We start from the raw sequence: 72,089 nt of genomic DNA, 5'->3' as shown, positions 1-72,089 counted from the left end.
AATTCTTGTTTTAACTTTTAATAGACAATTCCTTGACATATTTGTTTTCTTTTTTATTACACAGAGAACTTGAGTGTTCCCAATAAATCTTAAATCCCAAGTTATTTTGGTGCTATCTCTCACAGCTGCTGCCATATGTTTAACATCAGATGAAATCTGTTGATTTTCAAATGCATGGCAGACTGGAGCAGAGGGGATATGAAACAGCACTGCCTGCTTATAAATGATATAAAAGTCGGACAGAAAATAAAGTACTACACACATTACACATTACAGCCAAAACATTTCCCTCACAAAACTGTTTAATACAAAACTAAATGTCATGGCTTCTCATTAACCCCAGCTTTCAACAGTTCGCAGTTGATTAAGCAATACAGTATCTTTATTCAAGACATCAAACAGTAAGAAGAAACAGGACATTGATAAGCTATTATTGCCATAAACATTCATAAATGCTCTTCACTTCCTTCACACTGTTTGCTAAAGCATCTTAATATTGTGATGAGCCAAAACTGTGGTCGCTTTGAACCTCAGTGTAGCTTTACTGCATGTCCAGAAACCTAACACTATGAGCTGTGGGAAGGTCTGTTTATTTTTTGTACAACTGAAGTGGGTTGAAAAATTCAACACAATTGCTGTCCTGTCAGCCTTAGGCACCATGACTCATGTGCAAATGCCTTCCACTCAGTTCCAGACGAGTCTTAAACAGGGAAAGAACGTCACCACAAGTTTGTCTGAAATTGTGCATCACCAGTCTGATGGGGTTGTGGAATCTGTTTTGGTCTCATTTTTCGTAGATATCAGAAATTGCATCCCACCTGCCTCACAGCCCCACAACCCCCCTCAGCCAAACCACGTTCCGACCTCCAGACTTTGGGTTGATGGTGCTAGAATGCAGACTTCCAACTGGGGCTCCAGTCTCTTGAAACCCACATTACAGGTTCTGTGAAGTCTGAATCCTCTCTAATTACCTCAAAGCTGTAAGAAATCGAGAGGCTCCAGCTGAGACACGTGCTTTTTAGGAAGCAACCAGAAATGTGTTTTTTACAGTCTCCTGGGCTCTTTGTAAGAGTGCCCGCCAGTGTTGCTTTGCTCACATTACAGTGCACACTGCACCAGGCTGTCTGGCATACAGACACAATCACACCAATTGGGACTGCTTACAGGAAAATTGGCATTAATTATTTCTTTCAAATATTAATCCACCTTGCCAAAATTAAGGCATGTTCTCTTTTTTTCTGTTTGCTTTCCCCTTTCTTCTTTCAGTGTCAGTTTCTCTATTTATATTCTTGAGAGCAGACTTGCACAAACAAGACCTTGACCTGAGATGTTCTTTTTACCAAACTCTACTTTGGTTGGCTTTGGCCAGCTATACCTCATGCTCAGACCTTTACTATAGATTACAGTCTTCTGAGAACTGAATTCTGCTCTAGCTGTCGACCTCATTGGTATTCCACCAGTACTCAGGTCCTTGTGGTCCTGGGTATGTAATAATCAATGGCTTTTGCAAATTTTAAATCATGGAGCTTGCACTGGGTAAATCAATCCAAGGAGCCAGTTCTAGCTTTTGAAAAATGGATTTCAGTGTGGGAGAAAAAATTAAAACCAGAACTTTCATTTCACCGATTTTTGAAAAATCATACTTCACGGCCTGAAAGCAAAAATTCAAACATGCTTCATGAGTTCAGGTTTGTTTAAACACGGGTTCAAACTATTTGTACCAATGACTTTTACAATTTGCTGTGTAGTATTAAAATCTAAGAGTGTAAGTTTGCAGAGCGCATGCATATTGCAAAAAATGCATTTAATAGGGAAACACAGACTTCACGTTGTTTCATATTCCATTATAGTAGAACAACTAAATCACATCATGAAAATCATATAGATCAAAAGAAATGAGGTCATCTAAGACTCTTACTGATCTTTCTCTTTGAATGAATATCCCCCAGAGTCACTTCAGAGTCTTCTGAGTCTGTGTGTAATGCACCAAGGTTCAATCTCTGAAAGAAGGGCACAGTCCATTGACAGTTTTGTGCAGGATGACGAAATAAATAAATAACTGCAAGGCTGCCGATGAATATTGCATTAGGTGGGGAGCAGGGATGTGTGCTGCTGGAACATCTGGCTTAGTCCGCAGGGATCCTGGTGGCTTGAAAGCTGCAACTTAAAAAAGAGGTAATAAAAAAAGAGCATGGCATCTTATCATTTGGCTGATTTGTCATTCTAATTTGATTGAAGCACCAATAGCCACAAGTATCAATAACACATGAAAGGCAAACACATTTCATTTGAAAGAGAGGCCTATAGTGTTATAGTAAGACAGATTGTGTTTGTTGTAAATTCTTGTTGTTGTTTGTTTTTTTATCTATTTTCCACTATGCTTGGGAAAACACTGAAAAAATGTTCTTTATATACGGTATAAGCATAAAATCACAAGAACATTAAAGGTTACAAATGAAAGGCTCCTCTATTGGTCTAGATGATCATCGGCTGGGCCAACAATCTCACAAGCAATACGACCACTTTCTCCCAGCACCATGATCTCTGACCACCTTCTCAGAGCTCCATGATTTCTGTCCACCTTCTCAGAGCACTATGATCTCTGACCACCTTCTCCCAGCACCATGATCTCTGACCACCTTCTCAGAGCACCATGATCTCTGACCACCTTCTCAGAGCACTATGATCTCTGACCACCTTCTCCCAGCACCATGATCTCTGACCACCTTCTCAGAGCACTATGATCTCTGACCACCATGATCATTCATTGAAAAAAAAATCACATCAACCGGAAAACATGACATCACCAAAATGAGAAGGACTCAATGGAATGTCATAGACTGGCAGGCTAAAAGAACTGAAGCTGTCTAGCCTTGAACAGAGACGTCTACAAAAGGACTTGAATCAAGTATTCAAATTTCAAAAAGGCATAAAATCCTCAAAGTTAAACCAATGGACTTCTTTAGATTCTACAGTGAAACACAAACAAGAGGAAATGTAAGAAAGGCTACAGATGAGAGTTGGTCACTCAGCCTACCGAGCCTATTTGGCTTCAACTAATTGATCCCAAGATCTTATCCACCCATTTCTTCAAAGAATCTTGTCTTCAACAAGTGACTATGCAGGTTTTTCCTATGTCCTACAACCCACTCAGTAAGGAAGTGGCTCCTGTTTTCAGTTTTAAATGCTTTTCCAAGTAGTCCCCACCTGTTCCCTCTGGTTTGTGTTTCAGTAGTCGGTCTGGTTGGAGCCTTCAAAGGCATTGACCAAGTCAATAGGGGAAATAGAGGGAAACTACAAGGAAGTACATTTAAAACCAAAAACAAGATGTATTTTTAACACAAGGGAATGTGGGAGTTTGGGACAAACCACTGTGAATGTTGGGCCATTGTGGCTTGAATACGGAACTATCTACCTACACAATGTTGTGATATGTCAAGCTTTGCATTCGCTGGGTTTCCACAGCAATTAATAATGTAAAGAGACCTAGACAAACAGTAGGATTGACTATGTCAAAAACCAGGTAAGAAAAATCCAATAAATAATCAATGAAGTATATATTAGCAGTTGGATCTCTTAAGTCTCCATCTTAAGATCTAAATTTAACATCATCCAAACATTTTATGACTAGTTTTTCCTGATCATCAAATAACATTTGAAGATTAAAAAAAACTTTTTTTTAAAAAAAAGCTATTGTTTAACTTTCACATTGGCATAACAGGAGCATGCAAATGCATTTAAGACCGGGAAATGCAAAGTTAAACTCATTTGCTTTCATTTTACTCCCTCTCAATAATGTTCGAGGACATGCAGACAAAAGTAATACTTGTAAAGGAAATTAACATACTCTTGCGCGCATTTTCATTCATCCAGACTGGCTCCATTATCGAAAGAATGCAGTAAGTTATGAGAGGAATGTAACTCTTAGAATTGGCTAATTCTGAATACTGACCTGCTTTATCATTGCAATTCATTTGTCCATACTTGCTAAATTAAGGGTTGCTATTTTTCTGACTTTACCAGTTGTACTTTCAATAAAATAACGCTGTCATTGGACATCTGGCTTCTAGTACAAAGGTTAAGTACAGGTTTTCATTTTGCTGATTATCCACTTAAACATATGGTAATACTAATTGCAATATCCTGCCAGTTTCTTTCCTCATCAACGCTACCTAAACTGTACTGCAGTGGACAACTAAAAATTAATGATTTCTAATGCAGCTCCTTTGGGGCTCCTTCACGAGCTTAAGCAGCTTCCCACTTTCTGTAAAGACAAAGGTCCCCAATTCTTTATACTCAAAGGCAAGTGAAATAAATGCTGTATGTTAGAGGTCATGTTCTGTTCTCTAAATAGCAGCTGAACTTGAAATACAAATTCCAGGAGCATCATGTCAGGAACGTTAACACCATTCTTTCTGTTTTTTCAAACAAAATAAAATGCTTGCACACGCAGACAAAAGTAAATCAGATCCTTAGATGGCAATACAGCCTGAAAACATGGCACGCTATTAAAACGAAGCCAAAAACCCCACTCATATGCCTTGCAGCTCTTTTGTTCACTCAGAGATCTTGGAAGTCTGGAGATGTGCTCATAGGATTTATTCTTAGTAGTCAAGGATTGATTATTTGTTGTGTTTGAGGCGCTCCAATGTAATAAACATGGAGCAAAATCTGTTTACTCCAGGTAATACGTGGTGCTTTTAATCTGGGGATAAACCCACTTGCATCACTGAAATATGGAAAAATAATTCATTAATGGCACAGGACTGCTGATATTCCCAATCCATTGGTTTGATGTCCCTGGCCTGTGCACACAGGGTGGTCTATAGAACTGCTAGAGGGGGTCTGTGGAAATGAAAAATGTGGAATCAGGTTTAACACTCAAAACTGCCATTGTCTGAACCTACCTGACATCCTGTTTGTCATCAGTTATTTCATTCAGTACTTTACTTCATACACAAACTTTCACGCGCATGCGCTGATATGCAAATGTTTTTTGTTGAGGTAATGAATAAGAATGTCACACAATGTAAGGAACGCATGTGACAAACGTCAACTGAGTGCAGATTAGTTCTTTGTTGCGATGTGAGATATCCGTATATAACGAAATGAGGTGTAAAAAAACAACTGGTAGAATGTGGTGGTCTGTGAAATGTCTGAAAATTGAAAACAGGTCAGCACACTCAAAAAGAAGGGAACTGCTGCCCAAGACAATCTGTCAGCCTCCTTGATGTCCTGATTAATTTCACCTTCCCTTTTACCTCATAACCCTAACAGTCTACAGGGTACTTAAACTAGCCTTTAATATACAGTCCTCAACGGTAGTAAAACCTACAACCACTGAGGCCATTATGTTTTGCATGACAGACCTTGCAACCACAGCAACACAACAAGAGTGACCACCTAATTATTGTTTACCACCTCAAAATTTAAAGTTCTTTTGCAGTTGTCTCTTCTGCCTGCTGTCTGTTTTGCCTTCATCTACCAAGGTGTTTAAATAGATATTCATTTGTAACACCAAACCACAAATGTGCTACTGTAGCTGCATGCTGTTGTTTCTTTCTATAATTCGACAATTAGATGCCTCGCTAATCACAGTAACTCAAAGAATATGAATTTAAGAGCATAAGAATATCAGACAGATTATAGGGTCATAAATAATAATTCCTGGCTTAGAAAACTCACAGTACAGCCCGCCATCATAAAGATTAGTAAGAAGGCCAGAAGGACAGTCATTTTGAAATATCAATATTCTGAAATTAAGCCTGTATCTGTGATGAAAGAGATAAAGTAATAAAATAGCCGTCCGCATTTTGTGTGTAAAGGCTTCCTGCACAGTGAATATTAATATTTCTGTGCTTTTCAAACATTTCATTGCTTGCTGTTTCCCACATACTGTATCTATAGACCATATACACCCTTCATAAACTTACACATTTTGTAGCCTAACTGCCTGAAATCAAGACACATTAAATTGGCATTTATTTGACCTTTGTTGTAACACAGAACTTCCAAGTGAAAATTCAGAAAAAGTCATTACAGTTGAAAACCAAGAAAAACGGGTTGGATACACCCCTTAGGAATTGCTCTGGTATATCACACAACAAGCTGTAATTTCACAAAATGGGATATTATAGGAAGGATGTGAAGATTTTTCAAGGCACTTTAAATACGATATAAAGTTATGTAATAACTATACAATATGTATACATGGCCCTACACTAGATAAAATTATATGACTTAACCACCTAAATTTAGAATTAAAACTGTTGCTTTATGTCTGTGTTAGCTACATGAATGAGGATAATTGAATGTCTATCTAGTTTGCTTACATAATTTTCAAGTAGTTCAGAGTCAAAGTTCACACTGAAGTGCACAATTAAAGTCTTTTTATGGCTTCTTCCATTAGTCTGAGCCACAAAACACAAAAGTGAGGCCATGGGGCCATTTTCAAAATACTTAGTCACTTTAATGCACAGAAGAAGCAATAGTGTTTTAAGCATGTAAGTGTTTTGAATGTTGAGTCCTCTAATTTTAACTCATTGTTATTCATTATTCTCTGTTACAACATCTTACTCTTATTAAAATTCTTATTTAGCCACATAAATAAGAGTAGAAAATTAAATTCAAAATGAAGTTTAAGTTTAGTCAAATATAGTGGAATATCTTTTGTATAGCATTGAAAATATGTTGAAATAACATTGAAAGAACATTTTTAATTTTGTGCAATTTAAAAAGCACAAGTATTTGATTTCTAGCAGATTCCAGGAGTTAAACAGTTCCTAAGATGCTTTCTCTTGTTTATTTTTTGTGGCCTCATATGTGTACTTCATTTTCAAAAAGTACCTGGGCGTAATTTTGTGTGTGTAGGAAGAAATTTGTTTTCTGTTTGTGGATGTCTTTTTCTTTGTCACATAAAGAAAAAGAAAGAGGAAAGTAGCAAATTCTTGAGATGATGAAAGTTACACTTTGAAATTAAATTAATTTGTTCTCCCCATCAATACATCAAGACTTTGTTAAATTACCACAAATTGCTCAGTTTTATTTTTATGTCTTTACTGCAATAGGATCCTTATTTAAATAGTCTAGTGTCTAACAGTTTATAATTTAAGGCTAGTAACTTTCTTACCTTCCAACCATTATTTTAATAAGGAGGTGATTCTTTCAAAAACCGCAGAGAAAATAGACCATTATCTAAACTGGTTGCCTTCATCTTAGTGAATTATAAATACTACAAATGTTAATTCCACACTGAAAAGTATATACAGTAGAAGAAACAATAGCCAAGCAGTTGAGCCTTCGAGTGTAATATTCCAAGCCAAGTGTTTATAAAACATATGAGTGAGATATTCAGTCAAATGTTCTGTCCTTCTTAGTATTTATACAGTATTGCACTAAGCTTTAAGAATTCCTTAATTAGTCCACCTTTTGTGTTTGTTTATAAATTGGATTGAATGTTAGAAGTTGTAGTTTACGTCATATTCCCTTCTTCAGTCTACAACTTTCTCCTGTCATAAATTGGTCAGGAAAATCAGCTCATTCTCCAAAGCACACTGAGCCATCTTTTCTCAGTGAACTATCCCCAATTTGACTAATGCCCTACCAGTTTTAACTAACTCTATTAGATGCTGTAGAAGAAACCAGCCAATTCTCTGTGGGATGTTTCCCATTCAGCAGGACACAAGCCCTTTTGAGTCACTTACCTGCTTCAGAGGGACAAGCTTAGAAAAAAAACAGCCCACCAAATGCTGGATTTTTTCTGTTGTTGTTCCTCCGATTCACATTTGAAATCTCTGGAACACAAAGCAATAAAGAGGCAATGCTCCCTCTGTGTCCCTCTCTGGCAGTGGGTTATTGACAGATAGGAACAGGCAGGATTAATTGGGCACTGGAGCGAGCAGTAATGTTCTGACTGCTGTCCTCTCACACTGGGGGCTGTGCAGGGAAACAGGAAGGCTCTTAATTACCGCCTGAATAAAATACATTTAATGACTGGAGTGGATGAGGAGAGCATTGCGGAGGCAAGTCTCCAGACAGCGGCTGGCATATAGCTGTGTGAGTCAGTCGAATTTAATTTCTCAGCTGACTGCAACAAATTCTGGTGATTGCTAACTTCAAAGTCATATCCCCAACACGAGGGCAGTATAATTTTTAAATATATATTAATCCCTTTTTTTGTCTTTTTGTTTATTTTTTCTAACAATGCCTTGCTTCTGAATTCCTGGGCCCACAGAAATTTACTGTGCAAACACTAAGGCACGAGAATTCCAGAAATAAGAAACCAGGTAGCTGTACAGTGGTAATACTGTATGTTAGCTATAAAGTACGTGTGGGGATAAAACCCATCCCAGCACACTGCAGCAAGGAAATATATGCAGTGCTCTGAAAAACCCTGATGTATAATGTTGGAGTGGGGATAAAATCGCTTTCTATCTCCTTTCTGATGAGCACGGCCGTCTGCAACAGTGCACTGTAAATAAAGTGACCTGTTCCATGAGTATATCTCACACTGATACATAGGCATTCATTTCTGGCACATTTTCAAGCGAGCCCAAATTGCAAAAATGGGCAGTGTTCGTAGCCTGCCATATCTACAACCGTGCTGTGCTTTGTGGTGCAGATTGGAACATGGTAAAAGAAAGCACCGTCGCCTGCTGTTTGCCAAGAGATGACTTAGCTTTCATATTAAAAGAAGTGGCTGAGCACATTGAAGACACAGAAACATAAAAACCAGTGAAGTCATGCATTCCTCTTAAAAGGTGCCCGTGCAGTCACCTTCATGGGGTTTTAAATGAACTAGCTCTCAATTTCTGGCTCTAATAGGTTCGTAATATATTTAACTTATTTTCTGAGTCAAAGGATATGGAACAAAATGGATGTTGACATGAAGACTTTGGCATATCTGACACTTAGTGTGTTACTCTTGGAAGCGGCCGAGCTTCTCCCCTGTCTCAGTGTCTTGCTCCATCTCGCCCTGAAGGACAGCAGTACCACAGGTGTGGACAGCTGAATACCAACACACAGACGTGATTCAAAAACAGCAGCTCCCTGGTCATCGCTTTGTCTTGTCCCCAGCATGGGCAGCTGACCTTCTGTTGTCAGGGAGCGCAAGAAAAATTATCAGAAAACCTCCCCCCAGCCTGCTGTGGAAAGACTCGCTCGTGTTTTCTCTCTCCTCAGTATTGACATTCCAACTGAAGAGAGCAGAAGCTCGGTATCCAGGCCCTAGTTACTGTCTCTCACATTTTCTTCCTTTTAACACACTTGGCTCATGGCTATGGGCTTCTGGGGTGCTGTGATGCTCACATCAGATGACATCTACAGGAATAATTAGGAGAAAACAATACAGATAAGTTAATCCGATGTTTCTTCTAATTATTTTAAGTTTGGTATATTTTATTGTACGTTCTTGAACTCTAAAGAACAGTCATGTCAAGGTCTGTAACTTGAATCTGGGCTGGAGAAAGTAATAACAGGACACAAGAGACTTATCTGTTTATGGGATCATGTGGAAACTGCCATTTAGTAACACCATGGAAATCTCATTAAGCAACTCAGCACTCTTAAGAATGGGGCATCTGTTGGAATACCTTGTGAAAACAGCAGTCCATCATGATAAAGTCTGCTTGTTTTACAAGTATCCATAAAGTACCCATAAAGGATCTTTATTTCTTAACTTTTTTGCATTTATTAAACACTTGCTAACAGGCATTTAAAATCAATTGAACTTCCTGAAATGTTTGTTTGAAATGTTTCTCACCTAGAGAGCCGAATTTGTTTGATTATCATCAGAAATGTCTTCTTTATCATTAAATTAAAATCTTACAAAGTACTTTGCTGATAGGACCGTGGAGTGCTGGTTGATCTTAATGATTGTGGATTTGGATCCAAACTTTCTGTGTTCTGTAATTATTCAGTTATGCAGTATTTCCCTTTGAAAAAGAAGCAGAGAAATATTGGTTCACTTTGGGCATTTCAGAGCTGTTGAACAAACAAGCCCAAGGCCTTTGCATCAACACAGCATGGCTTTAGTTACAATTCATTCTCTTTAACAGCATGAGACCTTTGAAAGAAGACAAAATGCTAAAACCTTGTTCTTTGCTTTGATGGTTCACATTCTTTGCAAATATTTTTTTATTAAGACCTGTTACTTTTTTCTCATAATCTGCTCTTTTCAAGAATGTGTTTTGTTTTTTGTATTTGTTAGTGGAAAAAGTATTTAAAGTAGCACAGCAGAGGCTGGGGAGTGTGGCTTTTGGGACTAGATAAGCTTCTCTCTATCTAAATGGCCTTGTGATTGCTGGTGGCACTGATATGTTTTACCTCCTGTGGTTGTCAAGGGAACAAGCACCCCATCACACTGAGGCCTGTGAATCCCTGAAATCTTTTACAGGCCTGGAGGTGTGAGTGCTCTGTGGTGGGAGGTCAGGCAGTGTCCTCAGGGTGCAGTCCAAGGGCTGCCTGCCTCTGCACAGGATCGCCCTTTCATTTGTGTGTGATGAGAAAGTCCCCCTCTCAGCCACCTGAGAATCTTCCTCTACAGCTGCTCATCTCCATCTTTGCAGCTCTAATGTTCCCAGGAGCTCACTGACAGCCCACACACAACGCTGGCATGCCGTCACACACTTGGATATTCTTAAGAGCCGATAATTCATAAATGCTGACTACATGCCAGTATTATCAAACACTGATGACATGCCAACTTAAGGTAGTTTCTCTGTCTGTCTGAATGTGTCTAGAAGTGTGTGTGGTTTCCTTTCTGAACTGCAATGTGTGTTCACGGAGGTGTAACTGGGCTTCATTTACAGTATCAGTGTTTTCTAGCACTTAGTATTTTGTCTGTCTCTGTTACTGCTCTTCTTTTTTACAAATACCATGATTATATCATTTTCTTTGCAGAGGCGTTAACATAAATCTTGATATTTGTTTCCTATTGGTATAAGAAAATTTAAGTATTAATCTTAAATTCTAAAGAACAGATAACAATAACCTGACACCACATTTCTGCTGTTGAGATGTGTCTCTGTACTTCAGTGCTGTCCTCTGCAGTTTCTAAATTTCACTGAATTACAATATACAATAGAATTGCTTGTGCGTGTATGTGCCATTGTGTATAAGAATGTTATGTTCAGCCGGCAGCATTACTGAGCAATAACGTCACAAGAGTGTATACGTGAGCACAACCTACTATTGTCATACCCTACTGAACTTTTTATCATTTTAGTTATTTAGACATACATCTATTCAAGTAACATTTATGAATTTTGACTCAAAAGCTGTGTGATGTGTAAGAGTATGTGTGTATGAATATAAATCTTTTGGCTTAGACAGCAGTGAGGAAGGATGGGTTTCTGGGTGTATGTAAATGCAAGCGCGTGTGTGCCTGCGTTTGATTGTGTGTAAGAGTCCTGCAGTTCAGGCTGCAGTGATGAATGATGCGTTTGTTCACAGAGTCAGCAGGGAGGTGACCCCAGGCAGCCCAACAGAACCCAGCCAATTCATCAACCGAGCACCTCAACATCCTCCTCCTGGCCCCAGGGCCACTGCAAGTCCCCACACAGGGCTTCCTGTTTCCTCACTAGACACCTTGCTTCCTGAAGGCTTCCCAGATTCCCTGCACAGGTTGAGTGACCCTGCTCCACTCTTCCATGAAGACGTAATAATGAAAGTCATGATGCTAATTTTGCATGCTGTTTTGTGGCATTTTTTCTTCAGTTTTAATTTGCTTATACCGCTGATTTTCTTTCCCTCAGCTGTCGTTTCCCATGGTTGCTATCCTGCTTGACCAAGGCTTGAACCCGTGCCACCCTAGATCACAGAGCTCAACATGCACTCAGTGAGCTTGCTTTGTCCATTGAGCCACACGGCAGGTCCCTGATTTTTACCATGGTGTATCAAATAAACCTTATTAAGTAATGTAGTTTGCAAGCAATGATGAAGGTAAGCACTGTGTAGTTGTTTTAACTTTGTAACGAAACATGTTCAGTCCATTAGATTCCTTTCAGTAAAACTGGTCTCAACTGACCTGATCAACTTTGCAATTTGTCCATAGGAACTAAAAAAAGCAGAAAATGTTTGCATGAAGTGAATTGAAATAAGATCCTTCTTAATTTGATGTACTCATATGTTGTTGTATTACATAAAATCGACAGTTTCAGCCTTATATACATATGTGCTGTGCTTTGGTGTGTTACAACATTTTGATCTATCACACGTACTGTTATGACTATAATTGTGTACATGGGCTCCTTCCGAACCTGTGGATCTCTTAGTGAGCTAATGAGAATTAATTACCTTTCCAAACTAACTATCTATAACCCTCCAGGAACTCTGGCTTTGTGCTTCAGGATTGTGTTGAGTGTGTGGGAAGTGCGAAGCAGGAGAGGGAGTGCGTCAGTATGAGTGCAGCTCTCCACAACTGCTTCTCGCTCTCCTGATTAAATCAGCAATTCAGATAAATTGTTGGTCTGTTTTCACAGCAGACACAACGAGTAAATTAAAAGCAGGAGCTGACAGAGAACCATATGGTGCAAGTCTCTGCAAGAGAAAAAAAGCAAAGATTAATTGATAATAGCTGGCTTCTTCACCACCTCCAACAGGGGTGTGTATATGCTGTTGGAATTTTAACAGGGAACCTATATTTTCAAACCCAAAGGAAACAAAAATAAAGGGGTTTTGAATACCTTCCCATACAAAACTGAACGGAGACATTATACAGTTTTAGAGTGAAATCAGGAATATGGTCAAAGTATTGGCATTTTTGCAAATTGCAAATATTCAGCCATTTCTCTGTGTACAACCCAATTGTGGTTCCAGTTTCATGTTTCATGAAAAGTAAAAACAATGAAAACAGTTTCATTGTGTATAGACCATGCTGTCAGAAAAAGATAGCCGCCCTATGGTGGATTTTTAAGTACTTTTAATAACTGTATAACGTGTTACACCCTAGCAAAAATGGCTCTGCCTTTTAAATTGCATGTACCATGCACCAGAGTAATGCAAATGTTTTTTTAAAAGCAACAGAACACGGAACTAAAGCTTTCCTAATTTATACCACAATGTGTACATGATACAGATAAGGTACGAGATCTCAATGGATACAGATGAGAATGTTAAACATGCCTTTCCTGGTGTAACTGAACAACTGCATAAGGGTGAGATACAATGGCAGTGAAGGGCATGGCAGTATTCTGATGTTCATCTGCAATAGGAAATCCTGCATTTCACAAGCAGCATGAACAGGCAGTGTTGCAAAGCTGTCGCATTACTGCGCAACTTCAAACTTCCTGGGTAAAAGATCAGCCTTGTGGTACCGCCAGGAGTTACAGCTTTTTAAATCTTTTTTTTTGCATTAATGGAGAGTGCATGAGCACAATATTGCTGATTATATAAGATACATACATGTTCAATTTTCACTAATGATGGATAGATGTTTTTCACTTGCAGCAGCAAGTAAAAAAAAAAAACACAGCTCCTAACTCCGGGAGGAGAGTGTGTCAGTGTTAAAGTGCCATCCCCACTGGACTGCCAGAAAGCACACACTCAAGGGAAATCAGTGCTCTCTGCTCATAAACAGATTCATCATCAGGCCTGACAAGCTCCGTGCTGCATAAAGATGAGCATAATTGCGAAGAGGAGGGAATATTCCAGACAGGCTGAAAGCTCCTTTATAGCAGATCTGCACAGTTGCTTACAGCACAGGACACATTAGGGCCATTGATGACCCTGAAAACTCACCCGGATTCCGGTCAGATCATCCCACTGCACCCATTAACAGAAGCTGTGGGAACAAGCAGCTGCACAGGCACAGATACAAAATTTGGAACTACTGTATATGTTCCTTTTTCTGTTTTCAATGAACCTGCTCTATACTACAAGAAACGCTCTTCTGCAAGCGTTTAGAAGATTATTGTCTTAGATTCTCTACTTCGTGTTTTAAAGAGGACATGGAATCTAAACTTAATACTTTCTTCTTGAATGTTGTCCAGCATTATTTCTATAGCAGTTCACTGCATTATATTTATCTCAGGGGCTTCCAGCCCTGGTCCTGAACAGCCCCATTTCTGGATGCTTTCTAAGTCACTCTAAATCTTCCTAACAAGCAAGAACCTCTGTAAGTTATTAATCAATTTAGGCATGTAATTTGTTCAATTAGGGGAATTTTGGTCCTTGAGGACTAAAAGGTATTTGGCTTTATGTTTCAAATGATCTCTAAATAGGTAATTTAACAAATTACCTGCTTAATTGATCACAATTAAATTGTCCCAAGTCTTTAAAAATTGAGGATTTAATGGTTACCTATAAAGCCTGCTGGAGTTGGGCAAGAGACCCCTGCTTTACATAGACTGGCTAACAATCACCTTTTCATGCATGTGTGACTTAATATTGTACATTTCATTACCTTCTTACATACAAGAAACGTTATGACCAAATGTACAGCAGACAAAAGGTGACTTGGACTGGTAGCCTGAGCAAAAACAGGAAGACAGATAAGAGAAGAGGTGTGCAATAAACTGGGTTTAAGAGATAAACCCTCTCAGGTGATCTGAAAGTTATTGCTGATGTCTGAGTCATGTGCACCGCTTGTCCTAAGTGAAGACTTCCTGAAGAGCAGCTCTCACAGCCTGAGAAAGTGTTGACATGGACCCCTGGTTGCTGCGGTAGAGGGGTGCCGTCGGCCTGACAGGCTGTAATTACTGCTCATTTTCAGTCATTAAGCAAAAGAGAGGGAGCTTGTTGCTGAGAATACTGAGTAGGGCCCTGATTAATAATGCAAACCCTACACACACCACCACCATCCATCCTACACCCCCCCTCTCCCCCCCCCCACTTAAAAAATACAAGCCAAAAAGCTCATTTTCACATCACACCCAGGCTGCAATTAGAAGGAGGCACTTAACGATTCAGAGAACGCTTAGTATGAGGTTGGGCAAACTTCTCAAGCACCCAAACAGCGAGGGGGGTTAATAACAGACTGATGCTACGAAAGCAATTTTCAATTTTAGTACAATTTATTCTTTATCTTTTGGTCAAGTAGGAAGAGTGTGAGGCCACAGCTGTTACGGTCGAGTCAACTGCACATTGGATGCTGGCAAAGTCCGCCGCCACACACCTCCTGTGGGGTGGGTGAGGAGCATCGCTTGAGCGGCAGCCTGAATCACGAATCAGGCCACCAGCCTGCCTTCTGAAGAGGTCAGAACCCCAGTCTGGCTCATGTGAGAGCCAGCAAGTAATCGCTTTAAAGTCACCATTTATCTACAGGGCATTGGGATTGAATTATCTTACAATGCTTGAAATTCCTGAACAAAGACCAACGAGCCCCATAGGCATTTTCCATCCACCACCTTTTAAGTGCATATAGCTCTTAAGCAGATTCTATCAGTTTTATTTTTGTTTTTTCTAAGGTAATATTTTAATCTCTTCTGTCTCGGTCACTGCATTAAGAGGAGGAGGTGTGCTGCCTGCCTGCTCTGTGATGGAGAGCACACTGACGAAGTTTCTGTCTGGCCCCGCTCTCCCAGCTGAAGATGTAATTAAAGACAAGCGCTGGACTCCCAGAGAGTACTGCTGTGTTGTGCGTGACCACGTGGGCCAAGCTCAGCCATCGCCTTGGAGGGTGAAACATAACTGAGGCAAGCTGGGGAAAAAAGAATTTCTACGTGCCTATGTTGGGATGGAGCTCTTCAAAAACAATTGAACAGCATAAGGTTTATCTATGGAGTTTTAATGGATCAAAGAACCAGCAACCCCTTTGTGCTAGAGAAACAGAACAGCACCTTAAGAGTTTACATCCCTTCCTTTTCTGTTGTTAACTTGCCTTTAATGATCAGGCAGAGGCAAAAAAACACTGATATGTCCCGGCAAACTTTATAAGGTCCATTCTGGGTGATGCAAGAGGCTCTTTTCATTGATATACTGTATTGTATTTTGTAATAATGCTAGAGGATGGTATTTACACATAATCTGGAGTTGTTTATCTTCTATTATTTTCATAGCTTTTTTTTTCTTCAGACTATACCTTTTTTTTGTCTTTCTAATAGCCTGTCATGCTTAGAAAATTTGTGCAATTCAAACATAGTTTAATCAAAAAGGGAATATATAAATCAAAAGCACACTGACCTTCCCTTTCTGACCTTGTTGTACCTCTGACTTTTATGTGTTGGACTAATGTGCCATCGAAATGGCATCAGGCTTGAATATTTGTAATGCAGGTCAGCCCAGATAGCCCAGGGTATTAGAAGGATCTGTAGGTTGTGGTTTCTTCAACACATGAGTCACTGACTGAATCATCAAGCCAACTCTGTCTCAATGCTTAATTTCCATTCCGCTGGAAATGTAAAATACTTTCTTTTAACAGTTTGCCATGGCATCTTTTGTGGCTGTTTTTAGACAGTGACAGGTTGTGAGGGTTGATGTGTGTGCAAGCAATTGTGTAGCTGCACACAATTAAAAAAATTCTGATGATGACATTAAACAACGGTAGCCCCCTCCTCACAAGACATGCAACAATTTATGTGTCTAATCACAGACTGCCGAAAACAGAAACCCCCCAGGTCGAATTTGCCACACTGAATTATGTGGTTCTCACTCCTACTTAAAGAAATGCCTCAGTCCCCCGTGTTTAATCAGGCTGAAGAGGAGACAGAGCACTCTCAGGCAGCCTTAACACATGATACATACAGATACAGATGCCCAGTACAGTGTGCCCCTATCCCTTGTGACATACAGTACTGTACAAGCCCTTCTTTGAAATCTGTAACTAAACATTGAACGTTTACTGACCAGTCGTTCAAATGTAAATTTCATCCTATAAAACAATCCCTAAGCACAATTTCCTTCTTAATTGTGCTACTTTTTTATTTAACATTTTAATATCCTTTCTGACACTAAGAATCGTGATAACCTTTATTAAATGGTCCCCTTCCTCATCCAACTTTACAATGGGTGACAAAACTCTTCAAAAGTTACTTTTTGGATTGCCATTGAGTTTGTTGTCATTGCTGTGCCACACGGAATGAGACACAGTCCTTGAGCGGAACTGTGAAAGTGAGTATCTGCCTTTCATTGGATTCCTGTTCCTGGTGATACTACACTACAAGCCCAATCTTGGGCCAGACGAAGCTGAGTGTCAATAAACACCTCAGAGAGAAGCTTTATCCTTTTTACTAAGACTGGCATCACTGTATTATCCCTCTTTGTGTTATTCTTTAAAATCACTTTGATTCATTACATAGTGTTCACATTATTTTCTTGAGAGTTGTAGAGTGTTGCAACTTCCATTGGACAGAACATTTCAAATTGACTGTGTTGGTAGCACCTTGTTTTTTGCCAGAACTACCACTAGACAATAGTATCAGTGATTTCCTGATACAATAAAGCACAAGGGTCATTAATATAAATCCACAGCTGACCCTCAGCTGGGTTCCAGATGCACGCATTTAGTGTTCAAATTAAAAGGTTTCAGTCGAGGTGTTAAAAGCAAGAACACAAACACACTGTCTTTTGTCTGTGTGAGCACAAGCTGAGAAAAAGCCCCCATCGTGCTTTGCACCTGACCTAGGAGGGCAGGTACAGTGCCAGACTGAGCTGAGGAGCCATCCGAGGGAATCTTTTGATAACTGCCATCACCAGCCCCCCCCACCTTCCAACATTGAGGGGGCTGATTCTCTTTGAACTCCACACTGGTGCCTCATGGTGATCGAGCACGGAGCAGCTTCAATAAAATATTAAAAACGAGGAATAAATATTTCCAGCTGATTGCTGGCTGAGGCAGAACGCACAGAGTAAACAAAGGAGCAGAAGGTTGCCTGCCACCTGATCACAGTTTACTAGCCCGATGCTTGCACACATACCCTGACAGAATGCGCACTTCCGCATCTCAGCTTTTTTCAATGTACAGTATATCAAAATGAAGACAATTAGAAATTGCTTGTTTGCTGATATCAGGCAGTGTTCATTTGTTTCCACATCGAGTACAAAAATAGAAATACGCTGCACTAGAAACACAAAGAATCGTGATCCCAGAACTGGCTCAGAACCACTCTGACCTGGCACAGAACAGCTCACGACCTGGCTGTTAAACAACATTTTTCTGACTTTTTGTGGAGCACAATACCTAAACCTATGCTCGGTTCTGAAATGATGTGGGTTCCGAAATGAATTTCTATACTTCAGCATTTGTGCAGCAGCTTAAAAAACATACAAAAACAGGTTTGTGTTCAGCCGCCTCTGAAAACAAGCAGGAAATAAACCTCCGTGATGTATGAGCCCCATTTAACAATTAAAATGATTCTGGGACAGATGCTTTTGCCTGCTTATAAAGCAGCCAATGGGAGTATGTGAATGTGCTGTGTACCTACCCAGCACTGCCCATGCTCCCTGTGATGAAATACTGGAGCAAAATCAGATTAGGATGGACATAGTGGAAAACATCTGAGTGCAGGTTTGTCCCATTTCCCATGAATCAGAAAAATAAAACTGGGGCGAAGACAATGCTTTGTTACGATCCAAGTCTTGCTGCATGACTTCTGTCAGAATTAAAAAGCTTTATCCTCTACAAGTGTATATGGAAGCTGTGCTTTGAGAATCATACGTTTCGTACAGTACGTGTTTGCTGCTCTTTTTGTCTCGTTTTTCTGTATTCGGCTTCCTCTTCCTGTGCCTCTGTGTTGCAGACAGACGCCCCCCCCTCCCCCATCTCGGCTGGCTGAGTGCAGGTGCCCCTCCTCGCTCAGGTCTCCCCTGTGTTTGGCTGCAGTAGGGTCCCAGCTGGCCGAACACACACATTCCACTGCAGACTAATGACTCTGGGGACCTGGGGGCCAGGCTGACCCAGGCCTTACCCCCTCCTCCATGGCCCTCCCGGGACATGGGGGCTGACACAGATAAGGGAACACGCTCCAGGTGGCAGGATTGTGGAGGGAATTGGGAAAGGGGCAGGCGGGCGGGGGTTGGGTCGTGAATACATTAAATGATGAGAGTAATAAATTCAAATTAAATTACACGTGCTGTGCTGCGGCTCGTTGTTGTTATGTGGATCGTATTTAGGAGGCAAATAACGACACCTTTCCCTTGCAAGGGAATATACTGTAAAAGAGGAGCAGCAGTCCAGCTTGCAGCAGTACAGTGAGCACAGTACACAATGGCAGTGTGGCGATGAAGTGTTTATGTAAATTGAAGGGTCCAGCAGGTTGCTGCATTATCATCTTCACAGCTTGTTGAATTGGCAAAACGGAGCAGAATGCACAGGTAGGGGAATTAGAAGCACGAGAGTGGGCAGCTGTTTGCGTGCTCTTTATATATCGGCTCCCCTCTTAATTGAGGGCAGTGGCACAGCAGCAGCTCCAGAGCTGAGTGCCCAGGCTGCTGCCTCCACGCTGAGCCCCTCCTCCCCCCTCTTCTGTTTCCTCAGAAATTGGGGGTGGGCAGTGAGTAGGGGGGGGTCGGATTTAGGTCTGATTTACTCAGGGGGGATATGTGTTCTCCGCTCTTCATCATCACATAGGGATTGATACCTCATAGCCTGGAGCAATAGCGAAAAATATGCCGCTGCCATTGTCGAACTGATTCATTAAAGCGTTGTACTGGGACCAGGTCGGGCCGAGTTGACTGAACTGCACAAAGCGCTGAGTAAATCTGGGAAACCCTTCATGCATAGGCAGGCCCTGGGCATATTTGTAAAAATAAAAAAAACATGTTCATGTCTTATCTGCATTTTCCAAGCGTTTTATTTCTTTCTTGAAGCATATCCTGTCTTTTTGAAGTTACGGTATCTTTGTTTTCTTGGAATGAAAAATAATGTGTTAATTGTTCTCCTCTGCTGTAATCCTCTGTTGTCTGAAATACAACCAACACACTGAGAGTTTTCAAAGGAAACTGGTAATTCTGAAGAATGGTGCATTGCATTCAACTTATTTTTTTTTTCAAAATATTTCATCGTAAAGATATATTAGAAATGTAGATAGCCTGATCTTATATATTTACACGATAAATGCTGCTCCAGTCTTGCTCGGCAGTCAACTGAGTGCTCTCTGTGTGTTATCTTGTTAGTCAGCTCTTAACCCCCTCTCCCCTGCCTTTCTCACTGTGGGATTACAGGGATTAGTGCAGTTTCTGTGCTGGCTGCAGGCACACAGAGGGCCCTGCCAGGTCACACGCAGGTCCTGGATTACAGAAGACAGTCCTGGGGCATCACCGTTCTGGCACCAACAGAATGTGCACTCTCCCCGTCTTTGTCTCGCTACCTCTTACACCAGCCCTGTGTTAAAACAAACTACCTGCTAACTCACTCTCATATACTGTATATTTTTTAAAAAAAAAACTAAAGACCTTCAATGCGTAATCCTTCCTCCTATCCTTTTGTTTACGGAACAGTGTGCGTTTTTTTTTTCTGGAAGCAATCATTTGTAAAAAAAAAAAGACTCTTTCCATAAACAAATGTGATTCTGTAGGGGTAACAGAGAAATCTGTAACCTTGAACAGTGTCAGGATGCTACACGGGTCTTTTTTCTTTTAATTGTGAGCTGTTTGGAATCAATCCTGTCTTGCAAGTAAAGGTTTGACATACATAACTCTGCTGGGTCACACCGGGGAAGACCCCATTCTCCCACTAAGATTTCTCCAACAACGAGCTCCTCGCACCCCCCCTTAATCCTCTCTCCCGATTGTTGGGCCCGTTTCCACGCTGCGGATGAGCTGTCCACCGCGTCGCTGCGGCTGCACCCAGGACGAAAATCGATCGGCTGTTGCTGCGAATCCCAGCAGCGCGGCGGGTTCACTGGCAAAGCGAGGCTTTACTCGCGGCTGCCGGCGTGCGCTTCCCCCGGCGCTGACAGATTGCCTCTCTCCACTCCAGCTGTGCGCGCAGCCGCTCGTTCCACGTCGCGCACACCGAGTCCTCCATCCTTGAACTGCAGAGACTGAGCTTTTTTTTTTGGGGGGGGGAGAACGAAAAATCGTAGACATATCAATAGTCTTATGCCTTGTAAAGTTGCGTTTTTTAAGTCTCGTCTCCACCTGCCTCCGCTGGTAATGCGCTGGGTGTTTATTTTAAGAGCCCCCTCGTGTCCCACGGAGCCCGTGGTAAGAGTAAAAGGCTGTGCTCCAGGCAAACCGAGAAAAGAAAAGTAGAACACGCATCAGAAGTTGGTCTGAACCTGAAGATAGGGACGGCTAGAATATCAATGTTCTGTCCATGCATTTGATTTCGTTTTGTTTCGAAACACCTTTACAATTTGAAATTGTGATTTATTTTCAGAAACAGGGTTCTCGTTTTATTGTCATTGTCTCCCAATGACCCTTCAATAAAATATAGCGTGCTGATGAGATTTTCTATTAATATCTTGACTGTCAGTTAAGAAAAAGGTTTCGTCTTCAAGAATACTGGATTTAAAGACATGACGTAATCTTAAATGTGGTGAATCTTGTGAATCTTCCAAGCAGAAATAGTTAACTATTCTTACACCAGAGGAACACATTTACCATTTTAAATTGTGATTTATTTTCAAAATACGACGTTATTGACTCCCAGTGACCCTTTTGGTACAGATTAAGATACAAAATATATTGTGTTGTGGAGGTTTGCTGTTACGATTCTGTCAGTTAATAAAAAGGTTTATAAAAAAAAGGTAACTGGTCAGTCCAAAATATACAGTTAATGCTAGTTGGTATATAACCAGATTAATTAAATAAGCATTCAAAGCTGTTTCCCAATGGTTCAAAGTATGTTTTTAAAGTAATACACAGCTGCATTCTGTTTATTTGTGCAAAGGGATTATGCAATGTGAAATAGTGAATGCAATCAAAGATTAATAAGACAAACATTATAATTGTTGCCATCATGTCTGTACTGTATACAGAGAGCAGCTGAGGGAACGCTTGCAGAGATTTCAGAGTCAAATGTTGATTTTAGAATGACAGTTGGTCTTGACACTGTTTAAAATGATGGGTGATAGATGGAGAAACATGACAAAGCCATGTCCTCATAGTAACCTTACATGCCGAGCTCTGCGGGTTGAGGGCGTTTGTACTCTGCTTTGTCATGAAAAGAAGCAGAATTGACTTTGATTTTACACCGGGAGAAACTGAAGGAAATCAATAGTCCAGGGAAATGCTTTGGAGCAGGGAGTGAGAGCAAGGCAGGTGAAGGTGGATTGAGGAAATCATCAAGATCAAATCAAAGATCAAAAAGATCTTTTTGTGAGGAAAAATCTCCTTTGCCTCCTGCAAAATCATGATGTCAATGAATGTTGACGAACATTTTCTGCGGATTTTATTGCTGACAGCTTTATTGTGTACGGCTTCATATTACGGAGGTACGATCTTCCAGGACTGTTGCAACATTGTGATTAGAAAGCCAAAAAGTTCTGCTTCCTGCTGCCTCCAAATAAAACAAAAGCCTTACCCAGACATTCGGAGAAAATACACCCTTTCTTAAGATGTGCACTCCTGTACCCACCCTGACAGTAACGAAGCAGGAGGTATTAATGGAGGAGGGGGCGGCTGTGTTGGGCACACGGATTAAAAGGTGCGAGACAGCAGATGGGGGAGTCTACCCTCCAAATACGGATAGACCTGGGGTGGGGGTGGGGTGGGGGGACTTCTGGTCAGATTTCGAACATATTAATATTAAAAGAAGAGCAACGTAACAAAGGGGCTGATGCTTCTTATCCCATTTTCCTTAATATAATCACATAAGGAGAGGGTATTTTATGGAGAGGATTGGCAAAAGGCCTTCTGTTCCCCTGTCCCACTTCTCTGACCCCACCATCCTTCCCCAAAATCCTCTGTTGTGACAAAACAAGACAGGGGTCTTCCACAAATTATAATTTAGCGTGCATTCATATTTATTTTCTTATCCTTGCATTATAATTTAGTGTACTCTTTGTTTTTCAAAGGGAGAGACAGGCACTCCAGATTGTTAATGCAGTGCTGAGCTTTCAAACCCAGTTTTCTGCAATGCAATGTTAAATTGTTATGATTGTGGTTCTAATAATGTATTTTTCTAACCAATTATTAAGTATATTCTAAATACATTTACAGGTGTGATGTTACAAGCTGTATGCTTTTGGGTAACACAGTGCATATATTTCTAGTTCTCAGACGTAACACCTTTTGTATGTAGTTTGAAAATGGACTTCGAACACAATAATTGCAGTGTAATGCAAGGAATATGCTAAAGAGAAATCACGGGAAGAGAAAAGAAATGAAGTGTACCACTGTCCTACTTTTCAGCTGGTGTCCAGAAGGGATCTTTCCTGAGAGAAAATGTCCAGTCCCATAATTAACTTGATAATTAACGCCTAATATGCCTCCAGTTTATAAAGACTGCCATTGGTCTGGTGCTGAATGACAGGCCCAGTGACCTGGTTTCGAAAACCACTGGCTTGTCACCCAAGATCACAGAGGGTCTTGTCAGTTCTGACCCGACAACAGACATTCAGTCCTTCATCCTTGTGGGGTATTTCCCATACAGTACCAAGCCACCCAGACTGCTGTTTGTAACACCCCGATTAAATTCTAGTTGACAGTGTTGTGTGACAGCATTAAGGAAAGAAAGCTTTCTGTGTTCATGCATCTTCTGAAGTACTGCTTAAAGAGTGATGAAAGAGGCTAATAAAAGAGGAGCAGCTTACTCCCATGTTTCCACAGATTTTCAGGCTGTTATTCTGACTGATTTCAAAGAGTATTTGGTGATGTGCAGTTCTGTAGCTGGTCCAAGAAGCGTGAAGTTCTTTGTGATCTCATTTCAGTCTATACACAGCATTCAGCTGACGTGCTAAGACTCCAGACAGTGAGGTTGCACACATGAAAAAGACTATTAACCCCTGTCACTGCATGCTATTCTGCTGAAAATTAAAGCAGTTGGATCTGTTAACGTTTCTCTTGATTGTAATGATAATATTAATAATAACAACATCACTGCTTTTGTTATAACGGTCATTTCAAATTGCTGAGAGTGTATCATAAGATCAGGGTTCAATTATAGTGTTTTGTTGGTCATGTGAGCACTGAGTCATGTATTAGTTTCACTAGGAAAACATGAAAGTTTGTTTTGGAATCTTCATTTTAAAGTGTCCCTTGTTGTAGTTACTTTGTGTATAGATCGAGGTTTTCAGTTATATTATTAACTACTTTAAAGATTTAAACTAACCAAAAATGCCTAGAAAAAGGCTAGTTATGCAACACTGTATCTCTGATATTCTAGTGTGTACTTTCTAGTTATATATTTAAAACATTTAAGGAAACTAAAGACAAATTATGTCTTTGTGTCTGTCTTAGTTTAGAAAAGCAGTGTAGAATTTGCTACTGTGTATCAGAGTGCCTACAGCTGTAGACAAAATAAAAAATGCAACACTGTCATCCATTCTCCTGTAGAAAATAAGGGATATCACACCACAGTGCCCAAAACAGCATCTGACCCAGTTTATAACATTTTGTAACAAAGTTACTCAGGCAACAGCTTTGTGTCAAAAGGCAATAAAACAGTAATAAATAAAGTCAAGATTGTTTCTTACAATCATGAAATTCAATAAATCATTATAATTTCTCTTGTCTGAGACCATGGATTTTACTTACAGTACCTTTTCACACCACTTGCTCATCTTCATGTATACTTAGTTCAGGTAGGTAGCTGCGTCAGCATGCGTAGTCTGCAAAGGAACAAGTGATAGGTTTATTCCATGCTGAATAAACCTCAGCATGGCATAAAGCTATTACTTGTTCCTTCATGTATACTTTGTTCTTCTTCTGTACCAGTGAAGTCACCAGTGTTGGCAAAGTAGGAAAAACAGGTTCTACAAAGAGTAACAAGCTTGTTCTTAATGCAGGAAATAATTTTCCAAGACAGTAGAAAAGATCCAATTTTATATGACTAAAAGATCTTTCAGTATTCTGAAATTCTTATTTATCGTCACTTGTAAGCATGGCTTTCTTCAGTGAACCGAGGGCTTGATAAACATTCAAAAAGTCGAGGGATGACATTTCCCTTAGGTGACCTTGCTCTTTTTATTTTTTCAAACGGGTGGATAAGTTCACAGGACAGGGGCATCACTGGGCCTGTCGATCCCCAGTCGCCCTGCTGGGTGGTGAATATGGTGATGAGGGAGAGTGTCTGGGGAGGGGCTGCAGACAGAGCTCTCAGTGCACAATAATGCTTTAGCTTCCAGATGGCCTGGGTCCAACAGGTGCTCTCTGCGGCGGGGGAGGGGCAAGAGGTTTGACATCTGCTGCCCGCACGCTCGCCCCCCTGGCACACACACTGACACCCACGGTGACACACTTCTCATCCGCGCAGAGACACACAGGGATCCTTCCTCACACGCACACTCCTACATGCCCATTGTTCGCTTGTTGACATTTTGTATTTTTGTCTTCTTTTCCAGTCGGGAACGCCTTGACGGCTCTCATTGGCTCGCTGCAGATATGACGAAAGGGTGAAGCAGTACGTCGCTAACTTGACCGCACCCTCAGTTAAAACTCTTCGCCTTGATGAGCCCTTTGGGGCTCTTTTTCTATGTGGAAGTGACAAAATTCTGAACTGTTTAAAATGACAGTCAAATTAACACATTTTTTGTAATATGGTAAAGCTTTTTTGAAAATAATTTGTTCTGAAGCAGCAGACAGACGACACAGATCTTACACAAAGCCTACTCCTTGTCTTTAACTGTTGACTACTATTAGAAATGCCTGAGACAAAGAGATGGCAAAGCCTTACCTTGAACACTTAGATTAAAGGTATGGTTAACAAATTTAGTAAGTTTTGTAGGTATAATTTTAAAATAGCATGTTGTATAGTGTGGTTTCATCCTTATGAAACAAAAACTCAGGGCCTTACAGTCTAGGTGAGGATAATGTTGACATATTGATACACATCACAGAGGGGCCAACCTGTTTACTGGACACCGACCAGATAGGCCCATCAAAACCCGTTTGCATCTGTCTCATCCTCACTTTCCATAAATGACAGGGGCTGGTGCCTGCAATGTCTGACAAGCAGGAATTCTAACAAAGATCGTACCTGCAACAGAGAGGTAAACTGGTGCTTTCATAGTGCTGATTAAAAAAGACATAGTATCATTTGGTACAAATTTAATATGAAGATATTTTCAATGCCAAAAATCAATACATTGTTGTACTTTTTTTAGTTGTCTTGTCAAAAGCTCAGGGTAGGTTGTTTGTTTTTGAATTAGCTTTCACAGTTATGTGTTTTGCTTCATAGCTTAAGTGCTAGTTTGTTTAATTGCTTGTTCAAGTGCACTGTTTAAAGTGCATGCTTCATTGGCTATCATGAGTCTTAGACACAAGTTTGCACACCCACCAACATTTTCAAAGGTGTAATGGTGAAATCATATTGTTTCTATTTACAAGAAGAGGATATTTAAACATTTTGTGTGACGCATTTGACACGTTTATCTCAGCAACTTTAGTTTTGAATGATCAACTGTTATGTTCAACATTTAATTAAAAAATCATGAAAACACACATACACAGAGCTTTTGAAAAATTATATTCTATTTCTTTTAAAACATTATAAACTATTTATTTCTAAGATTTTTCAGCAATCAGATGTTAGAACATATGTATGTTATGAGCAGCCAGAATTAAGTGTTTTCCTCCAACAGCGTGTTTTATTATTATAAGAGCTTTGAATGTAATTAATACAGCTTAGTTTGGGTGAGAAGAAACCAAGCTTCTCAGTTCATATCTTATTGATTAATTTAGATAAACATCATTTGTTCTTCTCTATACATCAATCTGAAAGGCTACTTTTTGTTTTGCAAAGTTCAGATCAATCAGGAATAATCTATTTTAAAACAAAAACAGCTGAACTATCAGTAGGTGATCACCATATAATTGCATGTCTGGATAAAGAGTGAAAAACAAAATAATGCCAAATGTCTAAGGCTTTTAAACAGTGATATATGTACACTATGCATACGTATACCACTGTATACCTCTATATCACAGTATGTTGCATATATTTAAAAGAAAGAATACATTTTAAAAATATTTTTCACAAATGTAAAGTCATGTAAGTAGTTTACTAGTCTTTGATCTGTGATGTAGTCATTTTTACCTGCAATGTGCATTTTTATTCAATAGTTTCTGTATGTACTGTATTTGTTGTAAAATGAAATCCACAGCATGCCATATTGTATACCCCTGTTGTTTACATCATATTCCAATCCCTATTCTGTGTTTTTGTGTATTGTATCGGTATTCTGCCCTCTCTTTCACTTTGTCTTAATGTTACCCTAATACATATGCTGCACTGCACCTGCATATATGTTCGTCTGCACTCATGCATACAGAGCATGGCACGGAGCGAAACCTTTGTTCGTGAATTTTCCTTGAGTGATTATTCTGTGTCACTCTCCTGTATGATCACATCTGCTTAAAGTTCAGCCGGAGGAAGCAGATGTCATTCAGGAGAGCGAACAGCGACTGGGGAATTACTAACAATCAATTGAATGCATATTGTTATTACGGAGAGCAGCCCGGCGTGCTGCATGCTCTCCTGAGTGACCTGATTGCAGTATCATCCCTTCTCCAGAATACAAACAGTTAATCCCCTTATTATGGCTGCATGGAGCTGGGTTGGGGGGGGAATCAGTGGTTGACAGATGGCATATGGAACACATGCATGGGGCAGCAGAGAGAGAGAGAGGGCTGCTTTTAAATAGACTGTATTCCTACTTGGGCAGTTTGGCTGGGATTACATTAACCAAATCAATACTTCAGTGGCCCTGGGAAATGAGCCCAAATTCAGGGCTCAGGGCCTGCTCCAGCCTTCACTCTTAAAGTTGTTATTGTTGAGCTATTCTGTGTTTAGTGTTTGCCGTGCAGAGTTATGGTGCTACAGACAGCAGATGTACATTCATACTGCTGTATATATATACACAAACATGTATACATAGACTAATATACGTAATACAGTGTATTTATAAAATATATGTTTTGCAGTTACTTAAAAATGGTCTTGTTTCAGTTTGGGATAGACATGCCAGTGAGAGAGAGAGAGAGTGAAAGACTGGAAGGACTCCTGCTGTGGAAGGTCATGACCTGTCCTGCAGGGAAAATTGTGTCCAGACCTCCTGGCCCCACCCTTTGGTACCAGCTGGTCAAGCCGACTAATCTCCGGGCTTAATAAACATGAGCAACACACGCAGAGAAACATGTCTCATCAGCCATGCTCTGCCTTAACCCACGGTTCCTCTTGTCCTACGGCGGTATGACTGCAGAGTGTGTGCTGCCTCTGTCGCAGAAAAGAACACAGATCTCTTGAACGAGCGCCAGTGAGCAAACAATTACAAGCGAATGGCTTAGATGTCTGAATTGCGCCAAGATGGTGAAGCGTTTAATTTAAGATTTCACAGTCCCCCGGAACAGGAGAGCCTGGGCCAAGCCAAACATGCCTTCACTTTCCCAGGCTCGGTGAGAATTGAGTGTGAGAAAAGAAGAGTGCAGTCAAACAGCAGGGGAAGCTGGTGGCACAGTGCAGTAGCATGAGAGCCACATCACACACACTCTCCACCACACACATCACTGCACACTGCACTGTTTCAAGAGGCAGCAGTTGGAGGAACTCCTGTATTACTAATGATGCTATATGACACCATATAGCTGCTTATTTATGATTTACAGAGAATTTAGAATCTGAATTGTTTTTATTTGTTTTTGCCTAAAGGCATTTCAATTTACAGAGAAATACTACAGTTGGATAAAATAGCCTGCTCGCTCATTTTTAACTTATTTCATTTTTTAGTTTACTCTAATCCCAGTTAACAGTTTCATTAAGGTTGAAAGGTGGCTTTAATTTGGGTTTCAAATAGTTTATTTGCAGTTTATCAAAAACACCACTGACACCGGTACTCATATTAATGAAAGAGTTATAAATGATGCTAACATGCTGTGTAAAGCACGGTAACCTTTAATGTAATGGTATCTGTTAATATTTTGCTGATGCACTAATACTTACAAACCACATGAAATTGGCCATTTGAAATCCCAGAGCCACAAAGTCCATAATAAATCATGATCAATACACACACACACACGTTCAAATGTGTAAGCAGAATAAGGGAGGAACAATGTTAACATCTCAGTATGCAGGAATAACCATTGGCTTGACCCTAGATCCAATGCATTCTGTTCTAGTAATTACAGAACAGAGATGAGCTGCAGGAACACATGGGGTACAGGAAGGGCAGTTGGGTTAATCCCAACACTATGTAATTACGTTGGAAATTTATAACTCTGCAATGACTATGTCTGTCTGTAACCACGTGTTTCCATGCAGTTCAAAAATATCAAATTGGGATCAGATGCTCACTGTTCCCCTTTAAGGGAAAGTGATTTTAGCCGCAAGTTTCAGAAATCCCAAACTACTCGTTAGTTTCCTTTGGTCTTTCCAGCTGCCATAATCTAAAATCTGTAATTTGCCAATCCTGCATTAAAATAATAGAAATTGACCATGAATTGTCACAATTCACTGATAACCAGCAGGTTGTTTGAGAAATGATGCCAGTCATCTCTGCCAAAGAAGTAATTGCAAGCAATGTGTGCATCAGGATTGCATTAGGTATTTGGGCCTAGTTCAGGTTGGTTTAACTACAGTAGATTTCATTTCTAAATAGATTTAAAAAAATATTTCATCAATGAATACTGGTTGGGTGCTTCGCCTTTGAAGTAATACAAACACTGTATAAGAAACCAGAAACACTGTTATATCATGGAGCAGGTTATTCTTTTTGTTCTGAACTCACTGCGTTTTGGGTTTCTGAAAGTTTTTCAAGTTCATTTTATTGGGCTATATTTTGAATTTGTCTTCTTTGTTCTGTGAGCTTCAGGGCATCTTGTAAGTTTTATACTCAGGGCCACATCTGCCAGTGGGTAGACCATTGTTAATGGTGTGTACACAAAGAGTGCTCAATTAGAAGGAAATCTTTTATGCATCTGTGTTATTGTTCTTCATATATGATCACAGCACCTGCTATCCACATGTCCCACCCCCTGATGGACTTGTAACTAAACCCTCTTCAAAGTTTAGATCCCATATATAGTACAAATTCACCTATGTTTTTGTACTTCAAAACATGATTAGGGAGCAGGAAAAGCTAAATGTTTCAAACTCAAATAAACTAACTCAGGGTAACATATTCTTTATGTGTTTACTTGAAGTTTTATATTCTCAGCGAGCATAAAGAAGCATCATATTTTAGATCTCTTTTGGTATAAACAATCTTAGCTGCAATATTCCGAAGGTTGGAGTGAGTGAGGGCTTCTCTACTTTATCTTTCCTCTCCTCTGACTATAAAAGTCTTCTATGCATGACTTAAAATCGCTGCTGGAATCAACTGCCATTTTCAACATCACCTCAAAAATCCCCAATGGGCAATCTGTGAATCTGAAACACTGATCAGGAAGTGCAGAGTGGTGATTACATAATGAAAGCCAAACTGTACCAATCACCTCTAAAAAGAACCACATGGTATTCTCTGATCCAAAAGAACAGCTGTGTATGAGGAGTGTGGGGCATTAGGCTGGCACAAGCCCCAGCCAGTGTGCTGAACAGCCTGCCTGTCTGTCTGACTGGACTGATTCATACCAGGGCCACTGTCAGATTTCAAAAATGTAATTCTCATTAAGATTTCATTATTTCTTGATGTTGTGGTTGGTCTAGTTTTGTGAAAAAGCTCCTTCTGTTTTCTGAAGAATGTAATCCACTGTCCAGGTGCCATTATATCTAGACTACTGTAGGGTATTGTTTAAGGAGCAAACACAAAGTACAAAATGGGAAATATTGAACTTGAAGAAGCTATTTATGAGGTAGGCTAGGTGTTTATATAAACACAGTATATTCATCTTCATGACACTGAGGAAAAGCATTACAAACAGCAAACACAATGATGTGTGGCTGTAAAAAGCACAGCATTCAAATCACGTGATTTTATTTGAAAACTGTGCAATGCACTAGAAAGCCCACATTTACAATATTGTGTACAACTTTGGTCAAAGCAATACAAAAGTATTACTGCTTCTCTGGAATCAGTACATAGAGGAGCAAGCAAACACTGTATATTTATAGACTCCAACGAATGTCATACACTGACAGGCTAAAGGAACTAAATTGATTTTTTCTGTCTTGAACTTGAAGACGATGAGGAAATGATTTTCAAGCATGCAAAATCCTGACAGGCGCTGACAAAGTCAATCATATGGACCTTCTCAGAATCATCTCTTAAACCCAAACAAGAAGACAGGGGTGGAAACCACACAGAAGTACATTTAAAACAGAAGAGGGGTACAGCTTGAAAGAAGCTACTTGAAAAGAAGATCCTTGGATCCTTGGATCAATTAGCTCCTAAAATGAAACAAGACAGATGGGCAGAATGACTGCCTCTCATTTGTAAACTTTCCTGTGCTCTTATGTTCATTAACCTAATTAACCCTGTGAAATGTCAAAACCCATCAGAGCCCTGTTGAACTTTTTTAAAGCCTTCTGAGTGGCCTTAGCTGCGTTCTGTGCTTGGGATAAAGAAACAATCATGAAAAGTACAATAAACAGTTAAATGTGGTAAATAAGCAGCATTTTGAGTTAAGATATACATGCCTGTTATATTGTTTATACCAAAAACAGATCTCCGCACTAAAATCTTATTGTTAAATAAAGATCAAGAAAGGAAAAACACAATTTTTTAGTGCAGTAACCTTCATCAAAGCAAGAAGGATTATGTATTACCTCCTCACTCAAGACAACAATAAAAAAAACACACTTTTAATCTGTTCACGAACTTCATAGCTTAAGAACCAAGGCTAATTAACGACACATGAAACAGGAATGCATTTTAATATTGATTTTATTCCCCCCTCTCTCCACTACAATGTGTATGATTATGAATATTTTAAAAGCACATTTAACACGGTGAAGTCGAACAGTCTCAAAGAGGGATTCTTGTCTGCTCTTCAGCTAATGACCCTGGGCACTTCCAGCAAGCTTCTTCATATTTTAAAGAAAGTCAATACTTCTCCGGCCCAGTCAGCAGCATTAAGATTCATAGAGACGCCAGGGGGACTTGGAAAAATTAATAACACGCGTGCCCAACAATCCCTCCTCTGATTTAGTTGAACACAAAACCTCTCCTCTTGAAATGCAAAGTGGTAACTCCGAGGGAGCACACATTCGGAATACAACCCCCCCACACACACACACGCTAGAGACTTCATCAAAAATGAAAATTAGCAGGTCTTTAAGCTCTTTTTTCCAAATAAAGCCAAGCTTGTAAGAATGAAATCAACCCCTTGTGCTGCTCATGCTGTATGATTTTTTGAGGGAGCAGTTTTCTGTTCCACAGTAAAAAAAAAGCGATTTAATGCCTTCCTACAAATGCTTTGAGTACAGCCGAGAGGAGAATTTCCTTGCTCAGGAGTTGCTTAAAAAAGTTTTACGCCACAGCTCTGAAGCTACAGTACGTAACACTGGTTTGCCATCAGGGCAGTAAAGGTCACAGTTACCAAACAACACTGTTCTGAGCTTCACAGGTAAAAAGAAAGGCAGAGCAAGCATGGCAAAAAAAAACAGATGGAAAAGACACACAAAATGTATAGTGGTAGTAAGCAGTGATAGTGATGAGGGATGGGTTAGACAGGCATCCAAGCAGACAGAAAAAAGACTCCATTTTTCTTCTTTCCCTATGTCAGCTGCATGCCCTCCATTGCCCATACAGTCAACTGGATGAGGCAGTTTCTCTTTCCCATGTTTCTCTCATATGCTGGCTCACAGTGGGCCAGCCTGGGGCTACTGCATTGATCACTGATACATTATGAACTAGAACAGCTTCCACTTTTTCCCAGAAAGGCTAGACAGCATATGGTAGAGTCTCAGTGTGAACACAGCACAGAACTGCAACAAGCCATCTTCCTGAAGGTTAGAGACAGGCGCGCAAGGGATCCCATGCAGAAAGAAGGATTAAAGAAAGATTGCTAGCTTAAGAAGAATGATGCTCTGTTGAATACTAGAAGAGTGTGAAGTCTTGAGAACGTAAGCACATGGCGTGTTGTCTGTGTTGTGTATTTATTACACAAGACTCAATCAAACACCTGTCCCTTTCAATATCTTTAATGATGTTGTTAGTTTCATTTACATAAAGTAGTGATCAACAACCTTTTTTTTATCAAGAGATAAAGGGAAGTAACAAAAGTGGATTGAGATAAAAGTACAATAGAGGCATGTATTAGTTAACACTTATTACACTTATAAATACACATATTTTTGCCAAATAGCTGTCTTTACAACGTCCTGTGGAAATGTCCAATTAAAAAAAACTGTACTGAAGTCTGATTAGGAAGGTCTTGATTGTTTGTCTTCTCCAATATCCTAGTTTCTGTTGTTCAGTAGGAAGTTGAAGGGAGGAAAGATCGATAACTCATTAGCAGTGAAGCCATCAGTGACTCCTGCCTTTAATAACTAACAGGCCAGAGTTGCATTTAGACTGAGGAACTGATGGCAGCTCACCCCTAGGTTTAGCATTCATACTTCAATTAATCAGGTCACCTTTAATGTTTTCTCAACTTTAGAGAGAGCTAAAATTGTCAGACTTTCTCTTGGGAGTTTGTTCCTAACCTACCCAGGTTGCTTTTCCTCTCTACTCTCAGTCCGTCCGTTCAGAGCTCTAGAGACCCACGTGACCTGCTGTCCCTCCAAAAGTGATTGAACAGATCCCATCCCTAGCCCCCCAGCTCACACCGCTAGACAGCGCCTTCTTCCTCCCCAGCCTTGTGCTCCAATTAATAAGCCGCACTTTGTCTCAAATGAGTTTCACCCTTGGGTCCCCGTTGATCTCAGTTCTTAAGTACCAAAGTAGTTTATGTCCCCTTCCTGCCAGCATAAAGCACAGACCAGTTGGCATCTTTGTGAGGCTTCCAGTCAGTCCCTAGTCTAGCCAGAAGATTGTGTAGCTCCCTTGGCAGTTCTCAGTTTTAATCACTATCTTACCCTGTCTCCTCCATGCCTTCTCCCTAACTGGTAACAAGCCCTTCTCTATCTCATAGTTCAAGACAATAGACCCCACCACCTTCCACATCTTTAACCACAAAGCGTCAGTTTGCTGTATTTCAAACAGACAAATGTTAGAAAAAGCCTTTTCCTGTTTTCGCAGGCTGCACTCAGAGTGAGAATCCTGAGGGCACTATTGGCATATGTTAAAGGCAGAGCACAGACATGTGACCAGCTCAGTGTCATGTCTGAAGTGTGCATATCGCAGTCCCGCACAGTGATGATCGTTTATCCCCCTGCCTCAGCGCATATGTTTTGGATGTGGAACAGTTGGAATAGTGGGCTGTGGGCTAAACTGGGTCAGCCCATCACAGATGGAGCGAACTCCCAGTAGGTCAGTTTCAGAAGAAAACTGCCTTATATCTGACAGAAATTATCTATTTGTCTGCACAGCCTATTCTAGAGTAATATCTCAAGAACTGATACTAACTGGGGCATGTTAGTTACAATCAAATACTATGCTCAGAAACTACAATAGCATCTAGATCATTTTAAACAATGGAAGATGCATTTTAGTCAAGTCCAATTTCCATCACAAGTTTTTAATGTCTCTTTTGAACACAAAAGTCACAAGTGCTTGATAGACTTGATTTAGCTATGGTTAATTTAACTGTTTCATTTCTGTTGAAATATACCAATATATTAGATATTGAATAGCTGGTGTTTATTTTATACTGATTTTAGTAAAGATTTTATAACTTTCATCAGTTAAAAAGACGCTTTCAGGAAAAGGAGAGAGCAATGATTTGGCAAGGAATCTTACTATAAAAGGAACATCATGGTTATTTAGGAATGCAATTACTTCAGAGATATTTTAAGTTTGTAGAACATATGTTTTTTTCTGTAAGAGTCACTGTTGAAAAGAAAAGAGTGATGGTTCTTAAAACATACCAAATAGCACTGACTAGTTTCATTGTAAGGCAGCAAAGATATTCTCTTCAATTATGTTGTCATAGCGCTGTTTCCTATCTCAGTGATGGAGCTCTGTAAAGAGTTTTTCCCTCTTTTTCTCCTTGTTAACATCACAATGGATCTTCCTGAAAACAGCAAAGGAGTCTTTACTCCTTGAACTGAACACTAGCACAGCAGATAAAGAAACAGAAATGGAGTTCATTGCTGCAAGATCAGATTTCTCACCTCATTGCGGAGGATGGAGTTTTATACATGTAATAATTATACTTTAGTGACGGATGTGTTTAAAAAATAAGGTATTTGACTCAAAAAGAGTCTATTCTTGCTTTCTTACAAACATTCTTTCTTCTCAAAAAGGAGAATTAAGTTTATTGCAGGACTACCAGAAACATATACTGTAAAGTAAAAAACCTAAAGCTGTGATAAGTTATATCATTTTTTAATACAGGGGTCATAAATGAAAGGATGAAAAGACCAGAAACACCAGAAAGTAGTGTACTGTATGTGGACTTGTCAAACACCTGCAAAATCAGACAGGAGGAGAGAAGAGGGAGTGCAGATCATTCGGATTCAGCTTTGTAAGAACTTAAGAACATGAGAAAGATCACAAGCAAGAGGAGGCCATCGAATCCATTTAGGTCATTTAATTCCAAGTAACAACTGTAACTGATAAAAAGATCCTCTCCAGCTGTTTCTTGAAAGAAGCCAGGTTCTCAGCTTCAACAATATGCCTGGGTAGCTCCATTCAGACTCCAAAAGCCTTTAAGCCTTTTGTATGAAAAAAAATATTATTATTCCTGTTCTCAGATATAAATGAACTTCCCCGCATTTCCTCCTGTGTCCTCTGGTTTGTGTTTCACCAGAAGTATTTTAGGGTCACTTTGTCATTGCTTAGGAGGATTCAGATTACTCCACCCTCGTGCCTTCATAGTCCTCTCAGTTCAAGACTAAAAAGATTCAGTTCTTTCATTGGACTTACACCAAAGCAGCAATATCTTTTTCTGTCATGGGGTAAACAAAATTGTACGCAATATTATGAATGAGATGTTACTAGTCCATGGCACCAAATTAACCTAGCATTGCTTAATTTGATCCTAAATGTTTAACTGTAGATCCTGATATTTGTTTGCTTTTCATGGCTCCACATTGCCTTGAAGATGTAAAGTAGGGAAGTACTGGTCGGGAACAGTGCATGAGATCATATTTCTCACTGCCTTGCCTAGATTTGCTTTCTGGAGAGTCCACTTCAGTTTCCATTATTCCATCACTGAGCACTTTTCACCAGCTCTGGAAAAATGCTTCAAGTAGCCTTGCATTTTTTAAAGAAAATCGTATTACTGTATGTATCAACTCAAGTTCAAGGAAAAGTATGATGGAGATCAGATTTTGTGTTCCAATTATGAAACCAATTTATGCAGCTGTGTTTTCTGGCACTTTCTGGGAGAAAGTATATAGATACGTGCAACAGCCCTATTTCCATCTAGGATTTGAGCTTTAGGCTCTTAGAACAAGACGCCTTAACCACTACTCCACCCCACCTCCATTTAATAAGGTGTTACATATATTACACAACACCATGTTGTGAAAAAGTGCACTGAGATACTCAATGATAGAATAGAAACGTGTTTGTCTCCCCATACATAGGACAACTTTCACCGAAGCTGAAGTTTCACAAGGCGCAACAGTGGCAGCTTGTTTACAGCGTATGTAGCACGAGGCAGTCCTCTGTTTACTATACTGTTTCTCTTGGAAAGGAATCAGATTTGCAGCTGCAGTGTGGAATAATTCATAGCCCCCTCCACGCCGGGAGAGCCACAGGTAGTTGATGAAGTGGCAGTGCCAAGTGTCCCAACTGGCGAAGACAAAGCGCAGCTGCTGAGAGTCAGCGCGGCCAGATGCCGCCGACGTGCCATGTGTTCCAAGCAGGGCGAGGGGGGGGTGAGCGAGGCGCTTGCCAAGGCACTCTCATCTGGCGCCAACCCGACACATGTTCTGGCACTTCAACAATTTCCGCTCTCGGCTCTCTCCCCTTCTGGGAAGAGGGGGCTCCTCGCGCCCGCCGCTCCTCCGCACCGCTTCCAGGGTGCTGTGTTCCAGTCAGAGCAGTGCTGGCGCCCGCTGCCGGCCAGAGAGCCAGCACTGCTTTTAAGTGGCGTGAGGCAGAACTGGCTGCCAGCCCTGAAACCTGACCTCTGTTCATGCTGGCACTGGGTCTCCCACAATGCAACTGCGCTTCGCTCCCTGCTGCTTCAGAGGAGCTCAAAACCTATCACTGACCTGGGTAAGGCAAGCAGAACCTTCTGCCCGCTGTAGAACACGAAGTCCGGCCTGCAGACTGTATTTGTTTGGTAATTTTTCCATTACACAACAAAATGTGTGAAAAAGACGATTTTCTTGCATTTCCTGCAGACCTCCGGAATAAACGTTTCAACGTCCGAGATATTAATAAAAAACATGAAATCCAAGTTTAGACTTGTGTGATCCTAGTAGCGTAAAGATGAGGAGGAAAAGTCTTCATGGCTATGATTTTACAATGCCCGTTTCTGAGCCAAAAAAAAACAACCTTCAATACTTTGGCTGAAACTGAGTCAGGGAGTGATCCAGCTCTGGCTCATGGAGGTAGCTTTCCTTGATGATACTGTTCGTCTACTGGAGGGGATTCACTGAGGCTCAGTACCCAGTTTTCAGGAACATGCCATTCTCATTTCTAGCGTAGGGGTCTGGGGAACGGAAAACTTTTTGAACGAGTGCCATGTCTGAACAATCCTGTCTGAAGCACGCGAGTGCCAGCTGGTGGCTGTGTGTGCCCGCGCTGTGTTGGGGAGCCAGAGCGAGCTGGCAGGCTGGAGTCCTGGTAAGAAGACTTGGCCCTGACTCTGTTTCCCCATTAGCCTTGATTTTTTTACACTACAGGGCCTGTGAGCCCCACTCCCCAATGGCCAAAGTCTTCTCACCAGATATTCCACCTGCCTTGAAAACTACAGGTAATAAACATAAGTGGGAAACCACAAAGCACAAAACTTTACTGTGAGACCTGAGTTTGGCTTATTTTTAATTATGCGTGTACCCTGAAACCATACTAATGAAATTTGGCTGTCATCGGTCCTGCTATAATGGAGGGGTCTGTAATACAGGACACTCTTCACAGTACAAAAAGAATGGGTTTGTATTCCGAGGACTGATCATGGAACATTTACTGAATCAAGAGGGAAGACACACAATCAGCATCAGGGTTCCTTTTCAAGCAGCACCAGCACCGAAGCTGTGATCCTCAGTCAACATGTCTGTTAGGTTGGTCAAGAGACGTGTTAGACTGCAGACTCTAAAAGAAGGGTCTGCACTCCCAGGTTAGCCAAAGCAATGATATCAATAGAAGTGTATCAAAAACAGAGTGAAAGCAGACATGAAGAAATGCAACATTGATATTAATTACTGGGGGGTGGGGCGGGGTTGGGCGTATAGCACTTTGAGACCCCAAGATGTTGTAGAGAGATCACCATGACCGGATGGCACAGTACACAACCAGATATCTCAGGCCCCAGCAACCTGGGAAGGAGTGTCCGATTCCTGTGTTAGTCTGAATAGTCACCCGTTGGGTTGACAAATCCCGTGGAAACTTGTAAATGTAGACTTCTTACATTTACAGGTGCAAGACATATTCATTACAAAACGCAATAAAATACTCACTTCTTTGCATTATTTTTGTAAAAATACAACAGCTGTGCCCCTGTAACCCAGGGCAACATAGAAAAGATGTAAGCATCCCTTTATCTTAGTCATGAATTCCAGTTATTTCCTTGTAAAAAATGTAGCAGTCACGATCTCCCGTTGTAAGAACTTTATTTACGGTAGCAAAGTTTCCGCCCGGATTGTATTTACCGTGCACAGGAGAATTCGTTGTTGCAAGGACTTTGAATGGGTAAGGTGAAAATAAGTAAAATGACTTTGGGTTATTGTTATTTGTTTGTAATATCTGTAAAGAGGATATTAAGCATTGTAATAAAGCTTCAATTTTCAAACCAGAAGCATTGAAAACTTTCCCCAACTACAGAAAGATAAAGTCTGATATTGTGATTTGGGCTGGCTCTAACCTGCACTGTTCTGAGAGGTGCACGTTGGAGAACATAGTCTCTAAAAAGTACTTTTCTAGCCTAGAGACGTTATCTTCGGGAATACGAAGGATCGCTCGTTTATAAGAACAGATTATTGTTTTATCGCCTAGGCTTCTTTGAGGGAATAGCAGAGAATCGCAGTCAGTGCTGACGAATGTTTTGTGTTAATCACGCTCTAAAATAGAGTCGGTTATTACTACCGTTGTTTAAATATCGTGGCAGTCATACTCCTGGGGGTGAGTAGGCACCACTAAGTGGACTAATTTGATATGCAGGCATACGTGTGGATGTGAAGGTATATTTGAACTACTGTAGGCTCACAGGACACCAGACTGCAGAGTGGAACAGTGGTCTGGGCTCTGGAATTGTAACTGAAAGATTGTGGGGCCCACAACATTTGTACCTTGGGGAAAAGGTACTTCACTCCGTTTGTTGCAGTAAAGTGCAACAGCTCTGTAACTGGATACAAATGCTCGTAAGTTTCAGATATTAAGTGTAAGGCTAATTAATTAATAATTTCCTCGACTCTGCCCCCAGTGCTCTGGGGCTTTGTTAATTAGAGCGTACTTGTTTTCTTCTCGAGAAAGGAATGTGGTGTTTTTCTCAGAAAGTGCCGAGTGCGGAACTGAAGGTATCCACTGAATAGCAGCAGGTGATACTGTCAGTGACAGCGGGATTCATAGCATGAGCAGGTGCGCCTGCCTTTCGCTGTCTGGGGCAGCCCGGCTCCCTCCGTCTTTGTCTTTTCCTTGCACAGCCCTGAGAGGATGTGCCAGCCTGGAGACTCAGTCACAGCGGAACACAATGGGCTTGCCTCCATCTTTGCACAACAAAAAGTGTCTTGCTCTGCTTTGTCCAGCAGTGAGTTAAAACAGAGTTGCCAAAATGTTCCTCATTAGGCCGTCGGTGAAATTAACTTTTCGGCCTCTGGAAAATAAAAACAGGCTAATGGGGGGGGAAAATCAGCAGTAGTAGAAACTGTAAGAACAATTGCCAGGCTTACACTAATATTGGCAGAGTCAGATATAAGTAATGGAATGATATTCCATACGAAATTCTATGCAAGTAAATTGAAGTGCTGAATGAATGTAGAGGCTCTAGACAGCTGTTAGTTACCACGCTGCTCTTTGCATGAGTAGTACATGAAACATGGTCATTAATGTTCTCAAGAAGGTGTTTATATTTTAAGCACAAGGTAAATGTCATTGCAGCTGCTGCGGTCAAACTCCAAGGGTAGTTGAAAATGTACTCTGTAAGCAGGGGAGCAAATTGTAGAGAAATTAATTCATGTTCAGTTGCACTCAATCAAATGTTTTGTTTTTCTTTTCCATTTAATTTTCAGTTCTGAAACAAAAAAAATTATGCGCATCAGAAAGGCGTCTGAATGAGGTCACCAAGGAGTCACACCGGCCACCCGAACAATGTTTCTGCTGTCTGTGAGTCGGACTGTGCACAGGACTGTAAGTCTCGCACTCACACAACATGCGAGACGGAAGGGCCTCCTGAGAGTGCTGCTGGGCAGTGGGCTGGGAAGGGCATACCTGCACGGAGGGAGACTGGCATGGAATGGCGGAGTATCCCCAGTATTCACCCAAGCTCCACGCTTTGGGGACAGGCTGGCTATAGTGGATGTCAGTGGGAGGCACAGCTACCAGGATCTGTACAGCAGCAGCTTGGGTCTGTCCAGGCGGATTGCAGAAGTGCTGGATTGCGGTTCTGGTGACCTACGGGGGAAGCGCATCTCTTTTCTGTGTGCCAATGATGCCTCATACGTGGTGGCGCTGTGGGCGGCCTGGATGTGTGGTGCCATCGCTGTACCTCTATACAGAAAACACCCCTTGTCTGAGCTAGAGTACATAGTTACAGACTCACAGAGCTCTCTGCTTGTAGCGGGACATCCTTTCTCAGAGACACTGCGCCCCCTGGCAGAGAAGCTGGGCCTCCCCTGTGTGCAGCTTCCCCTCTCTTCCAGCCTAAACTCCCTTAAGCCTCTACAGGAGTCCAGTCCGGTCACCGGAGACTGGGCAGAAAGACCAGCCATGATCATCTATACTAGTGGCACTACTGGCAGACCCAAGGGAGTCCTAAACACTCATCGCAACCTGCAGGCAATGGTAAGGAATATGGTGGGGGAGGCCTTTGGGTTCTGATTGTGACTGCTCACTATGAATAGAGAAACCGATTTCGTTCCTTTTACAGCTCAAGAGTTTACTGCGTTTTGGAAAAGCCAAGCTGCGTAAAGTTTCAGTTTTGTCTGGAAGCTAGCCTCCCAGCTCGTTGTCCATGCGTTACTAACCTCCTCGACCTGAGTGATGTGAAATCTGGCCTTGTGCCTGTGGGCCGAAGCTTTCTGCTGTTGCAGCTGTGTTGAAAAAAGTCAGGTCACGTATTTGGCAACTTCCATCCTGTTTCCACTTTGCCTTTTCTCACAAAGTCTGGAATGGGTTGTAGCAGTTTAATTGTAATCTCACCTTTCATCTAATAAGATCTTCTAAACTTTTAGTCATGGCTTGGAAGGACAGCACTGAAATGGACCTTTTTAAAACCAGGTGGGTAGCTGCGTCAGCATGCGTAGGCTGCAAAGGAACAACCTTTGTTCTCCCGCTACTTTACCTTTGCCTACTGCCCTGTCTCTCTCACACCTGAAAAAGGCTCCACGGCCAAAACGTTGTGTTCTCTTTCTTCTTTTTTTCAGCATGGAATAAACCTATTACTTGTTCCTTTTTAAAACCATTTAATAATGTCTAGTGGCTTTTGACTCAGGGTTGCATAATATTCTTTACCTTCTTGATTTAAATGTAGCTTTTGCCTGGATACTTTAATTTGTACTTTTTAGTATTTTTGTGCTGCCTCTTGAAATCATTAGTTATAGTATTATGGACTTGAGTTTCAAGGCTATGCTGATAAAACTCAGTTTTGTGTGTTTTGCTCAGTTCCTGCACCTTACAGCTTTCTGTCAGAAAATAAGATTTGTATGCATCAAGACTTTTGTTAGTTAAACTTAAATCAGCTTCACAAAGTTGCAGACTTTAGTATTGTTTAAGAGCCTACGTTCACCTCTGTAACTCAATTAAGACCATCGCTCAGCTTGTACATGCTGTGATTTAATCACAATTACTGAGGTAGTTTCCATGATACTCAATATGATTATTAAGTCCAGAATTCAGCTGCCCTTGTGCTAATTAAAAACATGCTGCATTGGCACGTAACTTCCATTTTCTGTAAATGGCTCTGGCTACCTGTGAAATTTAGAATGGAGTTTAAAGTTTTTTTTTCTTAAATGTAAGACACTGAATGACCTTACTCCAAATTATTTTGAGGACATGAGTGTAGTTCCTTAATCTGACATGATCTGATTCCAGACTTCTCACTCTGGTGAAGGTAAAGAGCCTTAATGAGCAGCTCACTCCCCAAATTCATTAGAGACTCTGCAGTTGCCAACATTTACAAAACTTTCTGAAAGATCTATTTTTTTACTAGCTTTATTTCATAATTCGGTATTACTCATGATTTCACTAAGTCCGTGTCCTGTTCTTTTTTCTTTCAATTTGATTTTGGTTTTATTGTGTGTGCTGTAGTATAGTGGTTTTGAAATCAAATAAGTTGCATTATTATTATATCCTTCCTACTAATATATGTAATACATTTCTTTTAGTTTCAGCATTGTAATTAAACATGCCTTCTTGGAATTTCTGAACATGTTGCATACCAATACTAGACTCAATTAAAAAGCTGTATGTAATTCACTAAAAGAATGTGATGTAGGTTCAACCAGATATTTTCTAGCTTTTGTTCCACCTTACTTCTCAGTTTATTATTCATATTTAATATCTTAAAACATTTCCTTGGGTCTTTTTTTTTGCACGTCGTATATAAATACTTGCTTCTTTTAAATGAGCAATGGCAGGGCTTCCCATGAATGGGGAGTTTAGTTTGGAAGACCATGTGACCTTCCAGGACGAGAGCTTGCAGCTCTTCCCCGGCTGCTGTTCCCATCAGTGATGGCGCTGTCTCCCCGGCAGGTGCAGTGCCTGGTGTCCGAGTGGGCGTGGTCGAAGGATGATGTCATTCTGCACACTCTGCCCCTGCATCACGTCCATGGCATCGTCAACAAGCTGCTGTGCCCGTTGTGGGCGGGGGCCACCTGCGTCATGCTCCCGGAATTCCAGCCGCAGAAGGTACTTCATTTAAACCCTTTCCTTTCTGTGAATCCACTGCACAGTTGGAACTAGGCAACAGCATGCACACCAATGTACCTAAATGGTAGTTGGAAACACTTATTATTCACAAAATATTATTATTAATAATAATAATAATAATAATAATAATATTATTATTATTGGAGCTGTGATAGCTCAGACAGCAAGGGTGTCTAGCTCCTGACTGGAAGGTCCCGGGTTCAATCCCTGGTAGCGACATGCAATGTAGCGTGCTCTAATTCTTGCGGACAACTCCCAGGTCCACTCAGCCTGCTTTCCAAATGAGTACCAGGGGTTAATCCTTCCGGGGGCGATAGGCTGGCCGGAGCGTGATGCTGACCACATCACCTCCACCTCCAGTGTCGGATGGTCAAGAAAAATGATGGCCCTTGCCCCCCGTTCCCCATGATGGCCTGAAAAGGGACTGACCTACCTGTTATTAGTAGTGGTAGTATTGTGGGATGATTAGGTTTTGGTATGTTCTGTGAGGTGTTTGCACTGTTTGCTAGGTTAATGGGTTTTCTCTGGTTCTCTGGTTTCCTGTCACAGATGAAAGACATGCTGCCCTGGTTAAATCGGATCACCACATTGTGCGTATTATGAACACAAAGCCTACCAGGTTACTCTCCGGCTGCTCCGACCTTCTAAGAATAAAGTAGCTAATGAAAATGAATGGATTTTGCTCTTGTACATGACCCCCTTGTATTGTTAATATTGCAGAAGCTGTGCCGTCGCTGCCATTTTTAAAGGCAGCTGTAAGCTTTGTAATTATTTATTCTATAAAGTTTTCACTATTAATCATCATTGTAGTACGCTCCACTGGGCAGCTGTTTTATTCACTCCTGCGAAAGCAAGCTACGGCTCGGGTTGTCAACCTTAGCAGCGTGTGTGGAGGAGAAAGCTGTAAAGACCTGAAACAATGAAGTTGTGTAGGGTGTTGATGTTCAACCTTATCGGTTACTTGTCAGTTGTTTGAGCTAATTGTGGCTGCTCTCCAAGCCGCCAGAACCACACGCATCAATACAGCACTCTGAGCTGACAGCCCAGCTCTTTCTGGAGAAACGAGACGGGCCCGGGTCAGTGGCGAGACGGCAGCGCAGGTTAGATCGCAGAGACAGCCTGTAGAATTTTCTTTCCCTTTGTCACGCTAAGCGTTTGAGTCCCTGTGATGGATTGCCTGGTGTGACTCTGTATCTGACCACGCCAACTCACTGGAAGGGGTTTAGAATCGAATCAATCGATGGGCTGACATTGAGAAATGAGTGTGTAAGACTGGAGGGGGGAGGGGAGCGTTGCTGGGGTCCAGGAGAATTCGCCAAGGGCATGATTGACAGGTAAGGGCTGCAAAGGACAGGAGGCAGGGAAAGGAACACGGAACTATTACAATACTCTAAGCAATATCAGCTTACCCGTAGTTTCTCTTACGATTCTCAGTGTTAATGAATGATAATAAGATACATTTATGACTTCTCATAATAATGGGCTTTTTGTGAAATAGTCCTTGCCTTACTCCCTTTCAGAAGGCTGCTTAATATCAGTCATAAAATCTTCAGTGAAAAGCTTTCTCACCACGTTAAGCATACAGCATATTCACTGACTCGTCAGCTGTGTCATCATGGATAGATATTGATGGATTGCGCTTTAGTCAATCGTTTTAAACCTATTTTCTTATATTCCTGGGCTGCTGTTTTTTTTTAAATAAGAAATGTGGTCTTTGAGCTCATAAGATTGTGTTTTTTATTTTTATACTTGGTTTCATCATAATATAAAGCGTTCGCCAACTCACCTGCTGCTTCATGGGGGTTTCGTGGAGGAAAGAGGGTTTTCCAGGGTGGCTGCCCTGATTCATTCTCTGGAGGTGCGTGTACATGAGGCGGGATGAGATGCGACCGTGCTTGTGTGTGAAGCGGGTGGCCTGGTTCCAGAGGTGTGCTTCTGTCCCGGTGTGGAGGCTGTGCGAGTGGGCACTGGGCTGGGTACTTAACAGTCTGCAGGCTTCAGTGGGTCTGGTTGCGAGGGCTCCCAGGTGAGACTAGCCCTTTGAAGGATGTAAATTGCCGTTTTTTCTCTCTCCAGAGTGCCTCCTCTGGGAAGCTCTCAAGTGGTTTGATAGACACGGCCTGAAAAGCACGAGAGCGGAGGGTAAATAACACTTCATCTCTGAACTCTTGTGTTTAGTGTCGGGGGTGTTCTCCGTTTCCTAGAGCGCTCATGATGTGCAGTAGTTTATAGACTGGTGTGCGCAAACACAAAAACGCACATTAAAACATCAACAAGTGTGACCCTTGTTCTGTATTCACTGTAGTGTTTTATTTTCAGGTGGTAAATACAGTAGAGACATTTTCTGATTTATTCTTCATTATACCTATAGGCTTTCCCAGTTTGTTCCTAAATTATTCAGTTTCAGTAATTTTAAATACCCTTACAGCATGTATCTCTCCCAGTGACATTCTTAGATTTCTGGTTTTCCTAGTCCAGTGCATAGACTGACTGATGATTTTATTAAACTACTTAAGACCTGATTGAATCTTGTTTTTGCTTTTAAAAAGGGTTTTCTGTGGAATACCTAAGACATCTCCATCCTCATTTTGGGGAAAAAAGCATCAGACAAAGGCACTTGTTAAAATATGCACATCTCATAGTGTGTGTGTTGCACACTTTACGAAGAGCACATGTTCTTCATTGTAGTCTAGAACAAATCTGTTGTAAAACATGTACTTTATGTTAAATGAAGCACATGTGATTTTATTAATATGTGGACAATGAAGCATTCTGGTATACAGAGAAGCAGCCTGATCTGCTGTATACAGGGGCAGCTGGGTGTGCTGCCTGCCACACATCACCCAAATAGAAACACTCTAAACACATTTTCTCCTTTTCTCAGTCTTCTTTGAAGACATCAGTGTCCGAACTGCCATGCAATCATACTGGAATCTAATAAATGTACTAAAGCCATACTAGAGCGCAGGGTAATTTTTTATAAGGATCTGGTTAAGAAATTCCGATTTGGATTGGTAGCCCAAATTCAAAGGAACACAGTACTCAAAACTGCTCACAGAAAACAGTTCTAGCACTTGGTACAGACATACATTTTTTTTGTTAGTTCTTGTTCTGCAGATCTGTAGGCAAATACAACCTAAATTAAAGGTAAATTAAAAGGTAGACAAAGGGATGGGCTCACAAATAAATATTTGGGATTTATGGTGCTAACACTCAATTTGCCAGTGTCAGTATGACAAATTCCAAATACCAGCTGAGGACTGGGCTCATTTCAAACAGCTTCCAGCTTTTTCCTTTCACCCTCTCCAACCAGTGGAATGGCAACAAGAAGGCCCTTTAGTGTTGTCTTTTAGGAGTGATTTTTTATTGTTGTTTCCTTTAAATGGCAAACGTGCATAGAAATGTAATGCTACAGTGAACAATGCATTAACCCTGGATACAAGGCAGGATTCTCCATGCCCTGATCCCTTTGGAAAGGCGGGGAGCCGGCAGTGCATGTAGTGTTGGTTTCCCTGCACAGACATTCGCCCAGGCAGAGCCCCTGAGAAGGAAAGGGCCGGTTTTAGGATTGGGGTGACAATAAGACATTAGATGGTGCTATGCTGAAAACTAACTATAAAGGGAGGATGAGAAGGCATGTGTAGAGAGGTAGAGGAAGAGAGCAGTTCACGGGAAGCTGCAGACGACGATGAGACATGTTTAAGAAATAGTGGGCAGGGGGGGGAGTGTTAGAGGCGGAGGGGGAGAAGACTGATGAGAAGAGAGGCAGCGAAGCGGGGAATAATGAAATGGAGAGAGAAAGAAGTGGGCCGGGGGAGACGCGTGTCTTCTCCCGGGGGGGACCGCGAGAAGGAGAATCTGTCGTTCACCTTCAATTAATTCACGCTTTTCTCCCAGCGTGCGCAGGCTGTGCACTGAGCCGCGCACCGGGCGTGTGGAAGGGAGAGGGTTGGTGTTCGCGCGCGACTGTGCGGACGTCTGTGTGTGTGACTCAGTGTTCTGGCACAAAAGCTCAAAAGAATGTACTGCCGAAAAAAAAAAAAGAAACTTCAATTCTGAAATATAGGTGTTGTGATGATGACATGACCGCACGTCGTGATTCTGTGTTTACTTACTGTGATTCTAAGATCCTACCATGCTAAAAAGGTGGTAGAATGAGCTCAGCAGAGTTCTGCATATTCTTTTAAGTGTGTTTTCATCATGATAAATACCATATCCCCTTTGTGCCCATGCGTAATTCCTTATCTTTTTGCTTTTAATGTTAATGATGTATTTACATCCTTTCTATTACTGTATTTTTTTAACACGACTGAGCGGGTAAGCACATTCTTAAATACCACAAGTATTTTTTTTTTCATTTTTATATTGAAATCGACACTTGGAGGAAGGGGAGAGGGGCAATCATAAGGAAGTTTTGAGAGCAGTACAGCACTGACAGAACGGATGTTGTCAAAACCACCAGAAATACTTTTAAAATACTAATACTCTTGAAAATCCAAGCTTATTTACATGCACAGAAAAGAATGAAGAAATTTAGACTGTAACATAGAAATCAAATGTGCTCTGTGTAGTTGCAAAAAGACATGCTTCTGTGAAGAAATCCTTCTTAGTCTACAGTGAATTCAAATTGAATTGAGATGCTCAAGGAAGATAAGGCGGCAGCTCAAAGCATTGATGGCCTGATTTGGTATTCACACTTCACACAGGAACACAGAGTTCAGCAGGTTAGTTAGGTATTATTACAGAATTGAGGTCTTTTCACGGCACACTTCCTGATGCAGGTTCTTCCCAGTCATCATGCCTTGTACCTGTTTGTGCTCCTCGTGTCCTCTCTGCCAGGTGTGGGAGCACCTCCTGAGCTCCCAGGATCCTCGTGTCAATGTCTTCATGGCCGTGCCCACCATCTACTCCAGACTGATCGAGTACTACGACCGCCACTTCACCCAGCATCACGTGCAGGACTTTGTGAGGGCAGTCTGTAAGGAAAGAATCAGGTAGTGGTTTTTTTTGTCTCTGCTACAGTATACTACAATAGACTAGTAATGTATTGTACTATCTGTGCATACCCAGTATTAATGCTGAAGGACAGAATCCATTGATTTAACACTCTGCCCACATCTCTCTGAACTGAACAGGCAGTGCCTGGGCTCACCCGTACAATGTGACAGCACTTTTAACGTATTTTTTTATCAACTTGTCTCATACCAATGAAATAATTCTTACTACCCCGATATTTCTGTAGGCGTTTAATATGCAATTATACAACTTTGTTTTAATTTGTTGATTGTTGAGGGGATGTTGTGTACTGAGACATTCTAGGTTTTGGGCATGCAATGAGTAGTCTCAAGGGGAAAGTAAGTGCATCACTCTACAGTTAAGGGTAGATAATCACTGAAAAATGTAGCAGGGAAATAAATGTGTTACTGTAAAAGGAAGTGTGTTATCAGCCTGGTGCCAGGAGTGTTTTGAAATGCAGAGGGGCAGCTAGTGCTCAAGTGATCTTGCCCTTTGAGAGCCTCGCAGTGACCTTCTGCCTCTCTTTCAGGCTCATGGTGTCCGGGTCGGCAGCCCTGCCCCAGCCTGTGCTCGAGAGGTGGGAGCAGATCACAGGGCACACCCTGCTGGAGAGGTACGGAATGACAGAAATCGGCATGGCGCTGTCCAACCCGCTGAAGGGACCACGCATACCTGGTATTGTTCCTGTCAGACTGTGTGCTGTAACGCGGTTTGATGTCCTGTGCTGTTTTTTTGCTGTTTATAATTCCATTGTTTTTTCTTCTCCTGCTTTAATTGGCATGTTGTTTACCAGTTTCTGGAAGCTATTATTGGCTTGCTTTTCTGTGCTGTGATGAATGTATTAATTATATGTGGTAGGGCTTTAAAGCAGCAAAAGAATACCAAAAAGAATTTGATGCCATTATCCACTAGTTCATTTTAAAGATAACTAATTGTTGATTGTTTCTTCACTGTGAAAAACTAGGTTTGTTTTGAATCCTCCAGTCTTTTTAAAATAAGCTCAGCAATCCTTTTATTGACGTTTCTCTAGCTGTCGGTGAACTGCCTGTGGTACTGAAGGAGAGGCTTTCTTATTAAAGTAGGTTAAACCAGATCAATAGTACCACGGTGCTTTGAGAAAAGAAGGGATAGCTTAGTTACTGCACCTCACTGAACCAAAACTGCAACCCAAGTGGAAAACTAGGCATTCGCAAGAAGGCTTAGAGGGTTTTTTTTTGTTGTTGATAATTGTAATATCAGAGCTGAAAGAAAACAAGAATTCCTAAATGTTTTAGATCAGAACCACAGAAGATTTTTAAAATAGTTTTTTCTGTTGTTGTGTAAGATGGTGTGAATGATCGCTTGCACACTGCTGTCTCCGAGTTCAAACATGAGCTCATCTGCACTCGGTTGTAGGGGGGGACGGTGTTTGCGTATCTGTTCCGACGGTGTGAATAGAGGAAGGCAGCGCCTCTCTGTGCTTTGTGTTCGTGCCGGGAGGAGGCTTGTGTGTCCAGCGGTGTGTGTGGCCTCTGGCAGAGCTCCAGGGCGGCGGTGACCACCCCTGGGCTGCTCAAGACCAGGGCCCCCGCCGAGAGAGCGCGATGTGAAGGGCTGTGAATAATTCATGAGGAGCGGGCGCGGCGCACTGCGTTCCGCCTGGCTGGGCTCATTCAGCGGCGGTGCCATCGCTGCTGCCACCTTAATTGGCGGTTTAGATGGGCATGCTGATGAAGCCTTGTTAATGGCCGTCTGCGCAGTCAGGGGACTCATTGTGTCTTTGACAAGGCTGTCGCCGAGGGGCCCTCCTGCATTCCTCTACTCGCGCAGCTTCCTACGGTCACACCGCCGCGCACACACAGCCGCCCCAGAGACCGCGCACAACCGCGGGGCTGCTAACAGGAACACCACTGAAGTGCATTTATTTACAGCAGCTAGTTTACTCTAAGTAACGTCGAAGTTGAATTTCTGGTGAAGCGTTTTTATTTCTCCTGCGAAAATTATGCTGACGGAGCCTCATTTACTTTGTTATTTTTAGACTGTCAGTCAACGCTCAGTACAGATGCTTTAATTTCCCTTACGGCCTTTTTTCCCCTCCATTCAGTTAACAGAGAGAGCTAAGCTATTTTTTTTCTTAAAGAAAGAATTGTATTAAAGTCGTTCATACTGGACCCTAAATTAAATAACTGGATATTTTAACATTCCCTGTTGTTTGAAGTCATCTTTATTTTCAGGTCTAATTCATTTGTGGAATTTGCTTATTAATCTGAATTCCCCAGAACCTTACTAACTTCAGTCTCATATTCATCAAAACTGTCCTGCAGTTTTCTGTCGGACAGAGCACCACAAGCAGTGGTTTGCTGGTATTTATTTAATTTAATTATGAATCCCATCTTATTACCATGTTTTGTCATTGTGCCTAAGTAGATTTTAAGATAGAAATACACATTCCTCGTGAAACACAATGGAATAAAAACAAACATTTTTCACCATAAGTGAACAACCTGGGAAAAGAGCTGAAGTCTTAAAAGTGAGATATGTCAAAGGGCAGAAAGCGTTAAACAAAGAAGCCAAGCGTCTTAAGTCCTCATATGAAAGAGCTTCAGCGCTCTTTTTCGCTGACCCTCTTTCTATTGATTTTAAGAAATGTTTTCTGAAAATTGGCAGCATGTTCAGCTTTAATACAGCCCTCCCTTCTACATCGGTGAGCAGATACAGGAGTCCTTCGCTGCACAGTGTTGCTTTTTCAGAAATCATTTAGCCTACAGTTTGAATAACAAAGCACAGCACTGCATGGGTTGCTGCAGATCAACATGACTAAGACAGCTGCCCTAAAGCACTGCACCTTTGGAGACTCATCACAACGAATTATATATTAACGATTTCAAAGTTCAGCTTTACGGTGTGAGCTGCATTGATAGTAGCATATACAGGGAAAAGAGATGTAATTGCCGTTTATACACTGGATTAGCTTACGGTCTACTGTATGTAAGTCAGTCTGTATTCTGGAGCTATCTAGTCTTCAGGTTTTTGTTTTACCCAAGCTATTTATAATTTAATTATGTCAGTTATTGGGATTAAATAATCATTTTTAGGTATTCAGTGATAATTTGGAGGCCCATAAACCATTCAGGACTGTAGTTCATCAGAAGCAAAACTGACTGTCCTGATTTATTCATTGTCTGTAATTACAGTGATGCATCTTCATGGCAGTGCCTTGAGAACAACACCAGTAACAAATGGGTTGTAGTAAGATTTGGACTTCCTTGTTCCTCATCTTAAAACCAACAGCCTATGATGTGTATTTCACTGTGGAAAGCGTTTTGCATGAAGTAGGGGTTTAAAAATGGTTCGAGTATAGTTGATGATCATTGCCTCTACATGTCAGAGGCCTTGCTGAGCTGAGCGTGTGATTCACGTGTGAGGTTTGTATTAGTTGAAGGTGATGTGACCAGTATCTGTGTGCATTGATCGAGCACACATCAGTGTGGGGTCCCCGAGCCGCGATCAGCTGTTGATTTGATCTTGGTGTGTGTTGATTGTGTAGGCTCTGTGGGTGTCCCTTTGCCTGGAGTCGAAGTGCGAATCCTCATGCACAACACCTCCAATGCCACCATCGCTGAAGGTAACTGCAGGCTGACTCAGGTGAGTGTTGTATCTCCAGTAAGAACTGGTGCTTGAAAATATCCAAATACCTTACTGCAGACAGTGCAAAGGGGACCTAAATAATGGCATTGAAACCACTGTATAAGAAAATGACATTTTGAAATTTCTTAAATTCCTAAATCTGTAGTGTGCAGCATACATACAGTAGTGATTCACAAAGTGTTTACATACAGTAGGTAGCTAATAAAAATTCCCATTGGAGCCAGTGCACAACATAAAATGTTCTAGACTGTCTTTAAGATTCGTCTAATAAATTGATTTGCTGAGACACCGTACAAGGGCGATGATTCGCAAAACCTTCTGGGGCAGGAAACCTCAAGTCAAATAACATCTAGCTGGGAAATCAAGTATTGGGATCAGCTGAAGGACTCGTTTCTTCTTCAACTCTTCTTCTTTCTGAGTCCAGGTATTTTTCAGATATCTTTACACAAGTAGTGTTAACAATTCTGATCATGTAGAGATGTTTTGTTTTTGCTAGTTGCAGTAAACAAAAGAGTGCAAGATCAAGCAGACGCATGAGTTTTGAGAGCAGAGCTCTGGTTGGAAGCTGCTGGGTATCTCCAGGTGCAGGGAGTCGGTCAGTGTGCTGTGTTGGTTTTCGTTCCTGGCTCCAGGTCAGGCCTGGTCTGGAAGGAAGGGAAGGAGAGCTGGTGGTCCGGGGCCCCTCAGTCTTTAAAGAGTACTGGAACCGTCCAGAGGAAACCAGGGACTCCTTCACTGCTGATGGCTGGTTCAAAACAGGTACCGTTACTGACAGTCTGTCCCCTGAGTTGTGCTTCATCGTATCGAAAATTAAACAAATTCTTCTGGTAACAAATGCTTCCATACCTATCTTCTTGATGGCAGCCATAAAGATTATTTTTGTGGGAAGTGACAGTTGGGGAATATGGACATACAAAATGCTCCTTGCTGCACTTTTTCACAGTAAGGTTTTTTTTACCTCTTCATATGCAGCTGAAAGTCTCCTGCTTTCTCTGCGCACATCTCGGAGACATTCCCCTATGAGTAGCCCTCGTGTTTGTTTATAAACAGATCCAGATTAGCTGTGAAACCTGATGATGTTTCCTCCCCGTTTGCCACAGATGAGTTCAATGTGCCAAGGTGCTGAAACAGTGTTACAACATATTAGAATGCTGTAATTTTTATATTTAAGTTCCAAGTGTTTGCCAAATACACTGCAATTAAAAGATTAGTCTGTTTTGGGGCTTGCTGATGTGCGTGCTGTATGTGTCTAGTTCTTAGCGTGCATTGTATGTCAAATAGTGAACGGTTTACTGTGTTAATAGCCTACAGTACACAGGCTATTCTGTGGGAAATAGAAGTTAAAAGGCTTCTGCCGTCTCTCAGAATAGAGGACATTTTCCGTTCTCCCCTTCTTAAATTGTTTTCAGTCCAGTCTTGTCACTGAGCTAAGCTGTCAGTATTCTTAGGCATTTTAAGTGTTCCCAGTGAAGTCCCCATGGAAGACTGGCTTTAAAAGCAAGGTTTGGGGAGATATGCAGAGCTTTGGATTGTCTGTAGCTCGACAGAGGAGAAAGGGAGGTTCGGGAATGCAGGATGGTGAGGTTTTAATTGGCTTTAAGGGGTGGAAGGACAGTGTTCCAGCACACTGCATGCTGCTGTCACACTCCATTAGCTGCACAGGCTGGATAATGAGAGAGTGCAATCAGCTCCCAGCAGACAAGTCCTGAAGCTACGGCCAGGCTGACACAGCCTTCTCGTCTCCCCCGGCACCACAGGCAACTCACTCCCACCTCTCCCTGCGTTTTTCATTTACTTCACTTTCCATCCTTCGGCAATCGCCTCCTATTACAACATGACAACCTACTTTTCAGTTTGTGCTTCGCTTAAAAAAACATACAGGAGATTTAACGTTACAGCTAAAACACTTTCCTTTTCATGTTGTTTTCTTCATCATGAATTCTAAATGTACAGCATGTCACAGTTCACTGTATCATGTATATTATAATATTTATATTATGTGGCTCAATTTTACATTAAGAGGATTTTTAAAGTTTTTTGTCTCTGGTTTTCATTCCTAAAGCATATTTGTTGCAGACTGGTTTAGAGCTATGGATGTCATCAGCTGTTTGTTTATACAGTACACTAAAATGTATTTTTTGGGGAGAAAATACACATTACAAGAGCATCAGCTGCATTTTTTTTTTGTTTCAGTGTTTCCAGTACTGGTATAGACGCACAGTTGATTCGCATTGACAGTTCCACGACGATAGAATTATATATGACCAGCACAACTCGGCATTGGTCAATACAGGTGTTAAATGTGTGTTTGTGCTACACAAGGAGACCCACTGCTAAGAAATCTGTAGCAGGAGATCAAGAGAGCGGTGCACCACTATGTTTGCCCAAGGCCCTCTTTCTCTGATTCTCCCACTATTAGTTTTATTAGATTCTGCGCCTAGTTGTGTAGGAGAAGGGGGGAATCATGGGAAAAGCTAATCCCATCTCGCACGTCTTCTCCGGCAAAGAAACAGTTGCAGTAACTGTCCAAACTCAGTCCTTGTTACCAAATATTTAACCACCTGATTCTCATTACCCCTTTACTTGTGAAAGGTCAGCTAGGGGTTTAGTTATTGTTTCACATACACTTATTGCTCATTTTTCATCTTTTTCTAATACATACTGTACACCATTACGTCTCAGAATACATTGCATTGTTAAATCTACAATCCTTTTGGTTATTTAGGACTTGGATCAAACAAGAATATCATGGTAAGATCTTGTAATTCCCCAAATTATATTTTTTTCTCTGTACTGCACATTTCCCCTAAACAAAAAAACCTTAAAAGCTAATACAATATTTTAGAAAATAAGACTATATACATTCCAGGAGAAAATAGAAACATTAGTCATGCATGTCAAGAACCACATACAGTGTCTGGAAGCCGTTTTCAACTTCTAGAGTAAATAAATAGTACATAGCAACTGCAAAATGTGAAGATGCAGAATTAACAGAAGTGAGCTACTTAATTTTACTCTTTAGCAGGAGTACTACTATGCCAAACAAGCAAAACAAGAATGCTCCTCTGAAGAGTAAATGGCATATCTTCTTGCCCACAGTGCTAGACTCGCAAGAAACAAATACAAGCATAAGCAAAAATAAAAATTTGTGGAGAAAGTAAAAACCTAACGGAGGGGGGCTGAGCAACAGGAGTTTCAGTGGTGAGTTGCCATACCACCACCACCACCCCCCTGGTGACGTGAGGTCCAGCCGTGGTACTCCTGTAGTTTAAATCCACTTGCACACTTCGAGATGCTGTATGACTGCTCTACCGAGTTTTGCCGCACCTAAAAAATGTGTGCGACTACGTTTGTTTCTGCAATCCCTCTCCTGGTCTGTCTTGACATTTTTTTATGAAGAACGTCTGACTGTTTAATGGGGGCTCGGTTATTGATGCCTGATCCTATTTTATGGGTTCTTAGGTGGCACAGTCTTGGAGGGGGAGCTGGTGTTGTGTGAGGCATATCTTTTGCTAAAAATGCATTACAATACAAGAAGGTGCTCATGGGGGAAAAAAAAATATTCGAGTGACTAAAACACGCTTTTGAGTTCTGAAGGCATGGCGCGGGAGGCACAGCTGGACGGATGAGCAACACAGGGACTCATTGTAAGCTTTTCTCCCGTATCCCAGCTCCCTGGGGGCTGTGGGAGCCAGGAGACTTTGGGCACTTGCCCGACGATCAATATCAGCTTCATTTGCAAATGTCTGTGGTTTTAATTACGTAAGTGATGCTACTTGGTGTCAGTGGCACTTCTATAGATAATCTGTCGCTGGGCCTGGCTGCGCACTCCTTTCATCTCCACACTCATTTGTTAGCATTGATTTTTCTTCTTTTCCTTTCCGGCAGCCCTGTTTGAGCTATCTGCATTGTAAGACAGCCAAGAACAGAGCTTAGGCTTAATCAGCAGCCTGCTGTCCTTCTTGACCCGAGAAACCGGTAATATTTGCAGTAATATTAAAATTATTTTCTAATACAAATGCTTTTCTGGATGTGTAAATTCAATTTCGGAACACACATAAAAACACTGGACTTGGGATTCCTTCCATTCAGTTTGTAAGCAGCTAAGCTTTATTGTTCCATGTCCAAGGTGAAATAAAATATAGTGTATTTCCAACAAAGTAAATATGAATTTGTCCAAGAAGACATTTTGGCAAGTGTATTTCATGTTAGTATGAAGATCTTTTGAGATCATATTTAGATCATTTAGAAACTATTCTAGAATATGTTTTTATACTCTGCATGCAGATATGTCTATGAACATAAGATTTAAATCATATTTCCCTTCCAGATCTGTTCTATGCAATGTTATGCTAGAATAGTAGTTTCAAGTGGTAGTAGCACTTTTATGTGGACAAAACATTAACCATATTATATATGTGACTTTTGTGCCTTATTTTTATAATAAATATAATAAAACCCTGAACTGAATATTTGCTCTAAAATACAGGCTGCTTACCTTTTGCCTCCTGGTTTTTCTTTGCATGCATGCCAGATGTGTTTATAGCTAGCAGGGATCCAGGTGTGCAAACTAAGCATTTAAAACAAATGCTTAAACGTGATTGTCTTTTTTTTAATGACTGTATGCTGAAGAATACTAGCTTCAGCCAAAGTAAATTGCTCTAGAAGGGCAGCTTTCTTTTTCCAGGGATTTATTATGCAGTTTAAAAAAATGGCAAAAAGCATAAGCCATTTTCTCAGTGCTACATGCTCATGCTTATGATGAATAATGGACATACTCTAAAAATAGCTAGTTCCTCAATGAGCACTGTTTTGGGACTCGATTAGCCCTTCTGCTTATATATAATGGAACTAGAGGATAATATTGCTTAGTCTTAGGAAGAGGTGTGTTAACTAGGTTAACTAGGCTTTAGGAGATCACACACTTTTCCTGTGAAATCACGGCAAAGGACACCTCTAAGTGCATCTTAATGAGGCTGAATCTGATGGAGGCAGAGATTAGATGCTAGACTAGAACCAGAGCTGGTGAGCGTTTATTCGTGTGTGTGTGTGTGTGTCAATGTCGAGGATTTTGTTTACCTCATGCAATAAAACTGGAGTCTTCTGGGTATATCAATTTATTATGACTCCCCGTACACTATCAAAGCCTATTTAAGCACTATTTCAGTGCCCACAGCTTCACTTTCCTAATGCATGTTCCTTCAATGTCATATTACACCCCAGGTAAAACTGTGTCTGTGTGAGGCAAGGGCTCTGGAATATAGGCTACACACAAAAACAGACCCAGCAGGGCTCCTGTGGCATGCTGTATACTGAAGAGCTGCTGCTCCCCTCAGTCTTAATGCTCCCAAGTGTTTTCTTATTCCCTTTGCATACTGGTAACTCCTAAAAGATTAACTGTTTTGTAGGAGGCTGCTTTTGTGTTACTATATATACATTCAACCCTGGAAAAACAAGATATTAACTAATGTGAAAGCCTGAAGGAGACAAGACCTAGTCACTCGATTACAGCAGTTCTAATGATTAATGGACTATTTTAAAAGCATGAAAAAGACTAACTAGCTGTCATCAGTGGTCCTCAGTTCTCTAAATTTAACTCGGTTTTGAATTGGAGACAAAGTTGTGAAAATGTGTTTTTAAAGATTTACTAAGCATGGAGTGAATTTTCACTAGTTTATTGCATGGAGAACATAAGGTCATAGAACATGAGAGGCTGCAGATGAGAAGGGGTTTGTTGGGCTCTTGTTGCTCTTTAATTTATTTTCAAAGAGTAAAGAATTCTTTTTGTGTAATGGCAACCAGAACTGAACCCGGTGTTTTGTAGATTTGGATATTCTGTTAGCATGTATCGTTTCCACTCTTTGTCTTTATGATGATGTGGAAGAATCTACATCAACGCCAAGATCTGTTTTCAGAGGACTTGTGTAGCTTTCTCAATTTCTGAATCACTCACATAACAGTGTACAGTATGTTCCTAATGCCAATGTGGATTACTTTGCATTTACCAATGTTAAATTTCATTTGTCAAGTCCCTTGCCTCTGTTTCTGTTTCCAATTCCCCCTCATTTTGTATCTTCTTTAAAAATAACTAGTTTACTACATATGAAATAATCTAAATTATTCATATAGATCAGGAATATTAAGGATCCCTGTGGTACTCTACTGCTTACATCGGCCAAGTTTGATGTTATACTTCTGAAGACATGCTGGTACCCGTTTTATCAGATCTCTATCCATGTGCATAGATGACCTTGGATCTTCATGGTTTTTAAATTGAGAATGCTTTATGAGAGACCTTATCAAAAGCTTTTGGGAAATCTCAGTTATTCGTGTTGTGTACCTCAGTGTTACCCAGCTGTGGTTATTGCTTGTACACCAACACCCACTCACTGCCATAACCTAGCTGTCTGGAGAGGACTCCCATCCTAGTTGTGAGCAGACTTGTCTGGGATCAGAGAAGATCAGGCTACCTGCTTTGATACCAAAAATCTGAATATTTGGTCATTAAAGATTCCAGGGCTCTTTTCATTAGAGCAGGGATATTATTCCTGCTCCTGTTATTATTGATGAAGGCATTGTGCACTTCTCTCAGCTGTGAATTGGGGCTTCTGAATCAACATTCAATTAAAGATCATGGCAGCTGAGAATAAACTACTATGATATGTGAACTGTAATACTGTTCTTAATTAGTACTAATATACATTCTTAGTGATTAAATAATACTTATAGTACTAAAAAATACTGATATGATACAGCCATACCTTTTTTTCCTTGTATCTTAAATTAGTGTTATACACTAAAAAAGAACCTCAAGTGAAGGAGTTGCTCAAAACATTAATGAATTTAGTGATTCCTCGAATTAGGCCTGTTTCAGGCCCCAAACCAAAACTCAATGGTTGCCCTTTATATGTAAATCAAATAGAAAATGAAGTTTTTAAGAGTGCACGTTGAACACCCATGTGTTGTGGCTAGCATAGCCTTCACAAAAAAAGTAATAATTTAAAGCAGGTTTTATTTAAAGAAAAATAAAAATGTTTTCAGTTTCGATTTAAAATAACCAAGTGTGTTGGCCTGCCTAGCTAACTAGAGATAAAGAGTTACACAAGTGGATGGCGTGGCGACGGCAAGCTCCAGCTCTGGCTGTTTTCAGATGGCATTTAGGAAGAATCTTAAATGACTTTCATGTTTTATCTCTGTCAAAATCCACCAGAACATCCAGTATCAGCAGCTACTTGCTGGGGTGAATGAGCATTCAACAATTTCTAAAGGCAATATAGGGTTTATATAGCATATGAATAATTTGCAATGGTTACATGTAATAAATTGTAATATATCAACAAATGATCTAGAAATCCATGTTTCTGGATCGCTGCAGTACTAGGTCTACAAGTGTGTGCATCATTCAGATCACCACAAATGGGACTGCAGCCAGGGGGGTAGCCCGGGGAGACTGACTCGTTAGCAGAGCTACGGATAGTTAGGGATAGATGGAGAGCGAAGAGAAAGTTCAAGCCCTGTTAGTCATTAATTCAGGAGTCGAGAAAACTGGCTGGTGGTCAGGAAGACGGGTGGTTTTCTTAGGCTAAAAAGCAAACTAATGGAAATATGGCACAGTCCTAATATGGTTCACTGACCTGCTTTCGATTCTTTTTTTTTCTTTTTTTTGTGCGGAGAAAAACAAACAATCTTGTTTCAGATAACACTGTCAAGAGCGGGCAGTTTCTTGGCAAAAAGCAAGTGTAACAGCCCTGGACCTGTACGCTCACTCTCTCCTGTTTGAAACTGACCTGGACAAGACAATTTAGAGAGGCGCATCTTGGCTAATGTGTTTCTTTGGCAAATAGGGGTTTGAAATGGTTGGAGTGTGACAGGGAGATTCCTTGGAGACGGCAGTTTACTTACCATCAGCAAAACAATGTGCTTCTGCAGTGTGACACAGTGGAGGGATTAAAAAGTCAGAAACGATGATGCAATGAATCAAATTAACATAAACCACATTTTACTCTCTATAATTGCATTTATATTAGATGAGCTGGATAACTCATCTAAGTGTAAAGTGCTTTTATGTGTAATATTAATTGCAAGAAAGAAACCATGACAAAAGTTAAGGATGATAAATATTATTAGACCTGCAATTTAGTTGGCAAAGTCTGTTATTCATCCTCATTAGCTGTATGGTTCAACTGTCTCTCTTTTTATGTTGGCATTAATATTCATGTATCTGATTGTTTTAATATTTTTAAAATATGTTAGATTGTTAGACCTCGTTAACTACAAGAAGATGAGCCGTTCTGTTGCAAAAAGAACGATGTTGAAGTCAGTTGAGGAATATCTGATGTGACAAGTATTATTACCCAAACAAATTATCCCCCTTAATTAAAATGCTATTACATCAAACATATTTTCAGTCGGAAGTGTAACACATATATTTTTTGTAAGTTTTGATTTTGAGAGTGGAGAACAGCCCCGCTGAACAAAAGGCTGAGAAAGGATTCCTTGCAGCTATTTAGACAGTTGATCTCACCAAGAAACCAGAATTAAACTCCAAGGTTAGAGGGCATAGCTTCCTATAGCAGGAAGGTGAATGCCAGACCACTGCTCTCACCCACAGTCTGTGGAGGTGTGCTCTGGAATGTGGCTTCTGCCCTTTCCGCCCCCGCACACACCTCTGGCAGCGAGGCCGTGTGCAGTACTCTTGAAGGGAGAGGGAGGGAGGGTACGATGTCTGTGTGAGGCAAGCTGAGGCGACTGCCCGTCACCAGACCTGCTCAGCCACTCACACTCATAGATCTCTCTCCAGTAGCTGGGAAGCAGTGCTGACAAGTGCATGGCCACTGACAAGGTTTAATGTAGAATAAGCAGCAAACTAGAAAATTCTCATTTGTATGGCATCATACTGCTTGATTCGATTTTTCTGTCTTTCTGAATGTGTGTATCTACAATATATACAGTGCACGCCAGATTTACATAGATCCTCCCGAATAAAATAGAAGCAAGAACCATACGAAAGAGTGAGCTATAGACTGGGTAATGCGTCTTGTTCAAAGCAGTTCTAAAAATGTTATGTTTGTGATTTTTATAACTTTCAAGAGTGCAAGGTTTTGTCAGAACGTAGCTCCAGAAAACATGAGGTCACATTTGTTCAGATTGTTACATATTTCTTTAAAATAAATCCCACACAAACTTATCTACAGTAACATTCTGCTCTTTGGAAGTGCAATGGAATCCACCAGAATTTCATAGTGGTATCTAAAACTTTCCTGTTTCCCTGCAGTGTGAAAGGAGGTTCAGGACTAGTGCGTATCATCATGGTTAAGGTCGGTGAGCTTTCTCAAGACTGCCGAGTGGTAAATTGACCATTTGTTAACATGTACATTAGTTGGGGGAAGGCTTTAAAATAATAAGAAGAAAAGTTTAATCTACCACTTCCTACTGTAGTGTCCATTTAAAAAAAATCTAAGGCACTGTCGTAGTAGCACCCCTCCCAAGATGAGGACGATACTGTATTTTACAACCAGGGGATGTGAAACAAGTGGTTTGGCAGCAAACTATAAATCCAAAGGCAACCTTTGGTGATCTCCAATACAGACTGCAATTCAAAGTCTTGTGCATGAATGGGACATTCATGGCCAGCTTGCAAGGAATAATCTTCTGAAAGTGCACCACAAAAAGATGAAACTCAGATTTGCCAAACTGCATCTGTGTGGCAATCGCAATCATGTCTTATGGGTCAGATGAGCAACACCATTTAGCTTTTACAAGATGCTCATCAGTGTAAAAATTTGCCCACTGTGAAATATGGCAGTGAGTCTTTTATGTCTGTGGTCATTTTGCTCTTACACGTCCTGGAGCACTTGTTAAAATAGAGGAAATCATGAACGCCAACATGTACCGCAACATTTTAGTCAGACACAGAGTGATATAGCTGCTGGCCATGTCATGATATATATGACTTTGTGCTATTATTTAAACATATTTTTAGACGTTTTAAGCGATCTGTGAATCTTTGTTACATTGTTTTTTGTCTATTTCATTGTAGGTATGAATAAATCTGTCAGGCATTATATATACAGTGGTGTGAAAAAGTGTTTGCCCCCTTCCTGATTTCTTATTTTTTTGCATGTTTGTCACACTGAAATGTTTCAGATCATCAAACAAATTGAAATATTAGACAAAGATAACACAAGTAAACACAAAATGCAGTTTTTAAATGAAGGTTTTTATTATTAAGGGAAAAAAAATCCAAACCTACATGGCCCTGTGTGAAAAAGTGATTGCCCCCTAAACCTAATAACTGGTTCGGCCACACTTAGCAGCAACAACTGCAATCAAGCATTTGTGATAACTGGCAATGAGTCTTTTACAGCGCTGTGGAGGAATTTTGGCCCACTCATCTTTGCAGAACTGTTGTAATTCAGCCACATTGGAGGGTTTTCGAGCCTTAACCGCTTTTTAAGGTCATGCCACAACATCTCAATCGGATTCAGGTCAGGACTTTGACTAGGCCACTCCAAAGTCTTCATTTTGTTTTTCTTAAGCCATTCAGAGGTGGACTTGCTGGTGTGTTTTGGATCATTGTCCTGCTGCAGAACCCAAGTGCGCTTCAGCTTGAGGTCACGAACAGATGGCCGGACATTCTCCTTCAGGATTTTTTGGTAGACAGCAGAATTCATGGTTCCATTTACCACAGCAAGTCTTCCAGGTCCTGAAGCAGCAAAACAGCCCCAGACCATCACACTACCACCACCATATTTTACTGTTGGTATGATGTTCCTTTTCTGAAATGCTGTGTTACTTTTACGCCAGATGTAATGGGCACACACCTTCCAAAACGTTCAACTTTTGTCTCGTCAGTCCACACAGTATTTTCCCAAAAGTCTTGGGGATCATCAAGATGTTTTCTGGCAAAACTGAGACGAGCCTTTATGTTCTTTTTGCTCAGCAGTGATTTTCGTCTTGTAACTCTGCCATGCAGGCCATTTTTGCCCAGTCTCTTTCTTATGGAGTCATGAACACTGACCTTAACTGAGGCAAGTGAAGCCTGCAGTTCTTTGGATGTTGTTGTGGGGTTTTTTGTGACCTCTTGGATGAGTCGTCGCTGCACTCTTGGGGTAATTTTGGTCAGCCGGCCACTCCTGGGAAGGTTCACCACTGTTCTATGTTTTCGCCATTTGTGGATAATGGTTCTCACTGTGGTTCGCTGGAGTCCAAAAGCTTTAGAAATGGCTTTATAACCTTTTCCAGACTGATAAATCTCAATTACTCTGTTTCTCATTCGTTCCTGAATTTCTTTGGATCACAGCATGATGTCTAGCTTTTGAGGATCTTTTGGTCTACTTCACTTTGTCAGGCAGGTCCTTTTTAAGTGATTTCTTGATTGAGAACAGGTGTGGCAGTAATCAGGCCTGGGTGTGGCTAGAGAAATTAAACTCAGCTTTCCAAAGATGTGATAAACCACAGTTGATTTATGTTTTAACAGGGGGGGCAATCACTTTTTCACACAGGGCCATGTAGGTTTGGATTTTTTTTTCCCTTAATAATAAAAACCTTCATTTAAAAACTGCATTTTGTGTTTACTTGTGTTATCTTTGTCTAATATTTCAATTTGTTTGATGATCTGAAACATTTCAGTGTGACAAACATGCAAAAAAATAAGAAATCAGGAAGGGGGCAAACACTTTTTCACACCACTGTATGTTTGTATGTGCACAGTATATAAACAGTATTGGAAATAGTTGTGGTATCTGTGAAAACTGAAAATGAAGTGCAACTGGATTTAAAATGTAATTGACATGCAGTATGATAGAATTCCACCCCTGATCTAAAACTAAAATTCACCATGATAAAATCTTGAGTTGCTTGAGTTGATCACACTATGATCAGCTATCACGCACGCAATCACAAAGTTTTACACCCATGCAAGGATGAGAGATGTTAATGTCACTGTTGTAGTAAATGCTGTGGTTCCTAGAAAGAAAATAACACCTGACACATGTAGACGTCAAGGTTTTAGCCAGTAAAATAATGATCTTGATACACACACATAACAAAAAATACTAAAATATGTATTTTACTGCATCAAAGAATGTTAAAAATGCTGTATACGGGGCAAGATTTAGTATTCTGCCTACAGTATTTATTGTTGGAGGAGTAGAAGCTTACTCCAGTTGTGTTTCAGCAATAGATATATGAAAGAATCTGATAAGTGGACTGAAATCTGATACTGTTTATATTAGAACCGAAGTCAGGAAGTCCAAACTCCTCAGAAGTACTGTACTGAAGTACCTCAGGGTATGTCCTTATGATAGACGGCGATCTAGCGGCAGGTGCAGATGTTAATGTTACATCTAAACATGCTGGTGCACATTACCACAAAGTGGCTTTCATGGGGGCTGACCATAATTCTAAGGTCAGATCACTAAAGCGAAGATCTGACATGGGCAGGAGAAATTAAAACACATGGAACTTGTCTCCGCATCTCTGTGTAAATGTCACCTCTCACCTGGTTCTCACCTGGATTACAAGTGCCAGTAGGTCTATTCTGCACCAACAATCCCACTGCACAACAGGTAATGAGAGGACGTAAGAAAATACAGTTGGAACAAGGGGGGAATTTTGGTAGATCAGATTCAAGTCCCACGTGGATGATCCTTACATGAACATGGTTATGATCTTTAATGACCCAGTAATTCAGAACTTGGGTTTAATGTTTCATCCAAAGGACAGCACCTCCTACAGCTGTGCTCTTGGTCACCATTGGCTTGGACATTATGGTTCAAAGGGAAAAGTGCCGCCCACTGGTCAGCCAACTCTGTTTACAGCAGCAGTGTGATTTTCCTTTGGTCTGTTGCCCTGATGCATAATATAGTGACTCTGCTAGTACTATGGACTAAAGCAGACAGAACTTTTTTTCTGCAGACCTTATTATAAGAAAAAGTTTAGTGCATTTACCCATATCCAGTGATCAGTCTTAGCCTCGCTTATTTTCTCCTCCCACAACTTCCACCTTCTAATTGCTTGTGTGCCACCATTTCTTTTTTCTCAGAAACATTAAACAATTAGGCTCCTTATCGTTTTAATTAGGAATCTCATTCAACCGTATCTTCTACCACTCCAACAATAAAATAGGTAGAATGGTAAGAATCTCATTCAACCGTATCTTCTACCACTCCAACAATAAAATAGGTAGAATGGTAAGATCATTTTCTCCTGCACACATCCTGCTAATACATTATTCAGTTAATGAGTAAAATGCATCTTTTGTAATCTCAAGTGATTTTTTTGTTTATGGATTAAGATCATTTCTGAAAGAAAGTCATTTGCTTGTATGTCAAAATCAAATTCTCTTAAGATTAGAAACTGGAAAATGCGTTGTCTTGCGTCTTATGTTTTTGGTATTGGCTGATTTATATTTCTCGTTAAATGAAAAGTAACGGGTATTTTTCTCAGTTATCAATTTAAATATTCATTTACCATGATTTAATATTAATAATAAAATAAATTGGAACTTAGCAGTGAACACAAATTAAACAAGATAACAATGTAAAAAGATCAATGCAGAAATGAGGAAGGAGGCCAAGCCCTAGTAACTTTCTATTATCATACCTGGCTTTTTAACTTTACATCTTAAACAAGACGGGGGGGGGGGGGAATTATCATTTCAATGGAGGGATTAAGGTTTTAAATCTTCAATTGACTTTCTCCAAGATCTCTTCAGAGACTTTCTTAAAAAAAAAATCGAGGAGAAACTGGCTTGTATTGTCATTAAACCTACAAAGCTGCTTTTATCAGGAGTCATGTTGAATGTGTGTTCATTTTCGGATTCATTTGCATAAAAAGGAGAAGAGATTCAAAGGTGCGTCTCTGTGACCAAATTATTCTTTGGCGTAAAAACTGTAAATACACTATTACTGTGTTAACACCCGTCCACTTTCTCAGTACTCGCCCCCACCCCCCTCCCATTACCTCAGCCTATCAGCAGAAAGCAGTGGTCTGTGAAGAAATTCCCAATATCTAAATTTACACACTGTATCAATCTTGTTTAATAGACTGGAAAGCTTATTGCGCTGTTGCAGAGCTGTGAAAGAGGGCAGCGGTGATAAATTGCACTATCCCTGCGACAGCCGCCCGTGATGTATAATGAAATATTTATGATTTATCCCGGCTAATAAACTGAAATGAAGTGCGTGATGTATGAGAGCAGATGGGCCCTGTGTTGACGCTGTGCTCTTCACCGGTGCAAGCAGAGGGAGCTGGAGAGGGAGAGAGACCCAGACTACGTGTGTGGTGGCTGTTTTTGTTTGTGCTCTTGAGCATGGAGTTAAGGTGTTTTTTTTCCCCCTGCTGTATTACTCTCTTCTGATATCACTATTTGAAATCCACGCAATGCGAAGTTAATTATAAATTAATTGCGGTTCCACATTTCTAACGGTTGCGTGTTGATTGATTGACTGACGTTCCCAGCTTTGTGGGTGGTTTTTTTTGCAGTAGTGCTGAGGCTCTGAGGCTTTCGCTTGACAGATTCTCCTGCTTTTTTTCCTCGTCCTCCTTTAGGCTTTTTCAGCTCGCCTATTAGCCTCCAGGTAAGAGAGAGAAGTGGGCATGCCAAGCGTGGGTCTGTACCAGCTGTACAATCTTGCTGGGCTCAGTCACAGCACCAGCTCCTCGCCTTCTGCTTGGCCTGGTGTCTTCCCGGGTGGGATAGTCAAGTCTGCAGTGCAAAGAGCCAAAGGTGGCACAGAAGATGCTTTTTTACTGCGTTTTTCTGTCTGGAAACTTAAATGAAAACCCCTTCCGACATCACATGTGAAGGAAGCATGGTAGTGTCAGCTCGGCTTCCCAGTTCCTCTTTGCTTTTCTTTCCGGTTGCTGAACTCTGGTCTCTCTCATTATCACACGGTAAAAAAAAATGAAACCTCGGGTTTGTGTCTCAATGAAGAAGTGTCATATTTGCGATTTGCAAGGGAAATGAGCTAGATGTGATTTTCAGCCCAGGGGTATCCATGACGGATGCCTGCCAATCAGTGCGTTCCTCAGCTCCAGTCCAGTGCTCAGGCCTCTGAGAAAATGTAGCGCACACCTGCACCGTACCCTGTGTGGGGAAAGTAATTAAGGCAAACTGCAGCTGAGAAGCTCTGAGCAATTTGCCCAGGAGATACAGGCAGTGAAGGTTCAATTGAAGCTATTATTAGAAATGAGAAGCAAATGCACCACAATCTGGGTATTCAAGTTCTCTGTGTCACCAGCAAACCATATGGAATATTTCATTTTTATTGAATGATAGATTGAACACTTGGACTTTGATGAAGTTTCTTCATGACAGCCATATTGAGTCCTTGCCTTGTTTGGCAAACTACTGTATATATGCAAATTGGTCACAAATGGTGAAGAATAATTATGACTTTGCAATGCACTTCAATAGGATATCTTTTAGAACTCTTTCAGAGTCAGCTTACCAGTGATACCTGCATGGACACACCTCAGCGGTCCAATTTTGGAAAGGAGAGACCTTTAATGCCTGCCTCTGAGTGACAAAACTATGCACCACTTTTTGGCTAACTGTGCTGTCATTTGCTGTAGGGGACACAGCAGTGTACAAGAATGGTGTTTACTGGATAAGGGGACGCACCTCGGTGGACATCATCAAAAGTGGAGGCTATAAAATTAGCGCACTTGAGGTGGAGCGACACCTTCTGGCACATCAAGACATTGCAGGTAATTACCTGGAAATATGCAGGTCCTTAAGATAACGGTGTAGCGTTTTCCCTTAACAAGTGTCTGTAGAAGATAAGCCTAGTTGCAGAAGATTGTAGCCTGTATTTTCACAATTACATGGCACATTTTAAAACTGACCTGCGGACAATCGCTAAGAAAAGGTGACTAGTGCTGACCTTGTAGTAACAGCCGGGTGGCACTGTTCCTTCAGATGTGGCGGTGATTGGCGCCCCCGACGCCACCTGGGGTCAGCGAGTGACAGCCGTCGTGCAGCTGAAGGAGGGTCGCAGCCTCAGCCTGCAGCAGCTGAAAACCTGGGCCAGGTGAGAGCGCGTCACACGGAACTCGGCAGTTGCCCCTGTCTTGTGGGTGGAATGTGTATGGCCCACTACTTTGTCTCTCAATGTAACTTTACAACTTTCCCAGCGCATTTTGAATTAAGCGTTTTCCCTTAACAAGTACCTGTAGAATTAAATGACCCAACGCTTGCATTTCGGGGTTGTTTTTCTTTTCTTTCTTTTCGAAACGTTGCCCACAAACCCACTGTGCTAATACCAAGCGGTAGTGTATTTATTGCGGTCTTTGTCGTGATACATTAATGGCCATAAAGAAAGGTGGCAGGCAGTTAAAACTCCATTGCTCTGTAATCCACTCTGGCAGAGAACATAACGCTTTAGGTAAGATAGGCAGGTATTTATGGTCTTTTTGTTTGACCCACTGCATTAATATGATTTTTTGTGTAATAATACATGTGATATGATAATATATGGTATGAGTTTTATATAATATGATATAGGTTAGAGGATCAGAGTAGAGAGAAAAATCCCTCCTTGTTATTTCTGCTATGCCTGTCTGACAAGTCCACCGCTGCTGTTCCTGCCTGTGTTGCGCTTGCCACAGTTTTAAATGTCACTTGCATTCGCTGGGCCTCGACACAGGCATTGGCAGAAGACACATGTCCCCCTTCAGAGGGATGGCTGTGGGCCCTATCATCTCCTATCTGTGTCCTGGCTGACAGCAGGCAGCCTGCACCCTGCCACTCCATATGGCGAGGCGGCGTGGGGGCTGTGGGCGGCAGCGCTGTGCCCGGCGGGTCGAGCATGGTGTACGGGCAGCCGCGCCAGCGACCTGCCTGTCACCGTCGGGCAGTGCCCCAGGACAGGCAGCGCGAGGAGTCGGGGGGGGGGGAGGCGGGCGCGAAAGAAAAAGATGAGCAGACTCCTCGATGCTCACTCCTCAGCGCCTCGGCAGCTGCTGTCGCCGCAGATCTCTGTCAGGCGTGACTCGCCCCTCTCTCTCGCGCTGGATGTGTGGAAGAGAGGAAAACGGGGGTGGGGAAAGGCGGCAGAATTGAGAATAAACAGTCCGTTTTGCAAAGCAGCAGTGCCAAGACAGGACCCCTACTCTCCCAGCCCACAAATGCCATCACACAAGCGCTTGCTTCTAAAGCTAAAGAGGTTTCACAGATCGGCTGTATTTGCAGTACAGTGACACCAGGTGTGTACCCCACTAACAAGTACGTTCCGGACACCCTAAATAATCAGCAGTTTGCCATTTTATTTGTAAAGATCATGTTCATATTACATGTGGTATGAGGTAAGCTAACCTTGCCGGTGTCGTGTTTGTCGTGTCTTTAAGAGAGTGCATGGCGTCGTATATCATCCCTACAAGCCTGATCCTGGTGGAGGAGATGCCCAGGAATCAGATGGGGAAAGTTAACAAGAAAGATCTGCTGAAGCGCTTCTACCCCAGCTAAGAGCTTCTGGTGATGAAGCTCCGCTTCCTCCCCTGTGAAGTGAATTATTCTGCCGGTGCGGGGAGGAGCCAGGAATTATCATTGCCCCAGCACTGCAGCGAGCAGCCATTATGAAGGTGTGTGGTGCGCAACTGAGAGCTCAGTTCAGAGAGCCGACCTCACACATAATTGTGCGATGACACCTATCTGTACTGAGAAGAAAAATGTGCAGAAGGAGGAACGAGATTCATATGGACCCCATAGGGTTTTTGAACACCAGAGGAGTTGAATCCCTTAGAAAATGTTCTTTTTTGTGTTTTTGTATCCTATCACATAGTTTTTAAATGCTCGAACTCACTATTCATCTAAAATCTATTTTTAAGCCAGTAATGTTGATGTTATTTCACTTTCAGCTGGGTATTTTACTCCTGTAATTTAATCCACTAGTGGTGATGAAATTGACAAAGCCTGTTATTAGATTGTTCCTGTATTTTTTTCTTGAATTTTGTTATTATTTAATCTGAGTTCTTCCCTGAAGGTGGCAGCATGTGTTTATGGCAAGTTGTTGTTTTTTTCTGCGGGACAGAATAGGGATTGGGGTTCTGAGTGAATGGCAGAGTGTCCAGCGGTACCCATCGGAGTGTTTTGGGGAGCGAAATTCTTTGTTAATTAGACAGTGAAGAGTGCAGCCGCACAGCCAGCAGTCACCGCGTTTCCTAAATGATCCTTGTGTCTTGGCTCGGGGAAAAAAAAAACCCGAAGTTATTCTCTCCTGTCTCCAGCTGCACAAACACAGGCACAATTAAGAGCTGTGAGCAGGAAGAAACGTTTAAAACGAGGACAAGCTGCAGATGGCCATTTCAGATGTTCCGGCCCGCGCGGCTCCTTCTTTCGGCTCAGGCTCTTATTAAGAGTTTAAAATGCTCTCTGCGGTTGGCATGTGCTGTAATGTGCCTGTCTGCTGAACCCTTGTTTTGTGAATTGTAATTAGACTGCTGTTTGGAGCTGACCTGGTGGGGCACCGGGCTGGCTGTGAATATTAATGTGCCGGTAACAAGCGGCGGGCAGCACTGGGCGCAGACCCTGGGCAGTTTTGCAGCCCAGCGAGGGGAGCAACCGACCCCTGCAGGAACGCTAATGGAGTGCTACTTCTCCTCCTTCCATCCCAGAGCATCCCGGCGCCGACGTGACCGTAATTCCAGATTGCCCTACCAGGCACTGGTGTCGGCGGGAATCTACACACAGAAATGTGTGCACCAGTGCCCGTAACACTCTCTCCGCCTGGCTGGTCTAGTCCGAATGCTTTTATTCCCCCCTCCCAGTGTGGTCCCAGGGCATTTCTCTGGCAGAAGAAGCTCAAGTGGGAAAGTTAAGCTGGTGATGCTGATGCTTAGTATTTTAATTTTTATTCAGTCGTGCCAAACATGGCATAATGGCTGAATCCTCTGAAAATGAATCTTCTTGGCAAATCATTGTGGCATATAGATCTTTTCCAGTGATTTTGTTAACTTGCGTAACTCGTGATGTCCATGTTAAGTCCACCAATAGCTTGAAGACACTGTAGAGACACACTGGACATAGAATAAATGAACAAGCTAAATAAATTAACTTATATGACTTAACTTATTGTCTCTCCATTGCTTTCATAAAGTGGTCAAATTCATTATTCTTTGCGGAGGTGGCTCTTATCTGATTAGTGTTTTTGCTGAACAGCTACATTTTGCACTATTTCCTCAGCTCTGTAACCACCCTGTTTTTTTTTTTGCTTCTACCAAGACACTGTCTAGGAATTCTTACATATTTTTTCGGGGAGCTCAAATAATATCAATAATAGCTTAAAAAATTTTGTCAATCAAAATTAGATTTACACTTTTTTATCTTAAGTAGTTGCCTGGTTAAGCGAAATTGATAGTAATATGTTGAACAGGGCAAGTAAGTACCTTGAAGTACAGTAAGGAACAAAAAACATAAAATGTGAATTAGAATGTTTAAATTTCTCATCAGCAATACAAAATATGTAGTTTGTAAGAAGTCTGAAGAAGTGGCACCTGTCTGTACTAAAAACCAAAACAGATGACAATCAGTAGTGCATTTTATCTCAAGCATATGCCATTCATTTCGTGAAGGTATATTATCCACATGGAAACAGTAGGAAGCTACATCACTGTGAGTCTGAATGTATATGGCATTTTGACAGTCAGAAAAACTTAAAAGTACTAAATTACCTCAAGCTAGTCCTGTCAAATGCTAGCTGCAATGACGGATTGCCTGCAGTGCAAACCTCTGCAGAGTTCTTTGGAAAAGCTTGGCTGTAAAGGGCAACAGCAACACTTTTCTGAGAAGCTCCAACCTGCCACCTCGGCCTGGCTGTGCCGGAGGAGAGCACAACTGGGAGGAAATACAGAGAGCCGTTCAGCAGGGGCACACTGAGGCTGGGAGCCAGAAGAGACTCTTGGCACAAGCACCAGCCCTAGTGTTTGTGGAGGCTGGGGTAAGACAGCAGAGGAGCTGTACAGAGATTTCAGACCATTCCACGTGTTATGGAAAGCAGGGCAGTGTAGAGGCTTCTTTCAATATTTTCTTGTACTGTAAGGATATGTAATTGATTTTGTTTACCGTGTTATATCGGTTCCTCTGCTATGTATTACTGTCATCCACATAACCAGCAGTTTTGGTCTCGGGGAAAAAAATGGAAATGTTTAAAATGTATTCCAGTTCAG

The 72,089-nt window shown here is 41.2% G+C and overlaps 1 protein-coding gene across 1 annotated transcript; it reads left to right on the top strand.

Moving 5' to 3' along the window:
* The first annotated feature begins 38,831 nt into the window (after positions 1-38,831).
* acsf3 (acyl-CoA synthetase family member 3) lies at positions 38,832-70,988 on the top strand. Its single transcript, XM_088939128.1, has 10 exons — positions 38,832-38,885; positions 40,421-41,192; positions 43,101-43,256; positions 48,117-48,271; positions 48,823-48,968; positions 51,820-51,917; positions 52,553-52,679; positions 67,500-67,634; positions 67,846-67,957; positions 69,273-70,988. Exons 2-10 carry the CDS (start codon positions 40,500-40,502, stop codon positions 69,388-69,390), a joined length of 1,740 nt encoding a protein of 579 aa, XP_088795254.1. The 5' UTR covers positions 38,832-38,885; positions 40,421-40,499; the 3' UTR covers positions 69,391-70,988.
* Positions 70,989-72,089: the final 1,101 nt, after the last annotated feature.

Source organism: Atractosteus spatula, chromosome 21 (genome assembly GCF_055471065.1).
Source record: "Atractosteus spatula isolate fAtrSpa1 chromosome 21, fAtrSpa1.hap1, whole genome shotgun sequence".
In the NCBI taxonomy this organism is placed as follows: Eukaryota; Metazoa; Chordata; class Actinopteri; order Semionotiformes; family Lepisosteidae; genus Atractosteus; species Atractosteus spatula.
This window is presented reverse-complemented; position numbering and strand designations above follow the sequence as displayed.

What these genes read in the sequence shown, in the direction of transcription:
- acsf3 (XM_088939128.1), top strand. Translation starts at nt 40,500, where the DNA reads ATGTTTCTGCTGTCTGTGAGTCGGACTGTGCACAGGACTGTAAGTCTC. An exon ending in ATCGCAACCTGCAGGCAATG is followed by an intron (nt 41,193 to 43,100) that starts GTAAGGAATATG and finishes TCTCCCCGGCAG; the next exon opens with GTGCAGTGCCTGGTGTCCGA. An exon ending in CGGAATTCCAGCCGCAGAAG is followed by an intron (nt 43,257 to 48,116) that starts GTACTTCATTTA and finishes CCTCTCTGCCAG; the next exon opens with GTGTGGGAGCACCTCCTGAG.